The following is a 72,089-nucleotide window of genomic DNA, read 5'->3' as shown; positions in this document are numbered from 1 at the left end:
ATGTGAATTACGTGGTTTTAAGGTCTGAAATGAAACAGATGTTTAGTTGGATTTGGACACATTTTAAAAGAGTTGGATTGGGAAATGTGACAAGCTGAATCATTAAATTGCTTTGTTGTAAAGTTGCAGCTTCAATTCCATGTGCTGTTTCATAAGTTTAGATGTATTTAAAAAAAGAAAAAAGAAAAAAAAAGAAAAAAAAAAAATATATATATATATATATATATATATATATATATATATATATATATATATATATATTGGCTATAGTACTGTAAAGCAGTATTTACACCTTAAATGTTTTTCCCATTTTGCCCCTAAATAGAACATGTAAATCTTATATTTAATTTGTTAAGATGAAAAGCCAAACTGAACCTGTGTGAATATGTAACTGTGGTCTCACCTAATCAACTTGTTTGATGTGAAAGACAAAATTGTCCATATAAGGGAGTTTGTGCGTTTTAGTCAAGTGTACTTGAAACTGTTTTTGCTTCAGACTGAGACCTCAAGTGAAAATGCAACATAATACTTAAAGTGATTATGTGATTTTTCCGGACGTTTCCCCAAGTCCCTTTTTGAATAACTGCGGCTTCACAAGACCATTTTACCTGCTCTTCCGCTTCTCAGGGGTAACACATGAGAAAAAATCTCCCAAATCCACTCTGGTCTTATTTCTTTCTACTGAGGCCATAGACTTTTTAGGCGGGTTTGCTTCTTGTGACTCTTATCCATTTTAATAGTATACGGTGAGAGCAGCAGAGCAACAATGAATGGCTAACGAATGAATGGCTAACACCAAAGCTAACCGCTAAGCTAACTGGATACGTTAGAAGAGCGCGTGCGCAGCCAGCAAGCGGAAACTAACAAGGAACATACATGCACATTGGCGTTACGAGCACCTCAGAATGATTGCCTCACTTTGGTCACCCAATCAATTGAATTTCATGTTTTTGCAAATTAAACATATTCTTCACCTGAAAGTACTAAGTCATATGAAATTTTAACAGTTCAATTGAAAATTACCCTAAACTTACTGGAAACAAGTTGATTTAGAAGCTCTTAAAATTCTGTGCCCTATTTAGTAATACTTTTTCCCAAAAAAAAAAAAAAACATTTCCTATTAGTATTTTTGTTGTTAGATCTCAGGGCTCTCACACCATGTAAGCAGTTTACGTCAAATAGAAGGAGAGCACTGATGTGGCCGATACAGTCTGTATTTTCCAACTCCTAAGTATGCAACACTTGTCCGTGAAAACAAAGTTTTTTGTAGCAACAACAACGTAACGTGTGTGTAACTTGTTGTGCGTTTTCCAGTGAATTTTTGAATTTCTTTCTGGGTGGTCAGGTTTGACCAAGGTGAAAATCGACTGGTTCCAAAGGTCCATCTCAAGACACACAGGACGAGGTCAAATTCACATCCAGTTAAAAAGAATCACATGAGGTCTAAATTCAAATCCGGTCAATGCAATTTATTTCAGTGCAATCCAATAATATTGTTAGATTCAGATCAAATTACATCTAGGCCACTTTAACCCAAATTATAAATCGACAGTCGTATTTAGTTAATCATGAAATGCCAATATGTAAATCAGAGAAATGTCAGCTGGTTGCATTGACTGACTTTGCAGCAATCGCTCCTTCTGAGGTGGTTTGGGTTGGTTTTTCACACTTATCTTCTCCTTAATAGACCAATCTGTGCAAGCATATTTCGTTTGATGTATGCTGTCCCCTTTCAACATGTTTTAATTTGCCGGGTTTCCTGCTGTGTATCTACATTAGATGTTGTACTCTGGTGGGAAAACCAAATCTTGAACCAAAACATGATTACATGTATGTATTTAACTGCCACCCCTGATTCACACAGATACAACTTGCAGAAAAATATCGTTTATCAGCATCTGTTGGCAGAGGAAGGAAGGCTCTTGAGGCAGAAATGCTAACAGGATGTTTTATATTGTTGCGTTTGAGACGCTTTGATGTGATTTCATGTGTTTGAGAATAGATTTCAAGATGCGCGTGAGCGTGCACGGAGGCACAGGAGGCGATACTGGCAGAGGATGTGTGACCTGTAGAAATGTAGGCAGAGGAAGAGACATTTTTGGCTGCGGTTTTCTACCTGGAAGCCCCACAGCAACATCTGCTTTAACAATTGACATACTCTTCCGTCTCTAAGTGGATGATTGTGATGAATGTTGGTCCTACATGCATGTTTTTTTTTGCCGTTGTATCCCATTGTATTACATGGTCAAAATAAGTGCACAACGGTATATTTATATATATATATATATATATATATATATATATATATATATATATATATATATATATATATATATATATATAATCAGTGGGAATCCATCTTATAGTGCTCACAGAGCCTTAATAGTAAAGGTTTAAACCTCTGTGTGTGTGTGAATAAGAGATTTGTATGGGATAGCCCTACCAAATGGAAAGCAGACACGTGACCTACATGTTGAATGTTACTGTTTAATCGGAGAGGAAGGTGCACCTCCAGGGCGAGAAGATGTCTGCCTATGATAAGAAAACAGAAACATGGCCAAAGCAGTGGCTGTGACAATTAGGGGAAGGACCCATTGTGCCGTCATGCAGGAAGCCACAGTTTGGGATGAGAACTGTGCGGCTTCCCTGACATTTGTGTGTGTGTTAAATGCATCAATCTGTGTGCTGTACTGCAAAAGTCTGAAGCTGGCGATTTTTTTTTTTCCACTGATGTGTTTGGCCTAACCTTAAAGGCGAACCCTGTGACCTCCCTGCATTCTTGCTTCTTTTTTTTTTTTTTTGTAGGTAGGCACGCGCTTTAGATGTTTATATGCCCGTAGACTTTGTGTTTCTTTTGTTTGCAAGTATTGTTAGAGGTAACCTTTATTGTTTGGTAAAACATGACTTTCTGGTGCTGATTATTTGATTAGTCTCTGCTGCAGTGCTGCATTGTAAATGAGAGGAAAGCGTTGTTGCACTTGGCGGTTAGCCCCACCGGTATACAAATACCTTTCTTGAACAAGAATGCATGCACAACGTTAAACACCAAATGCTATGGCAAAGAGTGAAAAGAACAAGTATATCATGACTTGGTTTAGGAAGGACCCAAATGGAGAGCAGAGGAACGACCAGGTTTTAATAAAAAAAAAGACAGAACAGAAATGTTTGTATGCAGAATAGGCAGGGACACAGGGACCGTGAAGTCAACAGAAGAAAACAGTGAAGAGCTAGGAAACCAGTGCCTATAAACTGTAGGGATCTGTGGTAAATGACATTGACGACAGGTGTGGCAATCAGGGGATATGAGGTGCAGCTGAGAAGGAAGGTTAAGCGGGGAGACCAATTGACTAATTAGCACAGAATGAAATGATTAGGAACACAAAGAAAACATCAAGGGGAGCCGAGATGAACAGAAAAAAAAAATCTAAAACGAAAAAAGAAGACAACGTAAACATGTGAATGTGTGAGCCTTATTTTCCTTGCACGTGCAGATATCGTGGAGTGTTTCTATAAGTGTGCGGGCTTAGTAACGTTCTGCTTTGTAGGGAACGTTCTGCGTGCATGCAGAAATGTGCTAAAAGAAAATAGATTATTCAGAGGGGCTTGCTAAACAGTAAAAGGAAGAGGGGTGTGGTTGCAGCCATGCAGGATCCCACAAAGTGTTCCCCCTGCTGAATTTACTGCACTGAAAACAGAGTTAACTCTGTCCAATGAGAGCTTCTCAACGGTATCACATTTTATATTTCCTTGCAGAACAATTCATAAACTTGAAGTCTTTCACATGTTGTCACATAATGACAAGCTTTAGTGAACAAACAGCATCGTGGAGACCGAGGGAAACAGCAGACAGGTCATGGATAAAGTTGTGGGGAAGTTTAAAGCACAGTTAGGTCATGAAACAATATCCCAAGCGCTTTAACATCTCGTGATCCACTGTTCATTCCATCATCTTCAAACGACACGACTGCAAACCTATCAGGAAACGGCTCTCCACCTAATCTGGCATGCACTGCGAGGAGACCATTAACCAGAGAAGCAGCCAACTCTGGAGGAGCAGCGGAGATCCAGTTAATCACTAATTAATCTACGGCCAATGTTGAAAGAAAACCATAAGAAGTCCAATTTGCAGTTTTATACGAGTCATCTTAACCATAAAGCAAACATTTTTGGCCTGCATGCAAAACACTATTGGTTGTTTGAATATCAGTCTGCCTCATTGTGATGAATGGCTTTGTTTGTTTCAAACTTATTTTAAATCTCCCTAGTTGAGGCCAACAAGATGATATCATCTGAAAAAAGCAACACTAAAACCCGAAGATGCTAAAAACTGGGAACCAACTAGCAGCACCAAAGCACAAACTCAGCTTTGAATGCCAGTTCTTGATTGTATCGCTCTTGCCCTAAGTCAATTGCGGTAAAATCTTAGAAATTTCAATGTTGCAAAGGAATATTAAGATCTCTAGATTTAAGGGATAGTCTTGAACTGTTGTGATCTAGTGTAGGCATATATCTTGGTCACCTGCTTATGACGAGCAGTATTAACCACCTTGGATGTCGTAAGTCCTTTTGATAGTTTTGAAAATGATTATTTTTTTATGTCTATATCTCTGCAAGCTGGAGAGGTTTTGTCCACTTGCATGTCTGATGTCTAACAGTGGCTCGTCCAAAATCAGCTCGTTCTAAATATCTCAAAAACGGTCTCTATGTGCTTCCCTAAAAAGGAAACACAATTTAAAAGTTTAATTAAATATCACTTTACTAAATTAAATAAATCCATTCCATTACAGAATTTAAATATCTTGGATTAGAGCTAAATCCTCAACAATAATACAAAGTAATATCAGTTGTTTTAAATTAATCAGAAATTACATACCGAACCAGGCAGCCCTGCTATACATGCATTCTATGATGTTTTACTTATATATATCAAACTTCCATGGTATGGTCACAGGCCCCTCCTAATAGAAATAAACATACTAGCTCTCTATATAATTGAGCTATAAAAGTTGTGGATAAAAAACGAATCATTCGGTACCATTCTGAAGAAATATAAACTAATGAGCTTTAATAGTTTTAGCAATTTTTGTTTTCTTTAATTAATCCACACATGTGTTGGTCATTCATCACCTGAGCCACTACATAAATTTTGCTGTGAGACGGAACAGCAATAGCACAACCAGAAGCTCCACAAATCAGGACTGTAAAATACCATACTACAGGGCGACCGTCACACAAACAGCCTTGAAACTTGAACTGACTAGTGTCTGATTTTAAGACCATACCTGATGTTAAAATGTTCACTTCCAGTCTTAAGGTTTGGTTAAAGAATAAACAGAATTGTACTAATTTTTAAAGATAATGAATTTTTCAGTAAGTCTTCAAGGCATTGTTTTGCATCATTTTCTGGTGTTTTTAGTGTGTTTAGTGTTAGTTTTTAGTTTGTGCTTAGTTTAGTTACGGGATTTGAGTAAGTATGTAAGAGTTTTGAAGATGTTATATCATATTACTTTCTGAACATTTTATTATATTTACTGTTAAATTGTAATTTCCATTTAATTAAAATTTCTATTTATTTCAATTTTATTTATGTAGCGCCAATTCATCATCACATCATCAATTCAATCCAATCAAAAAAAACATTATTTATATATATATATATATATATATATATATATATATATACACACACTGCACAGTGGCGCAGTGGGTAGCACTGTTGCCTTGCAGCAAGAAGGTCCTGGGTTCAAGTACACCCCTGGGTCTTTCTGCTTGGAGTTTGCATGTTCTCCCTGTGCATGCGTGGGTTCTCTCTGGGTACTCCGGCTTCCTCCCACAGTCCAAAAACATGACTGTTAGGTTAATTGGCTTCTCCAAATTGTCCTTAGGTGTAAGTTTGTGTGTGAATGGTTGTTTGTCTCTCTGTGTTGCCCTGCGACAGACTGGCGACCTGTCCAGGTTGTACCCCGCCTCTCGCCCAGTGAACGCTGGAGATAGGCACCAGCGACCCCATGAGGGATTAAGCGGTTTGGAAAATGGATGGATGGATGTGACCAATCCAATAATTGGTCACAAAGTTTCCTATCTAAGGAAATCCAGCAGAGCCACAGTGGACAGTTATCTGTACTGTTGATGGCTTTGCAGCAATCCCTCATACTGAGCATGCATGTAGCAACAGTGAAGAGAAAAACTCCCCTTTAACAGGAAGAGGCAGGCTGAGTGTGAACTGGTCATCTGCCTCGGTTTGAGAAGACAGAGCAGAGACACAAAATACCACAAAAGGGTGATGGCAGATGATCTCCTTCCAGGATGGTTTCACAGCTAACAGAACGCTAGACAACTGTACCTATGAACAGAAAAAAGAGACAGAGAGAACATAAATTTAAAAGTTGAAATAACTAATAATGCAAAATTGGAGAACAGTAGGAGAACCCAGAAGAGAGTTGATGTCCTCCAGTTGCCTTGGCCTACAGAGTTAGCTTAGGATAACCTAAGCCACTTGAACTATAAGCTTTATCAAAAAGGAAAGTTTTAAGCCTAGTCTTAAAAGTAGACAGGGTGTCTGCCTCATGGATCAAAACTGTGAGATGGAGAGGAGCCTGATAGCTAAAGGATCTGCCTCCCATTCTACTTTTAGAGACTCTAGGAACCACCAGCAGACCTGCAGTCTGAGAGCGAAGTGCTCTGTTAGGAACATACGGGGTAATCAGAGCTCTGATATATGATGGAGCTTGATTATTAAGGGCTTTATACGTTAGAAGGAGAATTTTAAATTCTATTCTTGATTTAACAGGAAGCCAATGAAACTAAAATAGGAGAAATACAATACGTCTTTAATTTTCATCAGAACTGTTGCTGCAGCATTTTGGATCAGCTGAAGGCTTTGAACTGCATTTTGTGGACTTCCTGATAGTAAAGAATTACAATAGTCCAGCCTTGAAGTAACAAATGCATGGACTAGTTTTTCAGCGTCACTCCTAGACAGAATATTTCTAAATTTAGCAATATTCCAGAGGTGCAAAAAGGAAACCCTGGAAACCTGTTTAATATGGGATTTAAATGACATGTCTTGGTCGAAAACAACACCAAGATTTTTAACTTTATTACCAGAGGCCAAGTTAATGCCATCCAGATTAAGTGATTAAATAAAAAGTGTATTTTCTAAGGACTCTGGTCCAAAGATGACAACTTCTGTCTTGTCAGAATTTAGTTTTGATGTCATCAAGACATGACTGCAGTCGAAGTAAATAATTGAATTCATCAGGATTTATGGATAAATATAGCTGAGTGTCATCAGCATAACAGTGGAAATTAATCCTATGCTGTCTGATAATTTACCGATTGGAAGCATATATATATAGTAAAGAGAATGGGTCCAAGGACTGAACCCTGTGGTACTCCACAAGGAACCCTAGAGTTTGAAAAAGATTTATTATTAACATGAAGAAACTGGAATCTGTCAGATAAATAAGACTACCAACGTGTTTCTAAGGGCAGGTATTGGGAAGTAGCCATAACTATTCACACTGCAATGCAGGCATCTGATTGAAGTGATGATCTATACATATTGTAAAAAAAGTTAAAATCTTTATCAGTGTTAAAGAAATAATACATGTCATGATCCTCAGGTGTTAGGTTTTTGGGTTTCTCTGTTTTCTTCATTTTCTTTTCTTTTTCTTAAAGACGTTGCCTTACTGTTTTATTAGTTTGTGTTTGGTTTATAATTGTACTCGTGTTCTGTTCCTTGTATTAATTTTTGTTAGAGCTCTGTAAGACTTCTCCTTAATAGTATCTCTGTTCAGCTCCATTCATGTTAATCAGTCCACCCTTGTTAGTCTCCCTGTGCTCCTTCTGCTGAGTGGTGGCTTAGTGGTCAGAGCAGCGCGCTTGCGCTCTGAGAAAGGTTGCAAGTACCTGGTTCAATCCCCACAGCTGGCACTCTGGGTCCCTGAGCAAGACCCTTAACCCCAGATTGCTATAGTTATATATTGAAACTTAATGTTTGGGTTTGTCCATCTTTATTTATTAAGTGAGCACTCCAGTAATCTGTTAGAAGCCCTGGTTCCAGGAGTCATTATTTGACTTGGAATGAAGTTTAGACGTAAAGTTAGTGGAAAATCCCTCCATACTACCTGGACTGTATATCCGCTCCCCTTATTTCCTGCCACAGTGATTAATGAAGGGACACAGGAGTCCCATCAGGCTGTGTTGAAAGAATTCCAGAGTCTCCGTCCTCCCTGTCCTCCCAAGTCTTTCAGTGAAGCACTGTCCCTTGCTTCCTTTTATAGCCTCATTCCTCCGCTGGTTTTTATCTGTGCCGTATTGTGTCCCCTTGCGCTCTCCATTTATCCCTGAAGGGGAGACTTGGCAGACAAGTCTGTCCTCCCTCTGGCTCACCCAGCTTGTCCTCTTCACATTTCAGCGGCCTCCTTATCCTTCCTCTTCCTCGTGCCCTCCTCAAACACGTGCGTATCTGGCTGTCTGTCTGTCTGTCCTCAGTAGAGGTGAGGCTCTTCGGTGACCTCAGATGGAAGGTTTGCTTAAGCAGTGTTTATAGAAAGAGAATACACTCTGTTCTCACAAAACAGCTGGTTTGACTCACCCAACTTCAACAGGTGCTTACACATCGATTTCATTTCAGTAATTTGTTTGAGATTGACTCATGGCGATACTGCACTAAAACGTAGGCTTTGTCTAGTCATATGAGATATGAGAACCTTAATCAAGACAGAATTAGAATGTCCTGTCAAGACAGGGCCATCACTGATCTCATTGTGCTTTTCGCAACGTTCGCTCCGCTGGAAGAGGGACAAAAACCATTACTTTCCATTCCAGCTGTGGTCTAATTGATGGGAATTAATTATTTCTTGTCATGGGAGGAATGTTAACAAAATGAAATCCACACTTTGTGATAACATGACCATGTCTAATTGCTTCTCTCTTTCTCTGTCTCTGTCTCTCTCTCTTTCTCCTTGTATGCTTTTTTTTCTTTTTTTGTTGGCCGTCTGTTACCATTTTGGTCCAGACAGTTATATCTCAGAAGCTATCTAATAATCTGCCATGATACTTGGGCCAGATGTTCATACTGCCAAGAAAATTAATTTTGCTTCTTCATACAAAAAGCTGATTTATACATACATACATCAGCTGTGTCTGAAATGGGCTATAACGGGCGGTTGCCCAGGGTGCCATTAGAAAGGGATCCACAAACACAATAAAAAACGATGATAAAACAATAAAGTACATACTGATGTGTCAGTTATGCCCTGAGCAGATCTTCTATTGGGTTTATGCATTTGCAGTTAATAAGGACTTGGCAACTCGATGTAGCAAGAAGGGGATCCCTTTTTGTTACTACATATAGGAACATCATTGCGTGTTTCCCAGAAATCATATAGTGCCTACAAGGGGTGAGCACAGGTTTTGTTTTTGTTTTTTTTTGGTTTTTTGCATTTTAGTGTCTTCTTTTTCCTTTACCTAGCTTGGTCTGACTTTTAACTCCGCCCCACTGGGAAATCAAAGAAATTACATCTGAACAAACTTTCACTATTTCTGCAGAAGCTTGTATTTTATATGTATTATATATGTTTGTATTGTATTATGCAATTAACAACAAAAGGTGAAAAATACTATTGAGTTTTCATGGCATGCAAGGAGGAAATCCCACGCATACAAGAACCACCACTGGATATAGAATACCATGTGACTTGATATGTGATATGGCTGAAAAACAACACAAGAGATTTTGATATTTTTTGGGAAAGCTAGGAATAAAACCAGCTAGGAGTTAAAGCATCATTAATCACACAATATTTAAAAGAACTTCTAATCCACAAAGAATATTTCAGTTCAGTTAAAGGATGTCTAACTGTTGAAATATTTTACATTTTATAACTAGCGCTCGAATGCAGTCATTAAGAAACTACAAAAGATTCTGCAGGAAGCTACAGATTCACTTTGTTGAGGAACAATTAGGGTTTCTATCCCAGTTTATCCCCAGATCTTCCTACATACTTTTATTCATTTTCTACAGCAGCGGCTTTAAAATAACAAGCACTGTGGTTCTCACACCTCAGAATTTTTTTTACACATAACTGCATAAGTCATATCTGTCATCAATCATCTTAGCGGCGTGAGCAGAGGGACTATCAAAATGAAAATGTCTGACAAGTTGGTCTGGTTGCTTCCGAATCCGGAGCACAAATGTGACTAATTCCATGTTAAATTAGTTCAGTTTGTGGCAGGAAGTCCTAATTACGAGAGTAGCCCGGAGGGATATGGAGTGGAGTCTCTGATCGACCTAAGGCCAGTTATGGAGATGGAAGGTCGAGCCTTGTCACTCCGGGGCAGAAACCAGAGCTATGTTTATGCTGGAGCTCAGCCACGGGAGCACTTTTGGAGTTTCTGTTCTGCCCTGTCTTTTAGGTCCCTTTGCTCCAGTTCATGTTCTCCTTTGGAGTAATTTCCTGCACCCTGCAGAGTGACCCTAACCCACTGACCTTGCACTTCCCTTTCCCTTAGCCCTACTTGGATTTTAGAATAAGCACCATATTTCTGTAGTGATTTACACTTATGTAGACCCTGTTTTAAGGTTGCAAAAACTGTTTCCTAGAACTTATGGGTGATGAACTAAGCTATAGATGCAGCCCCTTGTGAAAGTATTCAGACTCCTGGAACACTAAAGCTAAACACCCAACTCCACAAGTTTTGGTGGGACACCAGCTCAGAATTAGCATATAATATACAGACAAAAATCAAAGACATAAATGTTCAAGTTAAATGTACCGAAAACACTTCCTGAAAAGCTTAACAAGTTTAAAAAGCCCAACACATACATGTGTTTTGGTTTGTGTGTTTCTATGTGATTTTTACAGTTAAAATCTGATTATTTATTAAAGCCCAAAGTTGATCTATCAGAAGGCAAACACGAACACAAAATATAAACTTTCCCTTCGGACACACTGCCCCATTTGTTTTATTTCATAAAACAATTTTTAAAGAATTATGTTTTATGATAAAAGCAGAAACAGTTTTTCAACTTTCCTATTAATGATATGTAAAGAGATATAAAAATACATAATTTAATTGATCATTTTGTACAATTGAGATCAAGTATTTGTGCAAGTTGAAAATTTTCCAGAATTGCATTGTGATGGAAACAATTACCCCAACCCACATATGAATCACTTGCCCAGACAACAACAGTACCTGGCATTTTCTCACAGAGAATCCTTCTGATGTGTTTTTTCGCGATTCACTTTGGACACAAGGAAGCTGTAAACAGCTTCAAGAAGTCAGTCTAAATGTCGCATAGGATTGTCTTTTTGCACATTGTGAATTAATCACTTTTTGGAGTTCAGCAAACGGGAATAAGACATCATACGCTGAATGAACTCAAAAATAGGTAGAGGTCTAAACATTAAGAGTAATTGGTAAAGATTCGCTTAATGTCAGTAAAAAGTTTCCTGCTAATAATTTCCACCATTTCAAATATTTCATAGAGATGGTTTTCAGCTGTTATTGGGAGTGTTAGCCAGCAGATGATATAGTGCAGCAGCCTGTCTGGTCAAATCTAACACTATGCCTCCATCTCAGATGTGTTTCAGGCACCTCTCAGAACTTAATGTAGGCCAGGTGTTTCCAATTGAACTGTCTTGCTTGTTCTTTTTGATGCCTGTCTCGTTAGTATGACAGAAGGCAGCTGCAACCTTGGCACATCATAACACTGACAAATGGGCTGATATTCTTTTGCAAAAATGTGTTTAAACCTGTTCAAACATCATCATTGAAAGAGAAATGGTATCGAACACATGGATACTTCGTTTCAGTATCACACTTGTTCTGAGTTCTCTCCACAAGTAAAAAAATAAATAAATAAAAACGAACTCACTCCATGCTGTGCTGACTTTGATGATCACAGTTTTATCTGATCTTGCCATTTATTCCGGCGAATCAAAAAAATTGAGACATCATTGGTCTAAAAATTTGACAATAAAGTGCATTTTGTTGTAAAATGTACTTTTGAAATATGTGTGTCGCTTTGGATTAGGGCTGGAAAATTAATCACATTTAAAAAAAAACGCAATTTCCAAATCGCAGAGGTCTGCAATTTTTGGCTACATAACAATTAGTGGATAAGACACGTCCTTTAGGTGTCAGTGATATGTTTAAAGTGGGTTTGTCTCCACATGGGAGGGAAAAGAGTTGCAGCAGTGAGATAATCTAATTTTATTACTTGTTTTAGAGTTTATGTAATCAAGACATTTTTACCTGAAATTTTCAGGAATGTCACCATAGCATTAAGTAGCGATCAAGCTGTGTAATACATAGATTTGTTTGTTGGTTGCACCTTAAGTTAAACAAGGATTGATGTCCAACTCAATGAGCTATTCTCTTGAATATTAATATTCTGATTAATAAAACCAGGTCACTTTCTTATTTTAAATGTTGTTAAAAGTCAATTAAATTGCAATCACAATTATAGTTGAAATATATCGCAATTTAGATTTAGTTTTTGGCAAAACAGTACAGTACTTTGGATCCCTCTGTTTTTATGGTGGGTGTATTGCCTCAGAGAGTTCAATGTCTACAGTGTTTAACTGAATCAGAACAATGTATATATGTATTTTGCTCTAATGTCAACACCACATTTTTCCCTCATATTTAAAGAGGTGCTTGCTGTCTGGGGGTGAAATTCCAATGCTCCATAAAAGTCTCCAAATAGTCATGGTATTATTAGCTGATTTAAGCAGCAATTAGGTAAGGCTCCCTCTAATTTGAGCCTCTTCACATTTCCCTCTAAGCATCCAGCATGCTGAGGTGAGTAAATCACTGTCAGCACACAAACTCTGGAATGATCTTCCCCTGTAGTTATGCTCCATCACAACGCTGCCCCTCTTCAAGGCCAGGCTAAAGACCCATTTGTCCAGTTTGGCCTTTTATACATGAGAGTTATGTCTCTTTTTAAAATGTAAACTGCATGCCATTTATATGTTCAGCTGATGTTTTCTTACTATTTCTACATGTGGTTGTTGTAAAAGCGCGTTAGAAGTAAAATTTGATTGATTGATTGATTGATTGATTGATTGATTGATTGATTGATTGATTGATTGATTGATTGATTGATTGATTGATTGACAATTCCATTGTTTGCTTACATGCATTTTATTACATCACTTTCCATTACATCTATATAGATATATATATATACCTCCTCATAGCAGGGTGGGTGGCTCTCCATCTCTCAAGCTTGGGACCTCTATGACAGGCCTGGGAGCTTCAGGGTTCTTCTTAGTATCTTAGTTGTTCCTAAGATTGTGTTCATCTGGACTGAGATGTCTGGCGTAATTCCAGGTATCTGATGGAGTCACTTCTCCAGAGTGAGGGTCACTGCCCCCAGTGGCCCGATGACCACGGGCACTACTGTTGTCTTCACCTCCCAGGCTCTTTCTAGTTCTTCGCTGAGCTCTTGGTATTTCTCCAGTCTCTCGTGCTCTTTGTTCATGATGTTTCCATCACTTGGCCACATCGATCACAACGGCTGTCCTCTGCTGCTTATCGATAGATAGATAGATAGATAGATAGATAGATAGATAGATAGATAGATAGATAGATAGATAGATAGATAGATAGATAGATAGATAGATAGATAGATAGATAGATAGATAGATAGATAGATAGATAGATAGATAGATAGATAGATAGATAGATAGATAGATAGATAGACAGACACTGGGCACTTGAGTGTTTGGAGTGTCTTGTTTGCGAGTGATGCCTAGATGTGTTAGGATATAGACAGATGGATTGGAGGCTCATCTGCTTTAATGTAGGCAATGCTCTTGTGTAATGTGGTGAAGAAAAACTAAATTCTCGGTTTATTGGTGCATCTAATGTGACCCTCACATTTGGTAGCGAAATATGAATCCTGCTGAAGGAATGAGTTTCCTGGTATAATAAGGAGACATGAGATTCCTCCACAGGTTGGCTGAAGTCGGCCTTAATATTAGGATGAGGAGCTCTGTTATTGCTTTAGGTTTCCCCAGAATGATTTGGAGAAGGTTGCTGGGGGATGACTGGGTTTCCCCTCTGAAACTGTAACCTCCCCATCTGAGCTTAGATTAGCAGAAGACCATAGATGCATAGTTCCTGGATCATGCGCCCTTTGTGTTATTATTATCATATTATTATCTAGAGGTGTACTGTTTTGTGGACTTGTAGCCAAGGAGGTGGTGTTGCTTTATATAGAATGTATGGCCTTTAACGCACTGAAGATCAACACATTGCTGTCGGGAATAGGAAAGGATCACATTTTTGTTTCAGCGGTTGTACCTATGTTTAATAAAATGTGAGCCTTTGGTTTTGGTGTAAAAGTCTTCTTAATATGAACTGATGTGAGAGGACCTCCTCTTGCATATGGATTGTCAGTTTGCTCATGTCTGAGTTTTTTTTTTTTTTTTTTTTCTTCAGTTTCTGAGAATTTACTACACAGGATGAGTCATTGAAGTAAGCTAGCATGCCCAAAGTTAAACATTTACATCCCACATTCCTCAGAGTCAAGGTTGAAGTTTAAAGGTTAAAAGTCGGAAGTGCGATTTCTGGCAGCCAACCAGCAGATCGGCTGCTTGTGGTCCTTTTTGTGTGATTTAGTGTCTGTTTTGGCCTTGAATCACGGCTGCAGATATATGTTACACCTTTCATGTGTCCTCCTCATCACAGTGTTTGTTGTTGAAGTTCAGAAAGTCATCCTCACAGACAGCTGTCTGTGATCACCGTTCATCTGATACGTTGCACACAAAGGCTCCCACATAAATGGTGATTATGCTCCCATGTCTCGTTTCATGTGTGGAAACTGAGAAACCATCTCTCAAAGGCTGTTCATCATCGCCGTCATTTCAGACTCGCATGTGCTAACAAGGCTGATCTGTGACCATTTAGACTGTGAAATGTGACATTATCTTTGTAGCCAACTGGAATCCTAGATATATCAGACACAAGATCTGCTGAAGGAGATTGTACTGTGAGAAATATCTTCCTCTGAAGTTAATCTTTCTTTATCAGGATCCCCACAATCAAGAAACTCTTTAACTGTGTTTTGATGGTAATATTTTAAGTGGGATGTTTCGAACCTTTAAGGTTATGTGAGGAATGTACAGCTATGTGTCGGTATTATGGATCCACATTTGTTTCTCGCTGTGAATATCTTTTTCTGGTTTATAACATCCTTTGGATGCCATAGCTTTATGTACCACTCTCTTTTTATGTCTCTTTTGGAAGCACTTGTAAATAGTTTTAACCACACATAGTCCTCGTTATCTAATCGTGGCAGTGAAGCTTCAGAACATTTCTGGTTTTTCTGATCTACGGTTCCTCTTCTTCTCAACCTCTTGTTGTGGGGATCTTTGAGATCCTACTTTTTTATATTTTGTATCTCTTAAATTTGATTTGTCCGTACGTATGTGTATGTGTGTGTTTTGTCTCGTTTTGGCTGCTTTTTGTCTTCAAAAGGAAGTGTTGGGAAGTGGTTTTGTCTGTGGTGAACATAATCTACACAGTACGCAGTGATTCATACACCACAGCGACTGAGACTTATCCACACAGCGATCCACACAGACCAACTATCATTATGACTGGTTGTGTTGTATTATAATAGGAAAAAAGATGAAAAAAATGCAGAAGAATGATATTAAGGGGTAACAAATGTTAAAGTAAAGTTTAGCTGTTTTCTTCTTGCTTTGTATAAATGCATCAAGCTTTTCTTTTCTTTTCTTTTTTTTTAATATAGCTAATGATAGATATTATCCATGAGTTTTTGTTTATAACAGGGGATCAATTTCCAGTTTGCTCTTCTAGGGTCCTAATTATATATAGCAAACCAAATAAACGAAAGAGAATATATTTTGGAGTTTCGGAAACATTTGTGTTGACTAAGCTGTTTTTATTCTATTAGCTTTGCAGCAGTCAGCGATAAAGAACAGGGAAGCAATGTAAACAAAACTAATCCAAACAGTTTGTTCACTTCCAAAAGACGCTAAAACTGCAGGTTATCATCACAAAGCAAGTTGTTCCTACTTAAGGAGCCAAATCTTGGGAACTACATATGAAATAGCAGACAAATCCAGTAGTTTACACCCACACAAACATACAAAGCCAGCCAGTAATTCAAGCTGATTATAGCCCCAGTCAATCTGCTTTTAAAATGCAACTCAGGCCGTTTTTAATTTTTCAAATCCTTATTTAGGACAGTATACTGTGTGTAGATGTTGTAAGACAGTAATCAGCAAATGTTTTGTCTTTCTTTAGAGGAAATGGTTGATTTCCTTTGAATGACGTGTGTCTTAATCCTTTTCCGTACTAACACTCACTTTTCCTTTTTATGAGTCTGAAGTTTTTCACTGAAGGACATTATGGGCAGCATATACTGGTGAGAATATCAACATTAATGTTAGAAAGCGTTATCCATTTTGAAACCAGTCTTGATGCAAGTATGCTGTCAAGTTCCAGCTGTGTGGCTTTTAATTTGAGATTAACTTAAACAATAGTTTAAATTAACCCAATTTGTGTTCCACTGACCGTGAATCAAAATTCCAGCATGATGCTGCCATCATTGTGCTTCACGTTTGGTTCTGTATTCATAGGTTCAAAGGGCTCATCTTGACTCCTTTAAGCATTGAGACCAAAAGATTCACTCTTTGTCTCATCTGAGCATAAAGCATTTCCCCAGAAGACATTTGTCTTCTCCATGTGGACAGATGCAGATTTTAGTCGAGATTGAAGCCACCGATTTGGAGAGGGGGCCTGACCAGGTTTACCAAGTTGATGTTAAGCTCTGTGGAAAGCAACACTTGCATCCAAATCTCGGCAGGTGGGCCGTTGTGAAGCAGAGCCGACTTGTTCGCAGGAAAGAAGATGTTATGATCACAGCAGAATCCTACTGTTAACAAGAGTCCATAGATGAGGAGTCACAGTAGATCTGATCTTAGGCATTGTTTATACTCATTGTTTCACATCACATTGTTTTCTGACAGCTATAACAATACATTCGGAATACATTTTCTCTTATCGTCGGAAAATCTTTTCAGGCTGAAGATGACGTGAACGTTATTTATGTATGATAAAAGGAAACAGTCCCATCTGGTAGATTATTTGGGCTTCCCGTGTTTAGTCTGCAATCATGTCTTTTGTCATTAAAGTTTGACTTGCAGGACTTTAGCTCCCACATTTTTTAAAAGCTGCCTGGGAGACTATGGGCTTAGGTGCCTTACATCAATTTATTCCTTTTTTTTTTTTGAAGCGGGAGTTTGTTAAACTTTGTAAAAAAAAAATATTAAATGACAGAGAGAGAGAGAAAAGTATCACAAAAATGTATGCATGTAACTTTAATTTATCCAGGTAAACCTCAGTGAGATTTTTCAAGACCTGGCCAAGAATATCAACAACACACAAACAATCAAAATAAAAATAAAAAAAACTACAGACATGTAAATACATTAAAGATACAATTTTGGCAAAATACGATTCAAAGTTGACTGATTGTTTAGATATCTGTAAAACAGACATAGAAGTTGAACAAAAAAGTTATCTTTTGTAAAACAGCAGCCATGGTTAATAAATTAAAACATGTAAAACTGATACAGAACAAGTACTCTTTAAGAAGTACAATTACTTGAAATTGCTCAGGCTACAGCTTCGATGCTTCTTGTTGCTACAAAATATGTTTCCCAAAATTTCATAGTTTCCACCAACCACACAGGATCTGCATTGAAATGTCTGCATGCCCTATTGTGATTGATACATTTTGGGGGGGGACAAACTTTAATAAAGTTTTGGTAAAGCTGTGTGCCGTCACATCATCATCAGAAGTGTTTCCGCAGCTTACCTTAAACATGGAAAAGGTGACTCTGTCAAAAGTCGGGTTATTGTGACTGGGTGGAGAAACAGGATACCGCTGCGGTCCCATTGTTCTTTGGTCAGACTGTCAAAAGTTATTTTGAGCTCGTAAACTGTAAAGCTAAATTGATGTTGCATTTTTTTGTTGAGGTATGATTGCTTCTGTGGGAGCTGGTCCTTTGTGTGTCCGTCCGGGAGAGACGCAGCCTATTGTCTGCGTTTTGGATCGCCACCTCAGTACGGAGAAAGGTCATGCCGTGACTGGCTTACATCCGCACCGTGATGATGTGACCTTTATTCTTTCTTCTTTTTTTATCTCCCCCAATGGACAATTGTTAATCTAAATCTCGAATCAAAACCCCTTTTTGGGAAAACAAAATGATTCCTTGCGTCAATGACTCTGTCGTCATTGACGCAAGCTAATTTGAACCTAACATTTCTTAGTTTAATTTAACGACACGATGAAAAGACGTCTTCAGATCCAATAAGAGTGGAAAAAAACAAAATGCCGCTTTGTGCATTCCATATGAAGAGGAAGAGGGTCTTTTGTTGGAGGTCTAGGATCGTTAAGGACAATGGCTGTGCAGTAAAAAGAGGTTTTTGTGCGCTTCAATGTGGCCTTTGTAAGTGCCAAACCGAGGAGGAAGAATTATTCTGATTCTTTATCTTCCACTTTGTTGCCACTGTGGGCATAAAGTGGTCATTTAGATTTTATAAAAATGGAAGAGGAGAAGGTATTTGGACATTTTCTGCCTTTGCAGACTATGGTATGGGGGTGTAGGTGGAGGACGTGGGAGAGAATAAAAGAGAAAGGCGTCATAAGATAAACAAGCTAAAGTCTTTCTGTCAAGTACGCTATAAAAGCTTTACACTCACATCAAAAACACTGAATAGTCTTGTTTCTTCTCCCTAAACATAGAAGTGAAACAGTAATTTGGATTTATGGACGCTGTATTAGTACTCTCCACCTGGGATCACAAACGAAGAATGCAAGAGAGCAACTTGAATGTCTTCAGTCGTGTCACAAATGCAAATGGAGATTTAAGGTTCATGCATTCACAAAGTAGTGCAAGTCTATTTCAATAAATTAATTTCTGAAACTTATTGGGCTAACATTGTAGTATTCATTAAGCTGATCTTATGTTATACTGCATTTATAGTTTTGTGAAGTATAGCATTTTTACAGTTTATCGCATGCCAAGAGATGCATTTGCTCCATATTAACAGGTTAAGACTTATATTTATTATTACTTAATTGGTATTATTATCACGGTACATTTAGCATTGCACTCATAGAAGACAAAAACGTTTCTTATTGGTTTGATAGCATAATGCAATGATTGTTTTAAGTTATAAATGCCGGACGATTTTGTTGTACAGCCGCAGCCCATGCCTGCTAGTGAGTAGTGGTGCTGCAAAAACTGGTTAAATCAAATTGTCGGAAACAGTTTAATGTAGATGCTATAAAGTCAGTCATTTTAAGTCTGTAAGGAAATTATTTACTAAAAAGGGCATTTAATATGCCTAATGCCTGCAACTGTTGACAAAAAGACATGGAAATTAATGACATGGTCTCTTTAAACCATGATTATAAATGTTTTACCTAAATTATCTAAATTTTAATCACAATGCTAATTATGTTTGTAAACTCTGATTGTTTTAGCGTCTCACGCCTTGTTCGTGATGTTGATTTTGTTGTCCAGAACACTTTAGAAACAGATATGTGTAATCTCAGTTAGCTTTTTCCTTCCTTCTCAATTAGCTTTCTCCATCACCTCGGCTTAAGATGTGCATTCTTTTGTCTTTAAGGAACTGGATATAAGTAGCCAAATTGCACTTTTTTTAGTTTAGTCTTTTTGGGAGGGATTCACCCAATATTGAAAATGCAAACCAATGAGCTCTAGGCTCATTTTTGCCTTGGTTATTGTCTCCAGCGGTCTCAGCTGCATTAGGGTCTTGACTCCCCTGACCTTTAAGATGTTGTGACTGATTTCTTTGATCATGCCATGTCTACACTGACCCCAGGGTCTGTGTGTGTGCGTGTCACGTTTTACACAGATCAGCCTGTGATGGTGGGTGGTTTGGCTGGAATGCAGACATCTAAAGAGGAATTGTCCCCGTCAGTCACCAAGCTAGCCTCTTTTCTTAGCGCCACAACAGCCCAAAATTTCTCCGCTATCGCCATGACTCATTTGAGCCACATTTAAAACATCCCCTCAGCACTTCAAACTAACACGTACAAGTGTGCAGACGGCGGCGCGACAATCTGATGCATCAGATCGGCTGGCACACAACCGAGCGACATTTGTGAGCCGCAGAGTGCACAAACACAGCTGCTCGCACCACGCGTCCACCCCCTCACTGTGTCCCACGGGTAGAGGCAGGTCACCGCTGTGTTTGAGCAGATGCGGTAAACAGGAACATGTGGCGGTGATCTGAATATGTGAAATATCTGCTCTGAACTGTAAAAAAAAAAAATGTTCTCTGCTTTGTGTCCGACAGGGTGGGAAGAAGCACAGCGGCCCATGTGGGGGAAGAGACTGCAGCGGTGGTTGTAAATGCTTTCCAGAGAAGGGTGCCAGGGTAAGTCCCTTTTCTGTATCTACTGTTTCAAATAGCCCCGCAAACGCCCCTCTGCTTCTCTTTCTTCTCTTTGCTTTCTTCATGGCTGAGTTAACCATCATCAGCTCTTGGTTTGCAGTCTGGAGAACCAAATAAGGCCCTGGTCTTCCGTAACTCTTTCTGTTTGCCTTTGAATGCTTAGGGAAGGTAGTTGTTAAAAATAATGCTTTCTTCTATGAATACAAGCAAGGCATCTACAGAGTTATTGTTCTTGAACCTTTTGTCATTTTATCCCAACACAAAATTGGGAATATTTGGGAGGTGGATGGAAAAGGATTCATGTTTTTTTACACCTAAAATCTGAAAAGATTTGTGTTCAGCCTCTCTGAGGCAGTACTTTCTAGAGCCACCTTTCTCTTGAATTGCAGCTGCCATTTTTTTTTTTTTTTGGTATATCTGTTCCAACTTTTCACATCAAGACATACTAAGGCTTTGCCCATCTGTCTGTACAGAATTTCTAAGGCTCAATCAGATTGGATGGAGAGAATCTGTAAACCTCAGTTGCAAGTCTTGCCACACTCCCTCAATTGGATTGAAACCTGGTCTTTGACTGGGCCATTCAAAAACAATCAGTATAATTTGATCCAAACCATTCCCCATGTAGCTCTGACTGTATCTTTATTCTGTTCGATCTCTGCCTCCTTCTCCATTGTTTTGCAGTATCCAGCAGCTTTTTTTTCCAGGATTCACCTGTATTTCCCTTAACGAGTCTTCCAATCGCCTCTAAACGGCCTCCCTGCTGCTGCTGAAGAAAGCATGATGTTTTCAGCGTCATCGCATTTCCCTGTGGGGAGGACATGTTCAGGACAATTATCTCTCAACCACAATGGCCTTTTGTAGACCAAAAAGTTCAATTTTAGCCTCTTCCACATGTTTGCTGTCTACCCTTGATGACTTTTAGGAGATTTTATATTGGAATATTTTTTTTTTTTCAATGATGGCTTCTTTTGTCACACTCCCATAAAAGCAAGATTTGTGGAGGTCATAACTGATAGGGCCTCTAGATTTTATTTATGAGTGTCAGAGTATAGGGGGCTCGATAGAAATGAACCCCAGAATGTTTAGATTTTTATTTGTAAAAAATCAATTGAAAACAATGTGTCATCTACCTTTTCACTTAAGAATTGTGCAATACATTTGAGTTGGTTTATTACATAAAAACAACAACAAAAAAATTGGTCATTATGGTGGATCTGTGAAAAACTGTGGAAAAGATCATGGGGTGTGAATATTTTGGCAAGACGATGCATTTCCTTTTAGTCTACCTTAAACAAGCATAACAAGTTGAGAATGAATAAATGGAAAACTTTAATAAATGTTGATAACGTTAGGCACCTTTTCTCTGTGGAAAGTGTGAAAATTTACTGCATTAAACTCTGTAAAACGAAGATCACAGTAGAGGGACCATCTGAAGTTTGGGAGAGTTATTAGGGTAAAAAATGTAAGGGCAAAAAGAGAAAGCAGGGTTTAAATCAGGCAGACAGACATAGACTAAACATCTTGAGATAACGAGCTTAGAGTGAGTAATGGAGGTTCTGCATGACTAAAGACTGTTTTGGTTTCAGACACGCGCTTCATCAGATTATTGGACTGAGTTTCCCTTCCTTAAAGACCTTTTCAATACCATGGTCTAATCAAGCTGAAAAAAAAAGATAAAAAGGTTTCCTTCAGACAATTAAAGACTGGGTGTAAAGTGGCGATGCAATCTAGGTATCTCTTTTTTTTATTCCAGGTTCACAATCATCTTTATTCACCAGGTCTGTGTACTTAAAAATTAAATTGGACTTTTGGCTCCATTTTGTCCTCAGTAAAGATATTTAAAATACAAATTTGTAAAAAGAAATTAAACAAAAAGTTTTCGTAAATATATTTACAGTGTTTTTTTTTTTTTTGTTTTTTTTTACAAAAGAGGAATACACGATTGGATTTGTGCAAATAAGCATGGTATCAATCTGGGTACTCTGTTAGGCGTTCATCAGGGAGACAGTCTGGAAGAAGAAGCTGTGTCTGTGGTTGCTGGTGTTTGTTTTTAACATTGTGTGGCCACAACCTGAATATCTAAATATTTATATTTAGATATTCAGGTCTAAACAGTTCATGTCCAGGGTGTGTGGATTCTGCAGAGATGTTAGCCGCCCTTTTCCTGATCCTCGACCTGGACAAGGTCTGGATGGCAAGAAGGTCAGCCCTGATGATCATAAATTGGACCTGTCCTGTTTTGTGGATAAACCAAACCGCACAGTGATGGAAAACACAGGGCAGACTGAATAATGGCAGTGTAGAAGACAACCAGCAGCTCCTGTGGAAGGTTGAGCTGTAATAAAACAGACCGGCCAGGATCTCCTTGGTAGGTTCTTGGCCAGCTTATACAGGGCCCTGTCTCCACTGCTGTAAGCCTCATCATGGGACCTACCCAGCTTCTTCAGATGTGAAGTGAACCATGGTTTATCGTTGTATGTGTGAAAGGTCTTGATCTGCCCACACATCCTCACAAAAACTCATGTAAGAAGTCACATCGTCACTAAGTCCATTCAGGTCAATGGCTGGAGTTTAACTTCCAAACAGTACCAACCAGAGACTTAGAAGTTTGTAATTTCTGTCTATGGTAAATTACCCAAGAGCAATGTTGAGAGAGTGTGGATGGTTTTTTTCCCCCTACATCCGTTATCAGCTCTGCAATGGAGGTTTGAGGTGGGATGTAAACACCAGCCAGAGGAAACGAATAAAACTCCCACAGTGAAATAAAAGGTTTGCAGCCTATAAAAAATTATTCTAGGTGAGGACTACATGTCTTCTGTATCACCGTGACATCATTGCTCCTTTCTTTGTTTTTGTAAAACCAGATTCCTCCTTCTCTCTTACCCCCACCCCGCCCCCCAGAGCTCTGTGCTGCCGTCTACTCAAAGCAGCTAGAAGCCCAGCATCAGAAGTGCGCAATCTGGGGTGTGTTCAGCCAGGTTTCAGTGAAACAGAAAGAGGTCTGAGTTTTTAGAGCTTAGAAGCAGCAGTTTGTCCATGTTGTTAGCCGGGGAGTGGACATTAGCCAGGTGGATTGAAGGCAGTGGTGTGCAGAGTCTCCTTTGCCCAAGCCTCACTAGTCTGTCTGCCCATTTACCTCATCTGCATTTCTGGTGAATCCCATAGAGAGCTACTGCACCACCAACCAACATCTCAGGGAAGTTGGGGACAATGAAAAATGGAGGAAAAAATGCCTAGAGAGGACTGTCGCCTGTTTCGAAATTCCTTTCTAGTGAAAATGATCAGACTGGAGGCAGAGAGCTGAATAAACACACAAAAACACAAACAGTGCAAGAGAGCAAAGTCCAGACGCTGACATTGGCAGCGCCATCTTGAATGTTACATATCTTGTCTGCATACTGGAATATTTTGGATAAAACAAATACAATATTTTCTTGTTGGGAGTTATTGTAAATTTCGGATGGACATTGCACCTATGACATTTTTTTTCCTATGCAATCCTGTTATTCTGAGAGCAACTCAATGCATCTACCTTGTGTCTGAATGAACTACTGGTTTCCTGATTTAGACATCTCTTATGTCTCCTATTTAAATTGGATCCTGACTGAAACAAGTGCCTCTAAACTTTAGTGTTTCTATGCCTGCGTAACATTAGTGCTTTTTGTTTTGGGGAAGAGATAATTGGAAGACGGATAATGATGTGCAAATTAAACTAAATCGGGTAGATATTATTTCTATAGCGCTGTCTTAAAACAAGTGTCATTTAAGGCACTTTATATGACAAATAGATCATAGATAGATAGATAGATAGATAGATAGATAGATAGATAGATAGATAGATAGATAGATAGATAGATAGATAGATAGATAGATAGATAGATAGATAGATAGATAGATAGATAGATAGATAGATAGATAGATAGATAGATAGATAGATAGATACAGAAACACCTAGTTTAATCCAATCCCATATATTTAAAGTTAATGACATACATTATAACAAGATCCAAGTTACAAAACACTTCGGTCAAGTTTCGATTTTGTGCCAATTGATCAAAGGTTTTTAATCTGAAGAAACCCAGTTGATTGTATGTAGTTGCTGCATTTGTGTCAGTACCCCATTCTGACCATGTTTTAACTTTATTGCAGTCCATTTAACTTAATAAAAGCAAATGAAGTTAAATATGTAAGTGGTTCTTGGTAAGTGACAGGTTTATTAAGAGTTGCTAATAATAGATTGCAGTTTTTTTACCGAGATTACATTACAGCCATGTCATCACTGGAAGTATTGAATTTCTCTGGATCATTTGCAGGAAAAAATGAGACAGAAGGGTCTCATATTGGTAACAACAGAACAATGCTCGAAAGCCATTTTTGTGGTGTGAGTGTTGTTTGGAATTTGATCTTGTGCATAACTGGAAATCTTATATAAAGACTTATCATTTCAGTAACTGCTGTCCAGCCCAGAAGTAGATTTACTACATCGGAGTATGCATATGGCGACAGTGGAAAGTAAAACTTCAGCAGAACCCAGGTCCGTGTGAGCGGACATCTGCAGCGACCGACTGGAGCTTTGAACTGATATCAGGATTGCTCATATCAGTTTTGCTGTTTTTTTTTTAAAGACATTTTCATATAAGAGCACAACAATATTCACACATTTGCATCACCACTGGAGCACTCCATGCACCATGGGAATTGTAAGGTTTGTTGTAATTTTAAAGCTCTCACATAAAGGCATCATACAGCAAAAAAAAAAAAATGGCAGTGAAGAAAAAGGGGCAATGAGTCAAGCTAAACAACAACCAGGCCATCATTTTATTTGTAGTAAAGGCTTAATGGAATCAAACCTGTAAAGAACAGCGGTGTTGTGCCTTTTTTCAACCAAAAAACACAATATTTAGACATGTTGCCTTACCTATTACTAACTGGAATCTAAAACTGAACTGATGGGTTTGTTTTTGCCTATCCTAAGTCTAAATAAGGTTAAAGGCTAGCTTTCCTGATGACAAATCTGTCCCATTTCCTTTTGTTTCTTTTATCTGCTAAACAATGCTTATGGGAGCTATAAATGACTCACTTCAGACGTAAGATGCCATCAACTCAAGCATGAAATCAACACTCATAAAACATGCCCACAAACCGGTTAGAACAGCTACTGTGGGAAGATCTCTTTAAAAAGACAGGAGTGAAGACAAGAATGTCTACCGACTGTACTTTGTCATGCACTGAGAATTTTTGTTGGACAGGCTTAACACTAGATCTGACCTTTGAAGTGCGCACTGACCGCGTATACAGGAAGCCTCTGTTCAGAGACACGAGGCCGAGTGAGGAAGTCCCACATTCCACATCTGAAAGACGCAAAAGTCTTATGATGAGGTCATCAGTCCACCTATCTCTTCCTTCCTTCGTATCCCTGACTATTGCCCAGCCTCGGCCAGAAACAAAGGAAAATATTTTCCCTAGCAATGAGCAGGAGTGAGGTTTTACTGTTTGCAAGCGCTTGTGTTTTCTGTATGATAACAAAATTAGGTCCTGCATCCTGCTCCACTCAAGATTAGTTAGAAATCTAGTCATTTTTCTTCAGTTTTATGCCACTTGTTTCCTCTTTACTAGGCTTTTCTGTCCCAAATGGTTTTCTTGTTCAGGAAAACATTGGCAAGCAACATAGGATCTCGTAAATTTATCTGTTCCTCTCTGTTGGTTTTCAACTGTGTCCTTTTTGAAAATATTCCCATCGAGGGGGAGTTATGGACATGTGCACATTACTGGCAGTACAAAACTGATCCACTGCAGATGTTTGGATTGGCTGAGATTTTCTACAGCTGCTGTGATAAAGAGGTGCTTGTTATGGTGGTTTAGGTGGGTTGATCACTACACGTAAACATGCAGATCACTCAAAGGTAACATTAAATTGGCTGTCTTGCCAAATAGCCTAAAAAAATCGTAAATACAAATCAAATGGTGAATTTTAAATATTGCATGTAGGGCTCGGCAATTGTTGTATAATTTTACTGTTATGGAGCGTTTGTGGAGATAGTAATTTCTACAGACAGATGTTTGTAAAATGCAGAGAATAAAATTATATATAGGATTTCTATTGTTGCTGTTTGAACATTTTTCCTTCTTGGTTCCATGAAGGCGTCCATAAATATCAACATAAATGGGATTAAATCCAATGTTTTTGTGCCATTTAGCCTATGGTTGAGCTTAATTTAAGAGGCACATTTGAGTTTGTGGGGCCCTGACAGTATGGAAAGACAAATGTATGTTTGCTAGACAGACTGAGCAGGTAAATACTTTTTAATGTTGTGGCTTAAAATGATCATTATTTCAGTAAATAACACAAAACATTGTGATGAAATTTTAACTCAGTATTGCCCGTCCATATTTTATGTGGAGATTAGGGATGTCCCTATCAGACCCTTCTATCAGCTTTGAGTCTTCATCCAACATTTTGGGATGATCGTATTGGACTCCCTGGCAGCACTCAGCGTCTATGATGATATCTGTGCCCTACTCTCTTGGTTTTACGTCAACCGCACTGCAACAGCCATCTGCTCCTGTGCTCCTGTACTGGAGTGCAACATAGAAAAGTCAGTAAAGCTCTTGAACGTGCATCAGCGCAGCTACAGTATAAACTTCCCAGACAACATCAGCTAATCCTACCTGCAAATAGCTTAAGGAACAGCCCTCTTTGAACTGCACTATGCAAAACGCTTCGCCACAATAGTGTAATCTAAAAGCAACGAAACAACACACCAGCACACACCCTACCCCCCAAGTAAGGACTAAATAACAGGGCCCTGGTGAACCTGTTATTTATGCGATAACAATAAACATTCATTTAGTTTTTGTTTTGTTTTTTAGCAGAAAAACAAAAAAACTCAGCATCAAAATAAATATTGTTTTGATTGGAATACATCATTTTGGTTAAACATTGAATTACAAAAATCATTTAATGAATAGAAAAACATTGGTGACAGCTTTAACCCCACATGATTAGGCCTTTCTAGTGGAAGTACAAGATACTTTAATGTTGTTCTCTAATATCTACCATATATGTGATAATACAGCACATTAAACCTCTAAGCAGATGAATAAAACAGAAACAGGACGGTAGAGAGGCTAGAAGAATGAAGCTGATTCTTTGTTGGGGAACAAATATGTTAATTTGACGGGGTTTTCTGCTTTAGGCTTGAAAGCAGAGACTTTGGCAGCCTGACGCTTCTCTCACTGCCAGCTTGCAGAAAAACATCAGTTTCCCCCAGTGTTCGCTCCCAAAGCCCTCATTGTTTTCCTGCGTCATTAGCGGGTTCAATTCATGAGAGCTACAGTAAAAAGTGGAGAGCACACACTAAGATGGAGACAATGATTAAAGCATCTGAAACAGTTTAGAAGTCTGTTTTATAGCTGAGAAACACAGGTTTAACAGAGCTGGCATCCTTACAGCCAAAGGAAAGTGAAAGATTCACAAGCCCTGCAAAGTAGGTGGTTTTATAAAACTCAGCCTCTGTGGTTTTTGAAGCCTGGAAACCAGAAATTAAAAAAAAAAAGGTGAACACAGAAGCAACGTGAATCATCAGTAATGACTTATATTGCAGATGATTCCGCTTCAGCTTTGATCCTTAAACGCCGGTGCCGGGGTTTTATGCTGAAAACAATAAGCATCAGTTACGTCCTGTGGATGCGCTCAGTGACTATTTTCTTTCCACCCAGGGGAACATGAGGAGAAAAACAAACTCTGAAAAAGAAACAGAGGAAAAAACATGGCACCCTTTATAGACACTGTCCAGATCGGGGGATGCTGTCTCTTTTCCACCATGGGAAATGCTTCCACGGGTGATGCGGGACAGGGAAAGACAGGAAGTCATGCACAATGACAGCCTACTGATCTACTTTTCATATAGTCGGCCTCTGTTTGGTGGGAACAAGGTTCTATGTAAGTTTGGCCTTTGCTATAAATGGCAAATTTCCTTGTTCCACAAAAACAAGTCCATACGATCTGAACGGGGCACCGAGGGCTGACAAGAGCGGCCACTTCCTCAGAGAAATGCTGTTCATTTGTCAAAATCAAGGAAGCTTTCAGATTTTGTTCAGACACTCTGTGTGATTTTCTACTTTTGATTTTGGGTTGATAGTCCTAGTATCTCAACCGGCACCCAGTTGTTAAAGAAAGGATGTTAATGAAGCATTTAACAAACTCTTGCTCAGGTTGAACTGAAGTAAATGTGAAATAAACCCTCAAAATGCCTTGAAAAACGAAGTTAAAAACTGAACTAACTACACATTCTAAAGTTTGCAATCCTTTTGAGTTTGAATCAGACACAGAAATCAGGCCTATTAGGGAGAACTGACATTGCAATGTTATTGTTGAATATTGACAATGTTTATTCAAAGTAGTCCATGTCTTAATAACTACTTGGTTACTACAATCTGTATATATACAAACAGTGATTGCATAGTAATTTTAATACAAAGCACTTGAAATAGTATAGACCACTTTTGAAGACACATAAATTGCAGTGATAATTACAATTCGACAATTGTGCAGCTTCAATTGGAGATATCATTCATTCCAGCAGATGTTTCTTCCGGTCTGCACCTTGGCTAGATATGCCAGGGAAGACCAGCCAGACAAGAAATAAAAATAAATGCTTCGTGTATGTGAGACTGTGGGAGGGCAGCCAAGCAACAACCTGCTGCTATCACTAAAACTGCGGTCGGGAGGATTTTTTCTTCCTGAGAGTGCTGGAAAGATGAATTCAGTGGGGATCTCGGGCTGGCAGAGCTCTGTGTGAAACTAAAGCTGCGGATTTGGAGGGAATGTGAGAGGAGATGCTCGAACTGACAGACAGAAGGCAGCTGTTAATGGTAACATGGACAGATTTGTGGAACATTCAAGCAGTGTTGTTCTTAATTTCACAAACATTAAAAAACACATTGATGCTCAATAAATAATAAATTGCAGGACATGTTCCAGGAACGAACGTTAAATTTCACGCCCGCAGTGTATGAGTCAAAGGACAGTGGTGACAGGCAGCATTAAAGGTGACCTATTATGCTTTTTTTTAAACATTTAGGATGTGTCTTTGGGCTATACAAAGCATGTTGATTATAATATTAGCACAAAATCATTCTCAGCTAATGAGATTTCAGTTCCACCTTTTTTAGGGCTCTGTCACTTTTCTGCAAATAAGCTGTAGCTGGCCACGCCCCCTACCTTAATGTTTACACTCGCACTTTATACACTTGAAAATGGCTGCAAACATGGTACAACCATCTTTGACCCTGAGTCAGACCCAGAAGCAGAAGAAGTGGAGCCTCCTGCGCAGCCAGCAAGGATGTAGCAACAGTTTCTGAATGGCAAGTTTCTGTAGGTTTCTAAATGGGCCCAGGGCCATCAGTGGCCTGTTAGCGTTAGCTTGTGCTAATTGATAAAATCATGCTCATGCCGAACAGCAATGCAAAACACACAGAACAATATTAAGTGCTTACATCTCCAAGCAGATTTTTATGTAATAATCGGGAGGTTTTTGAAATGGCTCGTTTTCCATGCATCACCAAAACATTTACTTGTTGCCAAAGAAAATGGTTGGATAGTTATTTTTAGCGCTGTGATTGTTTCTAGGCGCAGTAGAGACCCAAATGGAAGTACAAAAACATGAAAAATTTTAATTTTGCCTAATAGGTCCCCCTCAGACAACAGCTTGTGTAAATTTTGTTCACTACGTTTTGAAGTCTAAATGTTCCACATGAATTATTACTCAGCTGATTAACGGCAAGTTGTATTAGACTGTGGATGTTTAATGCTACGTTTAGAACATGTAAACGAATGTGATTTTGTGGCTTACGTTGAGTTAAGTTCTGGGCCGCTTTTTCCACTCATGTGCATCCACAGATCTTTTCTCTCAGCTTTTAGCCTGCTGTTTTATTCAAAGGGCTTTACTTTAGAATTTCACGGCTCTAAATGACATTAACTGGATAGCAGAAATAGCTGTAACATAATTCCTTTCCCATTTCTGTTATTTTTCTTTGCCTTTTAAACAGGATATACGCCCACTAATGGATGTTGCAGATCCCTCCTTGTTTTGTGGTGTTCGGTGGGAACGAGAACATTTTTCTTTTCTTCATTTTTTAAACAGGAGCAGCCATCTGAATTCAAGTTTTCAATCCACAATAACACTGGGCGTTAATGAAAAATGCACTCTGGAATTTGAAAAACAAAAACAAAAAAAAAACGATTTACTCGAGTCTCGCAAATCTCTTAAAGGACAAGAAATGAGAGAACCAACAAACGTTACCATATGCTTCTCATATTTGAAGTAACAAGCATCACAAGACCATATTATCCTAATAAATGTAGCTCAGGTCAACTCCGAAATCAGTACTTCTCCTTCATGTTCCTTTTGTTGCTGTCTGGTCTGACCAGCTGTAGTCCATCTTTAGGGGCCTCTAAAAGTGTCGGACCCTCATATTTTAAGAAGATGGATGTTGTTTAGGAACAAGATCACCATTGTTTTCTTCGACAAAGCAGGGTCTGTTTTCACTGCTGATTTAAAGGGACGCTCACAACACAATAATTTCCATGCTCAAAAAAGGCAGCTACATTTAGAAATATAGTAAATAAGTGCTCCTAATAAAGTAATTTAGACACTTTCCAGCATCTTAAATACACTCGTATCATTATAAGAGACATAAAATCATTGTCTCCTTCCAGCTGTATTGATTCTTACCTACAGTAGAAAACTCTTGTCGTCTTTATTTAGTGTAAGCCCAGAATAACTGACCATCACATTAGAACTGGATAGGTGTTAACCCAGAAGTCTATTGTTATTTAAATTAAGCTAGAAGGAGGTGTGCTAATAATGACTTTCATGTATCCAGGTTTAATGCGGATATTTATGTTCATTTGATGATCATGGCCTATGGTATTGAAAAGTCAAGTTTAAAACTCAAGCTTTTCTCATAAAATTACAACATTACACAAGACCAATTTATAAAAAAGAATCTTAATACAGAAAATTGTGCCACTTAAATGTGTGTTCATGTGCTGTACAGTATGCATTAATACTTGTTCAGGACTCTTTTTGCACTAATCGCTGTATCAGTGAGGCGAGGAGTTAAAGAAGCCAAGTACATCACTGCACATGTGCAGCAGGGGATAAAACAGGGAAGCAGCTAACAGCTATTAGCATCTCCAGGCAAATCAGTGAAGAATGTTCCGAGATCTAGTGAAACAAATGCATAAAAATATATGATTCTAAGAGGGAAAAGATTGGAATGTCGTGGGGAATACAGTATGAACGTTGGTGTTCACTGAAGCGGACGCTAAATCTGTAAAGGCTCAGATGTGAACGCAGTTGATTGACTTGAGTAAATGTTCAGATATGAGGCTGTTAAAGTTGTTGTAGCTCGGTGTATTTAATTAATAATGATTCATCTTCGACCAGGCCAAGCTGCCATTTTACTGCGAGGTATTGCAGAGGGTCAGGCTTGGTCTAGCATTATTTAATTTTGATTTATTAATTAAGCAAATCAGCATAATGATAGTTCTGCAATACTGTCGCTAAATGACGCCACATCTGTTAATGTGGCTAATTCTATCCACCAAAAGGATCATCAAAATAATATCAGGATGGAGGTTTGGTGTATATAACCTTATTTTATCATGAACAAGCGGTTTTTGGTCTTTTTTTTAGCATATAATGTGGCTATATACCTTGACTTGAGGTCTTTGGCAGTGCGTTCAGGTGCCAAGCGGTGCTGTAAAATTAAATCAGCATCTCAATAAAAGTGGTCAGAGGGGGAAACGTGAAGTTCTCCAAAACATTTTAAGTTTGCTCAAAATTTCCACAAAAATGAAATGGAAACATGGCTACTAACTGTCTGCTGGAGCGTTACTGGGACAAGTGTCAAGTCTGCACTTTTCCCTATGATTGTGTAAAAATGTCTGTGATACAGTTCTCTTTGTTGCTGATCTTATATATTTTTAAATTTTCTTAAAATGTGTAGAATATTGAGTTTTCCTAAGCTGTAGAGTACAACACTAAAATTGAAAGAAAAAGAAAACGTTTTTGAATTCTTGAAATCCTGAAACTGTAACTTTTTATCAAATTCAGATTCATTGAAAAGGTATTTCTTTTCATTGGCTTTCAGCTCGAGTTAAGCAGAACATCTTTGGGGTTGTTGTGCTTCTTTTATCGATTATCTGGATTGTATTTTGTTGGTCTGTTGCAGAACTTTTATTATGTAAAGCGATTTGGTGAACAGTGGTAGTTTTCTTAGATGTGCTTTATAAATAAGTTTGACTTGACTCTTTGAGATGCACCTTTAAATAAAGACACCCAGATAGTTGCCTACTGCAGGTAAGAGATTGTTTTTTTTTTAACAGAACCCCAGTTTGAATGTCCTGAAGTATCCCTTGAATTTTTACGTACAGCTGCACCGCCTTTTGGTTGCAGCCCGGTATCATGCATGTAGCAGATAAAAACCTACTTGGAATCCCTCGGACAGCCTTTGACGTCTTAATGCTGGAAATGTTGAGGGGCTGATAAATCCGCTTGCACCGGTTACTCTGAGAGCAAAGTTCAGAAATCCTGTTTGTGTCTCTCTCAGTCTAAACACAACAATGGAAAGCAGTAAATCTAAAGCTGTTGTTTCCCACTGCATCTGTGTCATTTCAGAGCAGAAAGCATGACAGCTATACAGTAACAATATTTTCCGAAGGAAGGAAGGCGAATTGTTTGAACAGATGTGTGTGGGGTAAGCAGTGGGGGGTGGAATGGAGCGCACATGAAAAGTGGTGAAAAGTTGTGTTTCAGTATCCTGAAGCCGTTTAATGACCCTGACACAGCCCTTGTCTCCTTTACAGTAGGGAAAAGGTTTACCTCCAAGAGTGCAGCGACTCAGTGGCTCAGTGTTTGTTTAACTGTGTGTGTATCTGGAACACAGACCCTGACCTTCTTACCAGCTGTAGTCCGCTTGTGTTATCATCATCTCGGACAACAGGGTGTGAGTCGCGTAGGAGCAAGGGCAGATGAAATGATGATGAGCAGTGTTCATGTTTCATTTGATGTTGCGGCTGCAGCTCTGAACTTCAGCATTCCTTTACCACAATCGCTCAAAGATAATGACTTACGGTCGGGTTTATTTTATTCCTCATACAGCCAGCTGCCTTCCTAGTTTTCAGTAGATTTCATTACTTTTTTTTACTGGAGGACACCTCCTGGTACCATCTGTGTGTCTCCCTCCATGTTTGATGTAAAAACAAACAGACACACACATCACATGCTTTATCTGAATGAAAGCTGTCTGGTCTGGTGAAAACGGTGTTATCGCTGCTCATCTCTATTCACATCATTGGAGCATTTTATTTGCAGTCAGAAGGGAGGTTTAAAGTTTGAAAGGCACACTACGAGCTCCATGTTCATCAAGGTTTATGATGGAAACCCACATCAGGGCGAAGGGGAAAACTCAGTTCATCCCTAAAGTCCTCCTGCGTTAGCGCCTCCACATTCCTCCCAGAAAGGCATGCTTTGAGTGCAGGCTTGAGATTTGAGTTTATCTCACATACCGTCGCGCTATGCGCTCAGTTGTTGCGCAAATGTTTTATTATAGTGTTGTTTTATTCAATGAAAAAATTATAATAAGGATTGTTTTTGATAGTTATTTAAAGTGATTATTAATTGAATTTGGAAAAACAAGGCATTTTTTTTGTACTTGTTCCAGTGACAAAGTTTTCAAAATACAGGTTCTTACATAAAAAAAGAAATCAGGAACATAGACTTCAGTAGTCTTTATATAACAAAATACTAAATAGCACATAAATTATCTCATAAATTATCTTAAATCTTAAAATATAAAAACATGTAATAAATATACATGTAATAAATATACATATATGTATTCAAATAAAAAAACAAAAACTCCCATCACTGTATTAGCAGCTAATAGATCATTCAGAGTTTACATTTCAGGTGGTTTTACAGACATGTTGTGCAGCTGATTGATTGATTTTACACAATATGTCTCTGTCTTTAAATCCAAAGTGCTCCGTTATGAATGAACTGACCTTCCCTGGTTTGTTTGCTAAACTCTTCTGTTCCTGCATCTCTTCCTCTCCTCTTTTTGCCCACTTCGCTTGGACTGACCTTTCATAATAAACTGCATGACGGACGTGAGAGCTGCCTTCAAAGGGGGCATCAAATAAGAGCTTATTCGCATACTGGAATATACCAAAAACGTACTGTTTAATATTATTATTTTTTTATTTAATAATGTGTTTTTGATGATTATGTGGACGTTGGAGCTAGTTGGAACCAAAGTTGAAACCCTAATCATAATTTACTGAATTGCAGAGCACTAACGTTTAATATAGGGTGAAAGGTTTACTCCCTTTTTTGCAAGCTGACCATGAATGTGTTGGAACTGTGTTAGTTGCCAGATTCCCACGTAGTAATATTTCACTTCCATGATGGCTGCTGGGTCAGCTGAAGAGTTTGAAGGGTACAGAAGAAGATCCTGGGGATTATAAGGAGGTATTCCTGGTGCTAATATTATTGAATTATATCCATGTAAGTTAAAGCCAACATAGCAGCTGGATGTCTGACTAGAACAGAAGGTTCCCAAACTTTTCAGGCTGAGTCCTGCTTCAGAGGAAAAATGTGTCCAGTTCCCACTCAAGAAAAAATACTAGTCAGTTTTAATTCTTGTTAAGGGAAAAAAGGGGGGGGAAACATCTAATTGTCTCTTATTTTTTTCTTCCTTTTTTGTTTAATTACATTTGAACGATGTTATGCCATTTCTTCTTTGGACTGTGATTTTTGACAGAGTTACACACAACAGCTAGTAAAAGAAGAAAAAAAGAACAAGCTAGTCTAGTCTAAAGTTAGAAAGAGACCCAAAGAATAAAAAGTATGTACTAGGGTAAATAGTGCACAATTATTGATAATATGGCATACTTAGATAAAAAAGATGAAATATTCAAGTTTAACAGTGCATAAAAACTCCAACCTATTTACAGAAGTTGAGATAATATAATATACTATAATATCCAACATTCATGACAGTACAGCAGCGTCTGGAAGTAGCTGAGGTGTGTGCACATTTATTTTGACATCTGGAGGGCGGTGTAAAGGATTCAGGATCGGATCAGAACCCGGGAAACCATTAGCAAGTGTGTAAACAGTTATTGAGTCCATTGTGAGCAGCAGAGGTTATAAAGTCTAACAGCAGCTAGGAAGAAGGACCTGCGGAAACGCTCCTTAGAGCATCCAGGATGCAGCAGTCTGTCCCTGAAAGAGCTCTCCAGCTCTGCAGCAGCTCCACGCATGGGGTGGGAGACATTATCTGCCAGATGTGATTTTCCTTACAGTCCGTCTGTCTCCCACCATCTGCACTCGATCCAGGGGGAAACTATGTACAAACTGCATTTTAGAACATGAAAATAAAGCTTACTGATTGATCAGCATTTGCTCATTTGAAAAAAAGTATCATCTTTTAAGAATCATAAAGTTAAGTTAAACCTTTTCCCTGTAACAATTTCATGGACATAATCCTTGTCCACTGTTGCTTGTCATTCAGTGGCTGAGACAGAAAAACTAGACGCCAAGAAGAACCTTAGAAAAGAAGCACAGCAGTGCAAGTCCTACAAATGTTCATTCCTCATTAGTTACAGTCACAAATATTCACAGCCTGCACACCTGCAAACAGGAGGCTGCTGTGTTTTTGTCTTTGACCAGCTCCTTAGGAAAGTGTCTAAAGTCCAGCTAGAGGAGCTAGTAGTGCTGGCAGCTAACATCCTTCCATCCCGGCGACAGAAGGGTGGGTCTGCACCAAAACCTTATCTCCTGATGCTATGGTGCACATTTGAGATAAAACCCCACCCATGGGGTGGAAGAAGTGGAGTCAACTGTTTCCTGGTGACTAATGCAAGAGTTGGTTAGCATGCAGACTGAGAGTCGGTCAGCCGTGATTTCCCGATTTCTTTGGCGGGTCCCTCCAGGGACTCTACTTCATTGATATCCCCCATAGGAGTAAAGCAGGTTTTATGTCACTGTGCATGAAATGAAAATAAATAGTTACTTTTAGTTTTAAAAACTTTGCAAGCCTGTGAAATATTTGGGCTTTAATTCATTTCTTTTTTTAGTCTCAGAAAAGTAGATTTACCATGAGTTGGATATACCAATCTTGGATATAGTACAGGATTGTAAGACAAGTTTGGGTAAACTTTTTCTTCTACTGACTTGGGATGAGCTTCATAGCTTTACACTGTCCTGCTTACATGTCCACACAGAAAACATTCTGTCTTCTCTACACCTTTATTCGTAATCTATGGGTCTAACTTTCTGTTGAGACATTTTGTGTGTTGCCAATACGATGATTACTTACTTCTAGTTTGATTAGGATGTACAGTCGCAGTGTAAGAGTTACACTATAAAAAGAGATTACTTAAATTAACTTCTTCTGTTGGTAATAAGTATTTTTATTTGATTCAGTTTACAAATTGTCAAGTTAAACCAATGTAAAGTTGGGTAAACTCAACATTATCGTTTTAGAGTGTAAACTTCTCAAATTATTACTAATTTAATTTCTTAAAAAATTCTCAATAAAATTGGTGAACTTACTTTCCCAAGACATATTGAGCCTTATTTAAAGTTTCTCATTTCTTGTTTCCATTACAAATGTGCGTAAAACTTTGTCGATACTTTGCTAATGTCAAAAAGACACAATTCTGCAGCTGCTGTGTTTCCATGAAATAAGTAATACAGTTAAAAACACACATGAATAAGTTTGTTCAAGGGATAACTTGTTAAAAAAAAAAAAAACATGGCAGTGACGGATGTAAACACCTACATGAGATATTCATATTTCAGCCATGGCATCAGTGGAGAGGTCAGCGTCTTGCTGACACGTTGGGGTGACGGGCCCCTCATACTTGGTAGCTCTACATATGCGACATTTTTGGGAAATTGTTGTCATTGGTTTTACAGAAGAGCTATGGACTCAACACTTCCTGTTGTCCTCCTCGGCTTTTTCGGCAGTAGTAACATCCAGTTGTTGGTCATGTGACTGGTGTGATGCGACAAAAAACTGTTTCCATGGCAGTTTTGCAAAACAACACCAATTTCGATACGGCTGGAACACCACCTCATCCTGGTGCAAAAACCTTTTATTGAAAATTATTACTATTTTCATAATTTTGATAGTCAGTGGAGGCGCAGCTAGGATGTCACTTTGCTTCACGGTAACACTCTCAAGGTCCAACATTGCTTTTGTGGCCTCACAAACTCCAAATATAAACAGATACATCCTGAATACGTCGCTGCTATGCGGTGCCAGCATCATTAATCAGCTTTTATGTGAAAAATGAGTTTTTCTTTGGGTGGGATTCCCACTGTGCCCTCTATGATACACGCTATGGAAGTTGGAAGCTGTAATAGCATTTTAATTTGAGTGATAAATGTCACAGAGGGATTACAGAGGTGACCGGCCTATCATGGACCTCATTATCCACTCAGACATGCAGACACGCCATGCAGCCATGCAGGTGGTTGATCTCCGAGGAGAAGGCAACACCTCGTTTCAGATTGTGCTCTCTTTCACACACACACTCACACACACACACACACACACACTCACACACACACTCTGCAGCTGCGTCCTGCTCAGGCCTAAATGTGTTTGGAGCTCAGAGTGGAGATGTTTCATTCCTCTGATGTGAGGCAATAGCGCAGGTGTCGGGCCCCAGAGACCCCTGGGATAGCTGGAGGTCCAGATTGTTCTGTTCTCAGGCCGGGATCTCCCCCTCGAGTTTTGATCTTCAACACACGCCGTCGCCACGCCAGAGACAGACACGCAACACTTTAGTGGAACTGAGCGTTAGCAGCGCTCCGTCTCAGTCTGGCCGCTGTCAGATTTCTGGCTCGTGCATGCGCGCGTCCAGAAATTAGCGTTTAAACACATGAACTCTAACGTAAACTCACGTCTTTGCGCTGAATTACGAAACAAAGAGATCAGCCGCGTTCCACGAGAAACAGTCTTAGTGGCAGCAGATGAGTGATGTCGCTCTGCACGTCGTCACTTTTTTATCCCCTGACTCCGTCCCTCTATTGCAGAGCAAAAATATTTCCGAAATACGAGTCAGAGGGATTTGTTGCACCGGGTGAAAGCATCAAGTCCAGATTTTGTTTATCTCCATTGCAAAAAAAAAAAAAAAAAACTCAACTTTCTCACAGAAGGCCCTTTATTAGACACAATTTTCCATCTTTATCTCATGTAACCAACTTCCCTCCTCTTCACCTCCAGAGTATCCTTTTTTTTTATCCGATTCACGACGGCCATCGGGGATTTCCAGAACGTTCTCAGAGCTCTCAGAAACCTCGCTTCCCTAGCTGCAGACAGGGGGATCTAAACACACTCTAATAGATATCTAAACATCATCGGCAGATGTTTATTTACCCTCCTCAGGGGATCCAGTTGACTGCCCTGTTTGGCCTCCGGGCAGAACCCCTCTGGCCTGCCTCTAAACCTAATCTCTCCCCAACCACCCGTCCGGGAAGGGGGAGCGGAGCCCCGTTTTCCCCTCGTGAGCATCATGCATGGGGGATGCGGCTCTTTGGGAAATGAGTTCAGGAGAAATGCGTCCAAGAAAAACATATGAGATAGGTCGCAGAGCAGCGGGACCAAGTAGGCTGAAGCGTCTGGCCCCAACCAGGGCAGAAGGAAGCCATTCAGTGTTTTTTGTGCTGAAAATCTCCTTTTAGTGGCCTCTCCTTATTGTTCCCTTTTTTTTCCCCTTTTCGTCTTTTCTTCTTTTCATAAATGTACCTGTTCTGCTTTTTTAATTGCTCGAAAAGTTCAGTTAAAACTCTTTTTTTTTTTTCGCACATCTTTGCAACGCTTTACAAAGCAGACACAGTCCCCGCAGTTTTCCTACAGAGAGGAACCAGACATTAGTAAGGATATGAGAGCATAAAAAGAGTTTGAACTTCCAAAAAATGTGTCTGACTCCCATGTAGAGGTAGTGCAAGGTTCATGGCAAAGGCATCAAAAGCCCTTTATAAAAAAAGAACAAGATGCACACCGGAGGGCAGATCCGAAAACGTCTAATGTGAATCAGCCGCAGACATTTTCTCAATGACCACGCAGGTTTCTTTCTGTTTCTGGAGAATAAACACGGTGGGCTCAGATTACCGTCTTTAGTTCTGAGTCACACTCTTGGCTTCTCGTTGCAGCAGCAAGTCTAACAACTCTTATACTGCCACCTGCTGACAACGTCGTACGTCTTAGTAGGCGACAAACAATTTGGATCGGAGGCTTTAATCCCGCAGACATGGAAGCAGCTGTGGAAGACATACTAGAATTTTGACAAATTTTTTGAGTACCCTAATTACTCACAAGAAAAAGCAAACTGAATAAAGTGAACCTGAGCAATAAATCTACCTGGGTACAGCTATGATAATTAGTCATCTGGAAGAAATGGCGCTGTCTGCCTTCAGTGAGCTTCTTAAGCATAAATTTTTCTTCTTCCCACATACTTTATATCGTTCTTTATATCCTCACCATAATTGGCGCTGGACTGAAGCAGAGCGAGGTCTCAGCTGATCGGGTCACATTACCCAGCAGGACAGCATTTCTCTTACTTCTTTTTCACTGTAATTCCATTTGTTTGACCAATTTGGGATTTTCCACGTCTTTATTCTTTCCTTTTCTGGGATTCCCACCGGCATTTTCTGTCAAGGAAATTCATTATGTTATGTATACATTTCTGTTCAGTTTGAAACCGGGTCGGACTTTGAGAATCTCTAGTTTTACAGGTTTGGTCGTCGCTTTAGTATCTGCGCTCTTCTTGTGTTCGTGTAGATTAATCACAACCCCTGCTGACTCCCGTCATCCAGATAAATTGCGCTTTAAATACGTCACCCAGGCCTTTTCTTGTGAAAACAATTGCAAAATGTTGTCTGTGGTCCACATTCTCTGCAGACGCAGACTCATGAAATAACAGAGCAGGTTTCCGGTCGGTTGTTTATTCATTTATTTTATTCCTCTCAGCGTTCAGAGGTCTGCCGTTTGGACTCTGCGTTCCCATCTTGCTCTTTACGGACCTTTCCCAAACCGGCCATCCCACGGGACAGTCTGGATTTATGTCAGGCCGGGCGCTTTCTGCTGTTTTGAAACCCTGTGGTTTGTGTTACAGAGTAGAGGACTCCAACACAAACTCGACAAGGTATCACCAGCTAAAAGCAGAAGACAAATATTTTAAGACAACTAGACAAGTTTGAATTCAGGGTCCCTCCTTAAAACCCAGTTCTGAGTTTTACCACTAACGTAAAAAGCTACTTTTTTGTAGTTTTTTTTGTAGAAATTGTTCCTGGCTCCTTTTAACAGCTTACTGAGCTGACAGAATAAGCTATGGAAACCCCTTTGACATTTATTCACAGTTTCCAAATGAAGGATTCAATCGCAATGGCTTGTGGGTCATGGATAGGCTTCTGCAACATCTGTGGGATAAAAGCCAATTTTACCTCAATCTCTTGCCCAGATGAAAACCTTCTCCCCACTTCTATGCACCGCATAAAATGTGTGAATGAGTTTGTGTATCTGTGTACAAAAAGTCTGAATGTTTCTAAAGCTACTGAGAACCTTAACGAACAAACAGCACCATGAAGACCATGTTTATGGTCAGGGATCAGAGTCGTGGAGAAGTTTAACCCACCCTCCGCCTCACAGCTGCTAAAATGTGTGACAGACTCCAGCCTTCCCACCGCAAAGACAAACGGCGGAAAAATATCCTCAAGATTACGGTGACATAAAGGAAACCTTCAAGAGGCGACATGGTTACAGCTCACAGAAAATACAGCTCTGCTGCTGCACATGTCCCCAAGGCTTTATAATCCTGCAAAATTATGAGCAGCCTTCAAAAGACAGAGGAACTCAGACCGGACAGACCAGTCTGTGTCTGATGACCTTCAGGGGGAATCCAAGATATCTGTTTAACGAGGACCCCGGTTCCTCTGATCTCAGGTTCTCTGTTCAGGGTTCTCCTAGAAACGACTCCTCTCAGTGTTAACGCTTTACTCTTATATCCTCACTCTGTCGACCAATGTTAGAGTAATACCCACCAGGGCCTGGCTGATTGGTGTTTCTCACTGTTAACCTGGTGGAGGCAGTAAAAATGAAGACAAAAATGATGGGACAGCTCGTAGGAACTCGTTAAGAAGGAGAGGAAATGCCTGATGGGAGTAGAGAGAGCAGATAACAATGGGGAGTGCGCCTTTAAACGGAAGCAGTGCTGTGAAGGAGGGACGTGTGAGTGGGGAGGGCTGCAGGAGCTTTACTCAAACAGATCACTTCAGTTGTCGTCTACCGCACATGGTTTGGTGGATTAAAAAACAGATTTGAGTCTTTTACCATTTTTCAGACTGGATCAGATACAAACTCAGAAATCAATGGATCAGTGAACATAATTTTTTTAAGTCTTGCTGGGTTCTCAGTTGAAGTTAGGCCTGATCAGTCTAAGCTATAAATATGCTTTGATTTGATTGTGGCTCTGGCTGCAGGTTTATAATTACTACCTTCCTGGAAAGAGAACCTCTGGTTTACCTACAAGTTTGCCCTTTATTTACCTCCATGCATCTCCGCATCAACTCTTACCCACTTTTCTGTCCCTGCTGATTTTTTTCCTTTTTTCTTTTTTTTTTGAGGTGTGGGGGGGGGGGGCATTGGAGGGGTAAGATTTGGTCTCAACTGACCAGAAAGGACCAAAGTTTCATACTAACAAGTTTTACTTTGTTTTACTTCTGAAGCCAGTTTGGTGCTGTGGGTCTGAATGGGAATCTACTCAACATTTTAAATCTTTGTTTCTGTAAAAACAATGAAAGCCCGGTATAATTTTCAATCCATTCAATTTAATTTTATTTATATAGCACCAATTCATGATACATGTCTTCTCAAGGCACTTTCCAAAGTCAAATTCAGTCAAATTATAGATTGGTCAAAAAGCAGATTGCATCAAGTCTTGACAAGCAGCATTCACTCCTCCTGAAAGAGCGTAGAGCCACAGCCGTCTGCATTGTCCATGGCTTTGCAGCAATCCCTCATACTGAGCATGCATGAAGCGACAGTGGAGAGGAAAACTCCCCTTTAACAGGGAGGAAAACCTCCAGCAGAGCCAGCCTCAGTGTGAACATCTGTCTCCATCAACTTGGGGTTAGAGAAGACAGAGCAGAGACACAATAAGGGAAACAAGAAGAGCACACACACCTTCCTTTTCATACTTTTGAGCATGAATACCTGAGTTTGTCACATAAAATAAAAAACATTGAACTTTGACGTTGTAATGTGACTAAACGTGGGTAGGTTTAGGAGGGTGTGAATACTTTTGCAGGACACTTTAATGGGGAAAATATATCAGTCATGCATACACATTCATGTTTAGTTTGACTTGTTTTTACATCGCTTTAGTCAGTTGTTCAGGGTTGATACTGAGTGCAGATAAATCACATCTCCTGTTGTAATGATGACTCCAAGAAAAGACTCAGGGAACACACTGTATGAACGAGTTAACATGCGTTCAGGCGTTGGTTACTTGTGTTTAATCTGAGCTGAAAATGAAGGATTAGGTTGCAGTTCAACATGGTTCTCACATCCTTGCCTCTGGTCTACAACGCGGTCCAAAGCATTTCCGTCAGGGGACTAAAAACAAGCTCTAAAAAAAAGTGCTTGTTGGTTCTCACAGAAACTGTATTACCCTCAGACCTCGTGAGTCATCACTTACTGACCTTATAAGCCCTCATGTTACATGAATTAGTCCTCATCTTCCCGTCTATCTTCGCCCTATAAAATGATTCTCATATGATTCAGTTTGTCCTCCTCTCCTCAGGATCTTGCTTTGCTGTCTTAGTCATGTGTTGATATTTCATGGAGTAGTAAAGTGTGTGTACATATATGTATATGTGTGTGTGTGTGTGTGTGGGGGGGGGGGGGGGGGTTGGTAAAGTGCAATACCCAGTTTGGTCACCAGATGGGTACAGAGAGCTACTAGAATGAAGGAAACAAAGGGTTTCTGTCTCCATCTGGTGGATAAAACGAGAATTACAAGCAAAATGTTATCCTTTCATGCTCTCAACCTCGTTTGGGATTTTTTGCCTGAGCATTTTCATTCCTGTAGGCATTAAAAAAAGTTAACCTGCACTTTTTAATAGCTTTGCATATTTCTACTCGGGTAAACAACATGTGTTTGGATTTTGAAGTTTGTAGGTAACAGAAATAAATACAAAAACAGGTAATGTTCTTTAACCCTTAACATAAAAAAATGATGACTTCTGTGATGCACAAGTCAAATTCCCACCATCTAAAAGTATAACTGAGGAATACAAACTGCCACTCTGAAACAGGTTCCTTTTAATTTTAGGTACCTGATATCTTGGTTATATTTGTCCCTAATTTCTGTCAAGGGGCAATCTTTACCCTCTTCAGCATTTCTAACTAATTCAGCATTCCTCAGCAATCCTTTCTTTTCCAAGAAACATTCATAGGGACTGTCACTAGCATCCTACTCTTGACTCAGACCACTACCAGCACCCAACCACTAGGTGTGTTTTATGTCATGTACAGAACTTCTGCTTTACATAATTAGAATACATCAACTTTAACTCACATATATTAACAAAAAGTCAGCAAAATTATTAGGAACAAGCGTTTCATTATATTAGACTCTAAGTAAAACCCTTTTTAAAAAAAAATAAAATAACAGAAACAGTTGCTGCTGTCAAATTATTTCAAAAACCATGTAGCGTGTGTTGTACCTACATTGGTTGGCCAGTAGATGTCAGTGCATTGAGTCCCAACACTCGCATAGAAGAAAGCAGTTTTGTAATAGCTATCCACTGTAGTAGCCATTATGCATGAAGACAAAGTCAAACCTTGCCAGAATAGGCTCCATTTCATGTTTTCCTTTTTTTTATTATTATATTTGCTTTTTATCCCTGCATCTGTCTCTTGATCACCCCTAAACCTTTATTTTCATCTAATTCCTGTTTACTCTGGAAATCTTTTCACTCACACTTATTCTCTAGCCCAGATGTGACTGCTCTTAACTCTGCTCAAAAGTCGATTGATAAAATTGCATGAACTGTGTTTTACTTATACAGCACATAGAGTTTTTTTTTTTTATTATTCATATTGTCTTTTCCTTTTTTAATAACCTTCCTACTCTCAGGGTTCCCCAGGGCCTCTTGGTCCTCAGGGCCCACATGGACCCCCAGGGCGACCGGGGGATCCTGGTATTACAGGACAAAAAGGACAGAAAGGTGACCAAGGAATTGGTGGCATCATAGGCCCAAAAGGCAGCACGGTAAAAACAGATTATATGTTGTTGTTTTTTTTAAATGAGAATCTATCAGATTAATCTTCTTTGTTAAATATATAAATACGTTTGGGCCTGAAGGGGATGACTGGTGTACCTGGGTTCTCTGGAAACGATGGCATTCCTGTGAGTAAACATCATATTGTTTCTGAAACAGAACCTAAGCGTATGCTGACAGGTGTATGTGTGATCCTGCTTTGTGTGATTCCCTCTGCAGGGCCATCCAGGACAAGCCGGATCCAGAGGGAAGCCAGGAGCAGATGGCTGTAACGGGACCAAAGGAGACCCGGGGTTCCCGGGATTACCTGGTTTTGCGGGGGCCCCTGGAAATCCCGTGTGTAACATTGAATCCACTCAGGAATCCGTAATTATATCCGCTTTCATGTAAATGCTCATATTTTGAAATTGCCGCTGTTTCAAATCCAGGGACAACATGGCAGGAAGGGAGAGAAGGGGGATTCTCTGGACGTCACCGTGTACATGATGCGCTTCAGGGTGAGAATCACACATGCATCGCGGTTACAAATACAACTGCAGTTATCTCTTTATGCTCTAACATAAGTACCTTTGAACATCTCTCCTTAGGGAGACCAAGGGAGACCAGGAGAGGACGGATTGGCCGTAAGACACATTTAATTCAACTCTGTTGGAGATCTGAAACTTCTACTATTCCTTAGTCATCCTTTGTTTAATTTTTCTTCAGGGGCTTCCAGGAAATCAAGGGTGGGAAGGGAACAGAGGCCTTCCAGGACCCAAGGTGAATGTCTGCATGTGTTGCAGGGCATTAATCATTCTATTCCCTCTGATACTAAGTCTCTTGTCAAGCAAATAGGTTCTTAAGGAATATATTTGTCTTCTGACAGGGTCCTCCGGGTCCTCCAGGCCCACGTGGACCGAAGGTAAAAAAGAAAACGTGGAAACAAAAATGAAACCGCATTTGGTTTTATGTGTAGAAATACCGCTGTGTGCATTTGAAGTTTAGAGTGATGATCGGATTCCAGAGTTAGCGGGAAATAGAGATTGGACCGTGTGAAAGATGCTTTAAGTGTTTGCTTCTTTGCAGGGCACCATGACCAAAGTGTTGAAGGGAGTCAAAGGAGAGCAGGCGAGTACCCATGCTGGTGTTCATTATTTTAGTACAGCCTTTTACAAATTAGTTGGCTTTTCATACTGAAGAGAAAGGTGTTTGGTATACAGTCATATTCAATATATTAGAATATTACTGAAAATGTCATTTATTTCAGAATCTTAATTCAACAAGGGAAACACTTTTAAATTACCACAGAATGGTGATGTTTTATAGCCTTTAATTATGTCAATTGTGATTTTTTTTCCACCTCCAGCAAATAAGAACACATCATTTAAGGTTAAAATATGCATTAGACCAATATTAAAGCAACATTTTCATGCAGAAATGGGGGCTTAGTGAAAAAAGGTATGTTTAATACCGGCTTAAATGCGTTTTCAAAGGGGGGCTTATAACCTGAAAACGAGACAAGCCTCTTAGAAATGCATGTTCTAATATATTGAATTTGACTGTATTTCTTTTTAGTATTGGTGCATAAAATCCCTTGGCAAAAAAAGTAGTTTATTCAAGTGTATTACGAGTATACTTATTTCATACTTAAAATGAGGCAGTGTACTTGAAGTTAACTTTTTATAAACTGTATTTCATATACCTAACAATAGTATAGTGAAGTATACTTGACTTATATACTGACAAGTACAAACAGAAGTCTAAGACTAAGTACAATATTAATAAAATGACTTTTTCTTATACGCAAGTATACTTAATAAAATTAACTTCAAGTATACAATGTCTGACCTCATTGAAAGGATTACAGGGGAAGAAAAAAGCATTTTGTAAATTTGCTCACTTACAAAGGAAAGATCAGTCTCCAGTTTTAATTGTATTTTAGTGCAATGCAGAGAGAGAGAGAAAAAAAATCATGGAGTTTTATTTGGTCCTGGAGGCGTTAAATCCATAAATAATACACTAGAACGCAGCCAGAAGTCTGTCCCACACAGGTCAACTAATCAGTCACTTGTCTCAGTATGTATAAACAGGCTCATTCAAATGTTAACTAAACTTGGTTTAGGAGGGGAGTGTAGATTAACCTGGCCAGCCAGACTGATAATGTGTTGCACTCTTGTTCTGCACATTATCGTTATCATTCTTGTGTGTTTGTGAATGCCCAAATATCTCCAGAATTTATCTTACAGGCAAGGTTAAGCGTAGGTCAGCAAGGCTGACAAGTGGAGAGCTGGCCTTGTAAGCACATTGGTTTTAAAACTTACTGAACACATCACAGCAAAGAAGTGATGTGTTGGTTTCCCTTCTCTGAAATAAGATTATTTTTCAACCTTGTTTTTCTTAAGCATTCAAATAACAAAACTGATAGAAAATATATTTAGGTCTGTCAACGGGACATCTGAATTGCAGCTGCCTTCGATCTGAACTGGCTGCTTTTGTTTCTGCATATTTTCTTTAATTATCCTCGTTAAACGTGCTCTTAATGATCACACACTCCAGTGCTAAATTTTGTTGCACTTCCTGTTTTGGCCACAGGGGGAAATCGGAGAACAGGGCCCCCCAGGAAACGACACTCGTCAGCAGCGGAAACCCATCCCAGTAATGATCAACATTTTTAACAAATAATTAAAAAAAAAAATCAATAAATAAGAAGCTAAGGTACAAAATGTGTCTGTATCATGGGAGGTAATTTTTTAATTGTTTCAGGGACCAACTGGGTTTCCAGGTGAAAAAGGAGAAATGGGAGATGAGGTATGTGATCTCTCGTTAGCATTATTATGCAAATATTTCTCATGAAATATTAATTTCTGGTTTCACATTTGAATACTGAAATACCGGTTCCTCCTCTGATCCTGTGGCTGGTTTATTTCAGGCGGACAACATGGACAACAAAGGAGAACCCGGTATAACGGGATTACCTGGGCACCGGGTAGGCACGGTCACGTCTTCATGCGTTTCTTCCTAAACGCTCGGCTTGTTACATCATAAACTTATAGCGTGTGCTCGTCTGTGTCCGTTTTTCAGGGCGAAAGCGGTGCACATGGGACTCCTGGTCAGAGGGTACGGTGACAATATTCTGTTTAGCCTCTGATTAAAAGCAAAACGTTCTTTTTCTAAGCTGTCATGAAAACACTTTTTAGGGCGAGCCTGGTGATCCAGGGCTGAGAGGCACCGACGGTCTTAAGGTGAGACAACAGCTACAATAGATGATTTAAAAATGATGTGTAATTATGTCTAATCCAGGTATATATATATATATATATATATATGTGTGTGTGTGTGTGTGTGTATATATATATATATGTGTGTGTGTATATATATATATATATATATGTGTGTGTGTATATATATATATATATATATATATATATATATATATATATATATATATATATATGTGTGTATATATATATATATACACACATATAGATTTTGATATCTTCGATATGTTCAGTGAAATATACGGTCTAACCTTTTTTACATTTAGTGAATCTGTGAGAAGCCACATCTGGTCATTTAAACTAGCTCATCCTTTCTGTTTCAGGGAGTCAGAGGAGATCCAGGAACGCTGATTCCATCAGGATCCCCTTGGCCTGATGGTAAGATGATTAAAGGCTGAACAAACAGTCAAGTTTGAGCTCTACTGAACAGGGGCGTCTCGGTTAAAAGGCACTAAAATATCCTGAAGCTAAGCTGAGGAAACAGTGCAAATAAGCAGCAAATCTAAGCTTCAGTATCTGGTCTGCTTCGCTGTGTGCTTCCTTCTTCACTCATCCTTAGCAGGTGCGGATGCATTCAAACACTCAGGTACAGCATCATTCACCTGTCTGGATGGGCTTTAAAGGAGAGCTGAATGTGTCCTCCTTTTCTCCGCCCCCCCACACCACCGGCACACTCCACCACGCCTCTTTCCGTGCTGTTTTTTCCATTTTTTTAAATGCGTCATTTACGAGCTAACTGTAAATGACGCATGTGGTCAGCAGCTGCCATAAGGTACAAACTAGGAAGTCTGCATTTTCTCACAAGTATCTGCATTTTACACATTTGGGAACAGCTGAATAATGATGGTGAAAGGTCACAGAAACCCCAGCTGACTCATTGTGAAACTCTGTGAGGAAATAATGGACATTACACGAGATAAAAAAAAATAACCTCAGTGAAACTGATTAACTTCCTTGTGGTAAAACACAAAGTGAGAAGTTTCGGAGCGGTGGAAGAATAATTAATTAGGATCCTTATCAGGGGGAAAATGTACCGACTATCGTCATTTTATTGTTCTTTCTCCTTTAAATCCGTTTCTGTCCTGATCCCAAGGTGTTTGGTTAATGTTACCTCCTGGTGAGTGTGCAGTCTGTCAGTTTTTATGTCGTAGAATCATTTCTTAGCCTGTAGATTCTATTCTCATCATATATTTTTCTGCCACATTTTCCATTTCTTCTAAAAATGTTATCATTGAGAGCTTTTTCTCTCAGTCCTCCTAACTACTACTAACATTTTTCCACTTTAGGAGCTCTCTTAAGGCCTATGGTGCTTTGTGAATAACTTTTATCTTACTGAGGTAAAATTAAGAAAAATGACGTCACTAAGAGCTACTTTTAGTCTGAGGATTCTTTGTGAATACGGGCGCAGGTTTCCTTTCCCTCCTTGTCGGGTCCTCTGTTGTGCTACCCTTTGTCTGCTCTGTTCCCTGGCCTTGATTATTTTATGCCAGCCTGTAAATTTTGTCATAGTGTTCATTAAGTCATGTTTTCCATCTCACCACGCAGCCCCTGAACCTCTGCTTGCCTTGCGTTCTGGCATTCTACTCTTTTAAACATGACCATCTCTGATTTCAGGCTTCCCTTTTTCATATGGTCTTCATTTTTAATGACGTATCTGAACTCTGCTTGTCTTAAGGAGAAGTTCAGACAGACAGAAATAAAGAGGTGCAAACTAGTTTAGCCTCCACTTCCCTAGAAGCAAAAGGTCACGTGTTTCTGCCACAAGTTCATCCCTGGGTTCAGGGATATTTCTATAGCTAGAAATGAAAATAAAGAGAGATGCAAAAATCTTAAATATTGAATCTCTGCATGGATCAGAAATAATAAAAAAATGAGTTCTTACATTTTATTATTCTGGGCTCCATTATATGACTCCAACAAATTTCCCATATTTGTAGGTGAATATATCATAAAAAAAACTGCAGTTGGATCTATTTCTTAACGATTTCCTAATAGCAATCTAAATTCTGTCAATCACTGGATTCATCTGGTGTTAAGTACATCATCACCAGATAAATCCCCAGTTCATCTGTCCTAGGTGCCACATTAAATATTCTATAAAGCAAATGCAGAAAATCGCATCTCATGGATGTTAAAAGCTCAGAGTCCAAAAGTAAAAAAAATAAATAAAAGAAAATTCAGCTACTTTCACGCTGTCCTTTATAGCTTCCTGACACTTGCATTTATGAGCTTTCAAGAAGTACAGAACCAATCCTCTAATTTCTATACATCTGATACTCAAGCACTCTTAATTTGATATAGACTTTTGTTATACTCATCACCTCGACGCCATGCTGCACTGATAAATCTTGGACTAACGTGCATTCTGGCTGAGAAGGCAGATTTCAGCAGTTCTGACCAATTAAATGAACGACTAGGCCTAACCTCTGTGTGGGAAAACTGAGCCCTGGTTTCACACTGTTGAGATCATGCAGTGTAGCTTGGACAAATGTGTTGCACTAACTAGAAAGTGTCCGGTTAATGTTTTCTCTGTTTACCTTGACCTTTTTAAGCTGGACCTCCTGGGTTCCCTGGCGAGGCGGGTCCACAAGGAGAGAGAGGTCCGATCGGAGACCAGGGCTTCCCCGGACCTCCTGGACTTCCTGCCTCTTCCTCACAGCAACAAGGTTCGTAGGCGGAGTTCATCACTCCAGATGAATTTACAAATTCAGGGGATTGGCTTCTGTTTGAGATCCCACCTGTGTTGCCTCATAGTTCTGCTCATCTTACATCCTTGCTCAGGTTTGGTTGCAACACTTCATATCACTAAAATGTCAAAACAACTAAAGATTAAAAAACTGCTCACTGGCTGCATAGTTATGAGGTTTTAATGTCTAACTTCTAACTTTGTCTGTTCTAGAAAAGCTTGTTAAGCAAAAATTTCAGGAGTGAACCTTTGCCAATACAGTTTTTAGCTTTTATATCCTTAAATAGCTGTATTGGTTTTTTTTCCCCCCTTATATTACCACAAAGGTTCTGTTTTTTTCAGTTCAAGTTTGGCAACATGCTTTTTCAGATTGGAGTTCACTTTTCTGAAAGATAATATTAAGATGTAAAATCCTCCTCTGTCGACCATTTCTTTTGTGTTTGGCACATCCTTTTCCTTTCATGGCACGTTTACAAAGTGCTGAGAAAAAAGTATTTCACACCTTACTTATTTCTTTAGTTTTTTTTTTTTGTTTGTTTGTTTGTTTGGCTACGCTTAAATATTTAAGAGCATTAACGTTTTGTTTTCTAAATCAGACGTTGAGTAAATGCCGAAAAGAGTTTTTAAATCACATTTTTATGTAAAGAGAGGGTAAAAAAAAAAGACATCCAAACCAACCAGGACCTGTGTGAAAATTTAATTCCCCCGCTGAACCTAATAGCTGATTGTGCCGCCCTCGGTGGCCACAGCTTCCGTGAAGCAGCAGCTTGCCACCTGGATTTAGGTCCAGACTTTGACTAAGTCCACCTCAGAACCTACAGCCTGTTTTTTTCAGCCATTTAGAGGCTAACTTGCAGGTGGGCCTCGGACCGCTGCCGTGCGCTTGACGCATAAATGCATGGACGGACATGCTCCTTCTTTTCCTTTAAAAAGGCAGAACTCACGGTTCCATCAATTACACCGAGTGGTCTGGTGGCCTAAAGCAGTACAGCAGCCCCAGATCATCACACCACCACCACCACCATGCTGCGGTGGGCAGAGCTTTAGATTCAGGGCTGCTTTGTGGCCGTCTGGATGAGTTTTTGATGAGGTCCTGGAGGAAGTTTGGTGGGTCAGCCGCCAATGCACAATGCTTTCCCCATTTATTCCTAATGGCTCTCGCTGTGATTCACTGACGCACCAGAATCTTAGATACACTGCAAAAACGGAACTAAAAATAAGTAAAACTTTCTTGAAATGAGTGTATTTGTTCTTTATTTGAGCATGTAAATAAGATAATCTGCCAATGTAATAAGATTTTTGCACTTAGAATAGGAAGAACTCATCTCCATCAACTTATTTCAAGTGCATTATATCTAATTATCTTATTTTAGGGGTAAAAATACTCTTTCGATTGGCACATAATCTTATTCACCTGCTCAGATCAAGGAGAAATGCACTAATTTCAAGAAAATTCTACTTATTTTTAGTTCTGTTTTTGCAGTGTAGAGGCAACTATCTTTTCACATGGAGCCTGGTTGGTTTAGATGGCTTTGTTCCCTTAATGAAAGAAATTATCATTAGATTTTTTTTTCATTTACTCGGTCATCTTTATCTGGTGTTAGCATTTGATTTTGTGAAAACCATCAGAAGAAATTTTCGCAATACTATACCTTTCCTTCATCCCACGATGCAAACTCCAAACACATTTCTAGGATCTTTAGCTTCTTTGAAATGAAGTGATGCAAAGGGATGTGATTGAGGTGGAGTATGGACACAACAAGCAGCATAACCCAAACAATAACCTGATAAAAGTATGTTTTTTTCCTTTGGTAGTTTGGGAGTTGTTCGGCCCTTTCGGTTTTAAGGGGGAGCCGGGAGAAAAGGGCCTGCCAGGAGACCGAGGGTAGACCGGCTGCCTTCCCGGGAACCCCAGGACCCGATGGAAGTCCAGGAAACCGAGGCCCTGCTGGACCCAAAGGATCCTGTGAGTGATTATGTGGGTGGAGAGGGTAATTCCCTTTTTTATCGCCATGTTTCTTTGCTTTAACTCATGTTCACCTATAGGGAAGGAGTTCTTCAAAGGAGATAAAGGAAGGGGGGGCAGACCTGGCAATGCCGGCGCTACAGGAATGAAAGGTGCTCTTAGCACGCACAGAAAGCAGAGAGCCTTGTTCTTCGCCTAACTCTGTGAAATGTCTCCCGCCTGACTGTGTCTTGTGTGATCAGGCGATCATGGAGAATGTAACTGCGGTGGTGAAAGTGCCCCCAGGGGCTTGCCCGGTCCGGCTGGTCTGCAGGGCGATGCTGGGATGCCTGGAGAGTTTGGGTATGACGGAGATATAGGAGACCCAGGTCCAAAAGGAGCCGACGGCCTGCCAGTAAGGAAATAACCATTTCAGACCTTTTACTTATTTTATTTTTTTTAAGTCTGATCTCTCACACCTGACCATATTTTGTTGCATTGTAGGGATCTGCTGGTTTTAATGGCTTACAGGGGCCCAAAGGTCGGAAAGGAGACACGGGTCTTGCGGGAGAAAAAGGTGCAAATTATTATTTCTGTCCATCTAAAGAAAAAAAAAAACTCTGCCGTACAGGGTTAGGTGTTTAATAACTCTATGCATGAACTGGGCTTTACTCTGTCCCCCATAGGGTATCCTGGGGACATTGGTGAGCCAGGAAATGATGGACCGGTAGGGACACCCGGTGCTCCAGGCCCAAACGGTCTTCACGGTTTCCCTGGCAGCCGCGGCCTTCCAGTGAGTCCATCAGTTCTGTCCTTAATGACCGTTTCTACTGTATACCTTTAAATTTGTTTCGTTCATCGCCCTGTATTTCTTTTTATCATTATTCAATTTTTACTTTACATTTACACACCAAGTCTGTCCAGTTTTGTGACGCACGGATAAAGATGAGCTAAATACTCAAAAATGGCGGTTTACGTCTGGGAATGAGGAAGTCGCGATTTTAACGTCTTGGGCCGTTAGCAAATCTCTCTACACTGTTCGTCTTTAGCATACTGACCAAATCAGCTATTTTGACTTTGTGATATGTTGCGGCACAAGTGGATTTTACATTTTTCACATCTTGTAACTGGACAATGAGTGAAGCTAGTGTAATAGCTCGCCGAAACACTTTTGGTTTCTGTTTCAGTTTCACCCCTCTGAAGTTACCGCCTGTTGTCAACATAAATCTTATCAACTTGGTAAAAGTAGGAGTTTCCTGTTAATTTCTATGCACCAGGGCACAGTGAAGGAACTCACTAGTAACGGGAGAAAATGGGGGGAAACAGGGGATTTACAGAAATCGGGTATTTCTGCAAAGTGGATGGAAAGACGAGACGGAAACTGACCAGAGAGGCTGCCAAGAGTAGAACAGGGTTGCAGAAAGGAGATGTTCCCATAATCTGATAGATCTGGTGAACGTTTGCAACGTAGATTGGCCAAACGTCGTCATGTCAAGATGTCAGATGCTGGCAGACTCCTTCCAAAGAAGAGGGAGTTATTGCACATTTTTTTTGTTTCAGATGTTTCTTTCTAAGAGATCTGCCCATCAGTTGAATGGTGCAGGATCCATACCTGAGTATACACGGAAAATCTTTAGAAATATCAAATAAACGTTACATTATTAGTAGGGCTGGGTATCATCTAGGATGAGCCGATTCGATACGATTTTCGATACATAGCTCACGATACAATACGATTCTCGATATAGCTCACCTTGATTTGATTTGACTCCAATATCGATATTTATTACTTTCAAATGCTCAGTCATTCAATCAACAAAACCAGCCAAATATTATATTTATGTTCAATTTATTGAACACTGATATATTAACAGGAAAACAAAGTGCATTTGGTTGAATGCATTTAATGTATCACAGAAACCAAAAACGTGCCCAAACGTCTGATTTTAGGGATGAAGGTTAGGCTGCAATAGCGCCCCCTAGGTGTTGGGAGGTATATCGATATTGAAAGCCAGAATATCGGTTTTAAATCATTTTAAAAAAAATCGATATTAATCTTTGTATCGATTTTTATGCACAGCTCTAATTATTAGCAGGGTGTGTGGACATTTGAGAGCCACTGTAGCTAAACCACTAAACAGTGACTGTGGACACTATGAAAACAGCACTTTTCTTTTCTTTATCGCCTGCTTGCTTGTTTGGCTGATATTACCAGGGTGAAGGACCCAAGGGGGAACCTGGGGACAAAGGGTTCCCTGGATGGCCCGGTAGACCTGGTCCTGCTGGGCTTGCGGGAATACCAGGTGAAGACTTTGCAGGTCTCAAAGGACAGCATGGTCTACCTGGAGATGAAGGCCTCCCCGGCTACGAGGGAGTGGCTGGGACCCCTGGAAGTCCGGGTAAGGGGCGGCTGACCACCTCCTTTTCCTGCTCATATTCAATGCCATTTGTGTGTTGCATATTGTTTTTTTTCCAACACAGATTTTCCCTGTTTTTGCTCTATATAAATTTCCACCTCTCTTTCAAAGGAAGTGATGGATTTGGAATGAAAGTTAATGTCTTTTGGTTAGAAAGAGAAGGAAGCATGACCAGTCATTTGCTCCTCTTCCTCCCGCTGTCTACCTAATGCAAACGCTGCTTCCCTCAAACCAGCTCAGCTTGTTTGAGACCAAGCTTTGTGCTTTTGAATAACTCTTGTTCCGAATGCGTTTCTCTTTCATTCTCTCCCTGCTTGTCGACTGAAAGGCGGATGTGTTCAACACGGAGATGGCGGACAGGTGGAAGTGACAGGTAGCTGGTATAATAATGTTTTCAACTCGTTGCTCTTCTTTATAACTCCCCTGTTTGTGCTTTGCCTTTGAGTTATTTCATTGGTTTGCATGAGGATTTTTGAAGCCTTTTGGAGTTTGAAGTTATTGAGGCAGCAGCTAATGTGAGGACGATGTCCGATTATGAAAAACATTCACGCTGGGCAGCAGTCATATATTACTTGCACCCAAGCAGTTATTGGTAAACAGCCACCTGATCAGAGCACACTGATATGGTCCTGATGGTGTTTGGTGATTTTCTCTCAGGCGCCTGTGAGGCTATCCCAGGTCCTCCTGGTCTGCCAGGACTTCCAGGACTCAGTGGAATAACAGGTGCCCCAGGTAACCAAACCCACTGATTTGTGTTAAATCCACTCTGTGTAGCGGCATTTTGTTGTTGTTTTTTGAAGCACTGCTATTATTTTTTTTTATCCAACAGGATTCCCTGGCCCAAAAGGTTTGAAAGGTGGAAGTGGATTCAAGGGAGAGAAAGGAGAACAAGGAGAGCGAGGCGCGGGCGGCTTTCCTGGACCAGCAGGTTAGAAGCGACAATGAGACTTTGGACAGAGATCTGATGCTAATGTTGGGTTGGTCAGCATCTCTCATGAACTACGTCAAAGCTTAGTCCACAGCGTTGGACCTCCTTGTTAAATTAGGAATTGGCAGTGATGATAAGCCATGTTCCATTGACTAGCCTCAACCAGACCTGATTACTGGCAGAATCAAGAAATCACTTGGAAAGAACCCGTCTGACGACATGAAGCGACTGAAAGATCTCATAAACTAACAGACGATTCCCTGAGCTAAAGAAATTCAGCAACAGATGAGAAACAAAGTCAATAAATTATGTCATTCTGGAAAGGGTTAAGAAGACATTTTGGCAGTTTGTTACTCCAGTAAACCTTTCAAGTAAAGGGTTATCCCAGACTCCAACAGGACAGCAAGTGTACCCACCCCCCTTCGACCCCAACCGAGGACCTCAAACCTTTCCCCCCATACCCCACCCGCCTTAGGGTAGGGTCTTTGCAAACCCTGCAATGGGTTTGCAAACTTGTTTTACTGAGAAAATTCAGGAAATTTCTCTATACATCAGTACCAAGTCCAGTGTCATTGTTGTGTCCAGTCTAAAGAATTTTGGACAAACTGGCATAATTCTACAAAATCTACTGCAAAAGCTTAGAAGAAATTATTTATCAACTAAGTTCCTCCTCTTGCTGTCCAAATGTTTTACTCACAGCTCTCTGCCTGTCAGAGCATCAGATCCTTAAAAAAAAAAAAAAAAAAAAAGCCAACATTCCTCCACAGAGGTTAAAAAGATTCCCGTTATTGAACATGCCCAATGGTAGTTGTTGCCACTAAGGGTGGTACGATTGGTTTTTGGTCCAAAGGTGAGTGTTTTTTTCTTGTCACAGGTTTTCCCGGTCCCCGTGGAGACTTGGGGATTCCTGGCAGGAAAGGGACGGTAGGGAGCCCTGGAGTGCCTGGTATGCCTGGCCGATACGGGCCTCAGGGCGAAAAGGGGCCTCATGGAGAAATAATAGGAGCATCACCCGGACCTGCAGGTGACCCAGGACCACCTGGTCTGCAAGGGGAAAAGGGCCAAACTGGAGATCCAGGCCTGCAGGGTTTTTCAGGTCAGCTGTGTTCTTTAACCTGGTCAAAGTGTGGAATAAGGAGTGTCCGGAATTTGCTCTAATGTCTTCGTTTTGACGGATGTTTTTAGGAATAAACGGAATGCCTGGCATGATCGGCTTGAAGGGAGCGAAAGGTACCCCGGGCCTACCAGGGGAAGAGGGAAGACCTGGGCCAGCTGGCTTATATGGCTTCCCTGGTGATCCTGGCAGGGCGGGACCACCTGGTCCGGTTGGTGAAACTGGAGAGTCAGGTTAGAGAAGCAAGCACACAAACACAGATACACAAAAACAATTTCTTTCCTGCTTAAACTGTTCTACGTCATCAGGAGCAACCGGAGAGAGAGGAACAGAAGGAGAACCAGGTCCTCCGGGTCCGATAGGGTTGAAAGGAATGCCGGGTGTTTATGGGGATGATGGCCCCATTGGAGAACGCGGCCCAACGGGCGACCCTGGACAACCGGGCGCAACGGGACGACCGGGACTTCAAGGACTGAAGGGTCAGTTCCTTTCTCTGCTTCTACAGCGCATAAAAAACTAAAAATTTGTCAAATGGTTTTCGCTAAACTCTTGGTGGGGGGATTCGGACTTCTTTCTTTTCAGGACAAAAAGGTTCCCCTGGAATGTTTGGTTTTGGGGGTGTCGAAGGAAATCCTGGTCTGAAGGGCTCTGATGGTATAAAGGGAGAGACTGGAAGCCCTGGCGGAGTTGGCCTGAAAGGACAGACGGGTGTAAAGGGAGAGAAAGGTGCGACTCAGAGTCATTCCCTGGCATTGCTGTGACAAGACTGGCACCTATTATAGTCCTTTTACCCCTCTCCCCCGCTTGCAGGTGAGCGTGGTCTGACAGGCCGACAGGGGGTGATGTCCCCTAAAATGCTTGTCCAAATTAAGGGAGTCAAGGGCGACCATGGACATCAAGGCGAAACGGGTGTTCCTGGACCACAAGGTCTGCAGCTCTAATGTATTAACAGTGTCTCAGTCTGTCCCAGGGTCCCTGTTCCGCTATAAATCAAAAAGTTTTTCCTCAGGAACACAAGGTGGCCAAGGTGTGCCGGGCCCCGATGGAGTTCACGGTCTTCCAGGGGAGCCCAGCAATGAAAAAGGTCTTCATGGAGATCCAGGTGCACAGGGACTGCCAGGGATTAAGGGAATGCCAGGATCTCCAGGAAACAGAGGCATTCAGGGCTTTGATGGGATGCTTGGCAACAAGGTGAGCAAAGCCACCACAGGAAAATGCTTATTTAGGCACTTCCTTAAGAAGTGCAGCACCCTAGGATCGGATGCTTTGCTGCAGGTCCTGCTGCAGCAAAGCATCCTTTCCTAGGGTGCTTTATAGCTTCAGGCCAAACAAGTCCTCCATTCTGGTGTCCAAATAATCCAATTTTAGACTCGTCTGCCCACAGAACATCTTTCCAGATGTTCTGGTCTGGGCTTCGAAGACTTAGGGTTCCTCCTTGGACATCTCCTATCGAAGTTAAGCTTGTGCAGTCTCTCTGATTGCAAAGACATGCCCTTTCATATCATCAGTAGCAAGAATCTTCTATAGGTCTTTTGGAGTTTTTGGAGAGTCTTTTTCAACCATTTAGCCCAGAGCCAGGTCTGGGCATGTTGTCTTGGCATCCTCCGGTGGTAGACTGTATTCTGATTTCTAATTAATCTGAGACTTCTTTAAATCCCTCTCCAGACTTATTAGCTGCTGTAGTCTTATTGGTGAAGGCCTCAGAGAGCTCTATAGCATGGTGTTCACTTTGACTTCAACTCCCAGGACCCTGCAAAACTAAAAGTCTAACATTAATGGGAAATCTCCTTTAAAATGCTGAATTATAATGTTCTCATAATGCACACCTGATGTGTTTACCGTGTGTGTTATTTTACATATTGTATAAATGTGTAGTGTCGTAATTTATTCCTCATCAGAAATTGTGTTTATGTTTATATTTTACAGAAACTTTTAAAAGCCGTTTTGTTTTATTTTTGCTTATGTTTTGTTTATTCATTAAATAACAAAGATGATATTCCCAATTGTGGGGCCTTGAAACTGTTTTTATGAACACTGATATTATATATGCATATCAAATTGTGTTAGGAAGACAGAGAGGCATTTACAAAAGAACTTACATTTTCTAGGTGAAAAAGTAACAACAATGGGATTGAATGAGCATGCTCACTTATAGGATCAATTTGATTCAGTGTTGTAGTCAAGTCACTATGCCTCGAGTCCGAGTCCAGGTTCGAGTCACCAGTGTTCAAGTCCGAGTCAAGTCCAAGTCATTAAAAAAAAAATCAGAGTCGAGTCCGAGTCGAGTCCACTACTCATCCGAGTCAAGTCCGAGTCGAGTCACTATTGACGTGTGATGTATGACATGAAGCAGTAACATTCCATTGCACTAATAACTCTTTCGCTGTAGTTACCCTTGGTTTTACTCGGTAAAACGACTGCTTTTCCAAGTCTAAGACGTCTGCTAACCATGGTTTTTAAACATTGTTGTTATGGAATGTGCAACTGCGACTCGAGGTACGCTGATAGGCCGCATATGAAGGATGTTAAAGCCGCAAGCGGCGTCGATCGGCCCTCGCAGCCAAGCGCACTCCGGCCTATTGGCCACCGCCGCGGCTCCGGCCGGCCGGCGGGGTTCGCGCAACGCCGCGGTGCCGGCCGGCCGGCGGGCAGGGTTCGCGCACCGCCGGCCGCCCGCCACCGCAGATGCTTTCACGCATTTTCCTCGCCCGTCCACCGGGCGATTCCCACAAACGCGTTCGGCAGCGTTCCCCCATGACTCACAACAAATCTGGTGTGGATCGGTCGATGCAGCGAGGAGATACAGCCGTTGGATAATGATAATGCATGCCCACCGGACCGGACTAAATTGTTCGGCGGGCCGGAAAATGTATACCGATTCCTGGACGGTGATTACAAACAGAAAAAAACTGCAAATGACGGCATGAACGTCGAGCAGAAGAAAAACATCGACTTACCTTCCTATCAACTCGGCCCGTCTTTCCGAGCCCTCGACAATCAATCCATCGTTTGAGCTGAATGTTGGTATGTTGTTCCACAGTTCTACCAGTAAAATGGGCGCCTGGACATCCTCTTGTGAAAGTTTAACAGCTGAAAAGTCGGTCATATCCTTGTATCTGTTGCACGTGTAACGGCTGGTTGCTACTTGCGTTGCGCTCTCACACTGTTTGCCCAACCTTAGCGGCAAGGAGCGTTGCTCATGAGATGGTGACGTCACGTGCGCGGTACGACAATTAGATATTAAAATCATACACCAAATAATATTCTAATGACATATTAAAATTATAGCCTAATGATATAAAAAAAGTCGAGTCTTTTTCTCAATTTCCGAGTCAGAATGATCTGAATGTAGGAGTCCGAGTCCAAGTTCGAGTCATCAGTGCTCAAGTCCAAGTCAAGTCACGAGTCTCTAAATTTAGCTAATGACTCGGACTCGAGTTCGAGTCTCGGACTCGAGTACTACAACACTGATTTGATTATTTGCTAATTGTGGCTTTAGATTAAAAAAATGCAAATGAGCAAATTTCTAAAAAAAAAAAAATCCTTTCTAAGAACGTTTTTCACAGTTAATTAAATGTTTTATGACTTATGGTAGGTCTCCATCAAAACCATGGTTTTAAAGGTGTGCAAACCTTTGCAACCAGATAATTTGTTATTTTTATATATTTTTTTAAAACAGATGAATGTGTTTTTCAGTCGATTTGTATAGGATAGTGCAGAAGAGTTTTGAAATTTTTGTTATCAATATTAATGTTTTTGTATTGCTTAAAACAAATGTTTTAACTTTAATACATATATCACAAAGGGGCCGAATTCAAAATGAAAGTCAAAACCTTGTAATTGTTAGCGGTATGGGTCCCATTACTTGACGAGGAAAAACATCAAGTAATGGTAATTGCTTTTTTTTTTTCCATTTTGTAGACTGTATGTCAAATCAGTTTCCTTAAAAGATTATTTCAAATATTTCAACTGACTTATTTTTCAGGGGGGCAAAGGAAGCCCGGGTGCCTACGGTGAGACAGGAGTGGCAGGAAGGAAGGGGGCCAAAGGTGAAAGATCTAATTTAACCATCAAACAAGCTTTTAGGCTTAGTATAATGCAAATGTGTGGAAGTTGTGTTATGTGTCGCTAAATAAAGCGAAATATTACAGGTGACAAAGGCGTTCGCGTAGACCTTTATGGAACTCCAGGACTGAGAGGAGAAGATGGATTTGCCGGAGAACCAGGTACGAACTGACCTCATACAGGTGTTGTTTCTTCTTGTCTGGTTTAATGAACATAGGTAAACCGGGTTTGGCTGACACAAAAAGGTTTGATATTCCTTCCATAGGGCTGAAAGGATTACTTGGACCAATTGGGGACAGGGGTATAACCGGCTTTGACGGCATTGAAGGGGTAAAAGGAGAATCCGGGGATTATGGAATACAAGGATTCCCAGGTACAAGACTACCTTTACTTTATCCATTGCAGATTCCTACAGGTTTACATTGCATTTACAGGATTTTGTTTATTTTCCAGGGTTGGACGGGCAGATAGGAACGCCAGGGAACCAAGGTCAAAAGGGTTTTCCTGGAATTCCAGGCAAAGATGGTCAGCCGGGCTTTCCTGGCTTCTCTGGAACTAAAGGTAACACAAATGGACCAACGCCCTTTGTTTTATTTACCTGAAACATCCTGTGCGATTTTTTATTTACCACAATAACATGTGTTTCAAATATGTGCAGGTTACCCCGGCCTGAAGGGTCTTTATGGATTAGATGGGCTGAAGGGACCGAAGGGTGTCCAAGGAACACCAGGTAACAGATCTGAAGACCTCCAAGAGATAATTCCTCAGCGCTCTTCTAGAGTAAATTATGAATGTCTGAGAGTTAATGCATTTAAATGCTTACTCTAGACCACTGCTCAAGTTCAAAACGTATCTGTGCATGTCTTGAAGTGTTTACGTCTGTAATTTGTCCAACGTCAGTATAGTTTTTCTTTAGTTTTCCGTTGGCTATTTCTTTTTTCAGCTGTTTTGTAATGAGGCAAAATTATAAATATATAGTTCTTTGCTAAATTATTTCATACGCTGGACACTTCTCACATTTGGTCAACCACAAACTTCAGTATATTGTAATATACTTTTATGCAATAGAACAATATAACTTGTGAAAAATGGTTTACAGTTTATTTCATTTTTGTTTCTATAAATAGAAATCTAGAAATTTTAATCAATTTGGCCACTTAATGTGAGTGAGGACTTTAGAGAACCACCCTTTTGCTGCAATTACATCTACAGGTCTTTCTGGGGTCCTACCAGCTTTGTGAAGCAAGATGACGAAACTTTTGGGTCGTTCTTCTCTGCAGAGCAGTTCAGCCCATTTTTCAGATTTTCAAACTTTTTCAAACTATTTGTCTGACACCAATGGGGAACTGAAATGTGTCTTTAAAGGGGCTCTATGTCGTATTGCACAGACATGCAAGATGTTCAAAACAGATAAAAATGCATCCCAGAGTTATGTAGAAAGAAACTTAAAATACACACATTGAAGAAAAAAAAAAAAAAAAAAAAAAAGGGTTAAAAAAAAGTGACAAAAAGTTTGAAGAGCTTTTTTCCTTCCTCTTAACGGACTCTGTGTTGGGCTATGATGTAAAATCCCAATATAATACATCAAAGTTTAATGTTATAATGTGAAAAAATGTGAAAAAGTTCATGATGATTTATTATTATTATCATTATTATTATTATTATTATTATTATTATTATTATTATTATTATTATTATTATTATTATTATTATTATACACACAGACACATATTTTCTGTCTTGTACATTAATTGGCGTTTATGGAGATTTTTTAACAGCCTGTTAACTCAGGGCTCTGTAAACATTGTTTTTTCCACGAAGGTTTTTGTCATGTAAATAACCTGCTTTCTGGTCACATCAGGTCTGAACATTGTTGGACCTGCTGGAGAGACAGGAATTAAAGGGCGAAAAGGAGAAAGCGGTATTCCCAACAGCCAGCCAGGCGTTCCAGGTCCAGCAGGTTTAAAGGGCTTCCAGGGGCCTCAGGGTGAGCCTAGATGTTTCTATGCAGTACATGCAACATGCGCATGTCTCTTCGGGACCTCATGTCCATAAAGCTTGACACCATGTGTCGTTTATTCAGGTGACTTTGGCCAACCTGGACTGCCTGGATTGCGGGGCCTTCAAGGACCAGATGGGACCTCAGACATCCCGGGCCCCAGGGGGGATCCGGGCTCTCCAGGACCTCCGGGATTTCAGGGTGGGAAGAAACTAGTGTTGCAGGAGTCATTGTTGATTTTCTTCTGTTGGTTTTAAACATATAAACTCCAAAATATTTGGTAATGAAATCCTAATTAAATCTACACTCAAAGTAAGTAAAATTTTCTTGAAATGTGTGTATTTTTCCTTGATTTGAGCAGGTAAATAAGACTATTTGCCAATGGGATAAGATTTTCGCACTTAAAATAAGAACAATTCACCTCCACCGTCTTATTTCAAGTGCAGGATATCTAATTATCTTATTTTAGGGGTAAACATACTCATCCCATTGGCAAATAGTCTTATTTAGCTGCTTAAAACAAAGAAAAATACACTAATTTCAAGAAAATTGTACTTTTAGTTACTTTTTGCAGTGTATAGAAGTATATACTTATTCATACAGTGTCAATATTTGTATTTTTTTTACTTTTTTATTAATAAAGCAAATTTCATTTTGAGCTTTCAGGCATTTTATTTCCACGTTGAAATGAAAGGCTATAGCTGCTATTGTTGGACATATGGTTGAATTGAAAAGATCTTGATCCTGTCAAAAACAGACGCATGTCTGTATGTGCTTATTTAATAAAACGTGGTGTCTTTTTTTAGGTCATCCCGGAGCAAGGGGCCAGCCTGGTGTGGATGCTTTCCCAGGTCAGAAAGGTGTACCAGGACAGCATGGGTTCCCTGGTTCCCCTGGTAGGAGAGGATATCGAGGAGATCCAGGATCAGCGGGCTACAGGGGCCCCGATGGAGTCTCTGGGAAGAAAGGTGTCCTCTAAAAGAGAGATCTTCTCCAGAAATTATCTTTGACTAGTTCTTGTGTTTACTGATCAGCTGCCGGGCTATGTAGAAATTATTCATATGGAGCAAATTGAATCCCATTCTTTTGTCTAATTTTTTTTCTTTTCTTATACTTGAAACAAACGTCTTGGAGCAAGTACTACACAGTGCCTAGGAAAATTATTCACACACCTTAAACTTGTTTTTTTACACAAACAAATCTGAAACGTGTGAGCTGCACACAGCTCCCTTTAGTCTGGTGTTCCTAAATACCATCCAGAGCAATCAGCTTCCTTCAGACGTTATATAAAGCTGCTCTTTAAAGGCACCAGAGGTTTGTTAGAGAACTTTAGTGAACAAAAAACATCATTACGGAGAGGTCTGGGATAAAAGTATGAAGAAGTTTTGCAAAGAAATAGACTAGTTAGTGTACAAAGCAACGCTCTTTAATCCAGAGTGTGACACAACTGCAAATCTATTAAGATATGGCACCTTCACTCACGCTCACAAGCCAGGCAGGAGAGAATTAATCAGGCAAACAGCTAAGAGCGCCATATTACCTCTGGAGGAGCTCCAAAGATCCTCTGCTCAGGTGGAATAATCTGTCAACGGGCAACTATTAGTCTTACAAATACCTAAATGTGGGCCTTTATGGAATAGTGGAAAGAAGCAAGCCACTCTAGAAAATAAGTCTAAATTTAGACCTGCAAGTCTTCCTGAACGCAACATTCACATAGAGAAGCATGATGGAGTCAGTGCGATACTGTTGGAGACGTTTTTCATCAGTGTGCACAGGGAAGCTGGTTCGAGTTTACGGGAAGATGGGTGGGACCGAAGACGAAGCAAAAACGACAATCATTAGATGTCCAAGGCTTTTAGGGACATCCAACAAAGACTGAAATTTTAAACAGTTCAACTTCAAATTACTTGTTAAGCAGTTATGAATACTGTAGTAGTACTGTAGTAAGCTTAAGAAAATAGTAATCAAACTGTAATTATAAGGTAAATTTAGGGTTTGCATAAGAGCAGGACCAGATTTAGGAGGATCTGGGGACTTAAGCGAGATGCTACATAACAATGATTGTAGTGTTTGTCTATTTTCTTCTTTTTTTTTTTCTATGAAATGGTGCAGATTCCCATTCTATTTCACAGTGTCTAAAACAATGCAAAAATCCAAAACTGCACCTTGGCCTTCAAATATAGATGTTGTCTATATTACATTTGAATTCTTCAATTACTGTTGTTACATGATCCACAGTGCAAAAAAAGTCTGAAGAGCATTACTTCGACAGAAATCTTGAAATCAATTCTACTTTTCTGTCTTCTTTTTTGCACCAAAGTCCTTGACAACATCTCCAAAGTTCAGCTTTAGTACTACAGACCTACATAAAGCTTCACTTGCATGACTATCAATTGATTGAAACGTCATTGTTTCATATTCTGCGTTATGTTCTTGACTTGGAATCTGTCTTCATGATTTGATTAAATTGACTTCTTTACTGCAAAGCACCCCTGAGATGACGTGTCGTGAAATGGCGCGATATAAACACACTGAATTAACCTGAACAGGCGCTGTCTCTTTTTAACAGGAACCAAAGGAGACCAAGGTCACATGGGAGTTCCTGGACAGATCGGTCTAAAGGGAGAGAGAGGACCAGTGGGTCCGAAAGGAGACACCGGATTCCCAGGTCAGTCGCTACACAAGCGCTACAAAGACATTTACAGTCCTTTATGTATTTGTATGTTCAATCAAACACTCTACAGTTGTTCTTTGTGTACATGTGTGTAAAACTTTCTCATAATGCTTTTGTAGTCTGAGGCAGGTTTTAATGTAGATGATATGAAGTTCACCATCCAATACGGCAGCATTGATCCCCACGTCAATTTGTCAGCTACACCCCAAATCAAATGTTTTGTCACTGATTTGCAGTAAACTCTTCCTTTTATGCACAGTGTAAGCAATCTAAGGCAATACATCTGGGTGCTGAGTCCAACTAATGAAGCTGAATTTAGTATCTGATTACTAGTTTTTTAATTTAGTGGTAGACCAAAGAGCTGTTACTCTTTTTTTTAAAGGGGTCTGGACCGCATTTAATTTAACCTGACGAGCCAGATGAATTTCGTTCCGCTTAGCTCCGCCTAGCTTCACTCACGTCCATCTGGGACATCTCCCATAGAGAGTGATTTCTTCAACCAATTTTATTGTCCAGCCAATCAGGACGCAGGGCTGGAGTTTCATAGATGTGACGTAGTGGAGACGCGACCGTGAGACTGATTCAGACAACAATGGCGGCTCGCATCGAGGAAGCAAGCGTTAACATTGTTGCTGCTATTTCTTCCGTGTTGTCCAAGCTACCTAATATTGTTTCATTAAAAGAACATCAGAAACCGGCTCTGAAGGCTTTTGTTGATGGAAACGATGTTTTCGCCCTTCTCCTGACCGGATTTGGTTTTGTTTTTTCCTGCGTCGCTCTCATCAGGCTTAGGTGTGAGTGGCTGAAATAGCACGTCGATAAAGATGACAGACAAGTGGCTTATCCAATCATATGCAAGGATTTTTGATAAGGCCCAGCCTTCTGAAACGCCTTTCCTATGGATCTGTTCCAGATGGATGAGTGGAGCTAGGCGGAGCAAAATTTATTTGGCTAGGGTCAGGTTACATTTAATCATCTCTTGTTCAAAATCTGAAAAGCTTAGACCAAGGGTGGTCAAGTCCGGTCCTCTATAGCTACTGCCTACTTTTAGATGCATCCCTTCCGCTGTACGCCTGAATTAAATAAGTGAATGGTTCGTTAACTGGCCTGTGTGGCCTGACACCGGTGGAAGTAAAAGTTACAGGACAGTAGCTTTTGAAGACTGGATGTGGAAAACCCCTGGATCAGACTAGTTATCTTAAATGAAAAACAGCCCACAGAACGTGGAGTACTTAAAACACAGCTGGAGGTTTTTAAGACCTCAAAATAAATCAGTTTGTAAAAAGAGCCTTAGCACTGCTTTTTTTTCCACTTTAGAACAAACTTTAGCTAAAGACAAACAATGAAAACAGCTAAACGTAGACTGGTTAAACTGAACTGAGCCAAAGGACGGGTATGTCTGAGCTCCAGCTACTTCAGCTACAGGCAGCATAAACGTTGTGTGTTTGGTTTTCACCTGAGCCATTAAGTGAGCCATCTATTCCACAGGTTTTCCTGGGGCACCTGGCAGCCGGGGTCCTGCTCCGACTCCCGTTAAAATTCCAGGAGAAAGAGGTTCTCCAGGACCGCGGGGCATCCATGGCCCGAAGGGGTCTGCAGGCGAGCCAGGACCTCGAGGCCCACCTGGAGATCCAGGTTGATTAGAATAGTGTTCCTACTGTGAAATCAAACATTTACATCTTTTCATTTATTCTAAAAGAATAGATATGTTAAAATTTTTGACTGGTAGTATACACGGTGTAGACTAGAAGCATTTATGTTGTTTATGTACAGGGTTCATGGGACCTTATGGAGATAAAGGCATGCCTGGGATTAGCGGTACCCCAGGAGTGCCGGGATTCCGCGGAGAGGTGGGCAACGTGGGTCACCGTGGTCTCCAGGGCATGGAAGGTATGTCTGACACTGTGGGGCCGTTTGGGATCAGCGTAACAGAAGCATACAGATGAGAGTAATGAGGCTGAAGCAAAGGAAAATGGCAGAAGGTTAATTAAACCCATCCTTTCTCAACAGGTGAAAGAGGCCAGCCCGGTAACCCAGGGTTAGCCGGCATGGCTGGCCGCAGTATCAGCGTGGGCTACTTGCTTGTGAAGCACAGTCAGTCGGATCAGACGCCCATGTGTCCCGTGGGAATGTCTAAACTATGGGACGGTTACAGTCTGCTGTACCTGGAGGGCCAGGAGAAGGCCCACAACCAGGACCTCGGTGAGTCAGCGTGAGCTATAAAACCGCTCTGTGCTCATACAAAACCCTGAAAGGAGTGTTTTTGACACTGTCTGTCAGTATTACATGGTGTTCCTGATTTAGGTTTTACAGACGTTAAGCATATCTTGTCATGAAAAGTCCTATAAGACCAGGGATAAGTCAAAACCCTAAAACTCTCAGAAATCTCTTGTTTTCTCTATTAGATTACACTGCAAAAACAGAACTTAAAATAAGTAAAATGTTCTTAAAATATGTGTATTTATCCTTGATTTGAGCAGGTAAATAAGATGGTTTGCCAATGGAACAAGATTCTTGACCTTAAAATAGAACCAACTCATCTCCATCATCTTATTTCAAGTGCAGAATGTCTAATTATCTTATATTAGGGGTCAAAATACTAATTCCATTGGCAAATAATCCTATTTACCTGCTCAAATGAAGGACAAATACACTAACTTTAGGAACATTTTACTTATTTTTAGTTCTGTTTTTGCAGTGTAGATTTAGATTAGATTGGATTAGATTCAACTTTATTGTCATTACACAGGTACAGGTACAAGGCAACGAAATGCAGTTTAGGTCTAACCAGAAGTGCAATAGCAGCAAGTGAAGGATAAACAATGGGTCCATATGTACAGGACATGGGTTTTTACTGAATAAATATAGAGATGTACACTATTATAGACAGAATTTTACTGATAGATTTGTCCTATGAGTATAATATATAGATAACTAGTATTGTGAACTAAATTTACAGCTGGATATGTACCAAATATAATATACAGGTGGATATTACTATGAATAGAGTTTTACAGATATGTACAATAGCATAATATACAGATGATTGTTATTATAACAGAGTTTACATGTGCTATGAATATATGTACAGATGGCTATTACTATAGGCAGAATTGTGAGCATGATACACAGGTAGCTATTACTATAAAATGAATAATTAGAGTTTGGACAGCAGCTATTGAAATTAAAGTGCAGTGGAAGGTAATTGCATATTGCAGTTAAAGTACGGTATTGCAAATGTATATGTAAACAATTGTGAATAAACAGTCAGCAGTTCAAATCAACATTCAGTCAAGGTGAGTAGGGCAAGATGCATGTAAACAGTTGTTACAATAGTAACAGTCAGGAGTGCAGGTGAACATCAGAGATGTGTCCTCAGCTGAAACTGAATCCTTCCCAGTCCATGTTCTCTGATCCCTCCAGTCTAATTCACTTGCTTTGAAGACTTTTAATCAACTCATTTAATTACGCTCCTAAGTGAAGTGGCTAAACTATGTTTTGCCTTTTGAAGGTTTGCCAAAAACTGATAAAAATCTGAGAACCTTTGCAAAACAGAAATTCCTGTAGTTTCCATTCTTTCCCACTGGATCCTGTTCCTTCAAAACCTATAAATACTTGAGAGGTGAAGCAACATGTATGTGGTGGTTAGCGGGGGATCAGAAAGCAAAACAACTTTAAGCAATTTAATCTTTAACCGTACTTTTCCGGCGTTTGTTCCCCGCCAGGTTTGGCTGGTTCCTGCCTCCCACGGTTCAGCACCATGCCCTTTCTGTACTGCAACCCCGGGGACATTTGTTACTATGCCAGCAGGAACGATAAGTCCTACTGGTTGTCAACCACTGCTCCCCTTCCCATGATGCCCGTAGAAGAGAAAGAGATCCAGCCGTACATCAGCCGTTGCTCGGTCTGCGAGGCGCCGTCGGTCGCTATTGCAGTTCACAGTCAGGACATCACCATCCCGCAGTGTCCTGTGGGCTGGAGGAGCCTGTGGATTGGCTACTCCTTCCTCATGGTGAGTTGCAGTTGTGGGTGGAAAACTGACAGTGCATGACTTCGACTCATTTACAGATAATTGTAAAAGTTTTCATACCTTCTTTGTCGTGTCTTATCAGGATTTTATGTGACATGGCTTCACAAAGCAGTGAAATATTATGAAGTGAAAGAGAAATGGTTTTGTTTCCAATTTCTTTAAACAAAAATCTGAAAAGTGTGGCATGCATTTGGATTCAGCCCCCCTGAGTTGATATTTTGCGGAAATGTCTTGCATTGCTATTGCAGGCTGTGTCCACCAGTTTTTCACATTTTTGCGCATTTTTCTTTGCAAAGTTGCTCAGGTTCAGTCAGATTGGATGGGGAAAGTCGGTGAACGTTAGTTTGCCACAGATTCTGACATGGATTTAGACTAGAACTTTGACTAGACCATTCAAACACATCGATTTGATCTAAACCCTTCCATGTCGCCTCAGGCTGTGTGCTTGGCATCGTGAACTTCTGCCGTAGTCTCTGGTGTTTTGCAGCCTTTAACAGGGTTTCTTCCAGGATTTTTTCTGTATTTAGCTCTATGCATCAATCATCCATCAGCTCTGACCTGCTTTGCTGTAAGGAAAGTAATCCAACAGCCACCGCCAAGCTTCCAGCGTTTCTCTGCAGGGATAGCATGTTCGGGGTGATGTGCAGCAGTAGTTTTTGTGAATTACCAGATACCATCTCGTGTAAAAAAAACGTCAGATTACCTTTTATTTCCCCCCTGTCTCACTGGAACGACCCTCTGATCTTTCTCTCCCGCAGCACACGGCAGCGGGAAACGAAGGCGGCGGTCAGTCCCTGTCGTCCCCTGGCTCCTGCCTGGAGGACTTCCGCACAACCCCGTTCATCGAGTGTAACGGGGCCAAGGGCACGTGCCACTACTTCGCCAACAAACACAGCTTCTGGCTGACGTCCATAGACCACTCGTTCCACACTCAGCCGTCGTCGGAGACGCTGAAGGCCGGCCAGCTCCTTTCGCGCATCAGCCGCTGCCAGGTCTGCATGAAGAACCTGTGAGGAACTCTGCTGCAGCGCCGACCCTGACGAGTGACTTTCTCCCAAGCCACGCAGCTCAGATCTGCATGGACTGTGCAATTCCTCGAGCTTTAAAGTGCACTGTAGATCCAGCAGCAACAACAACAACAAAAAGCCATACGATAAGAACAACGGCATCATGGAACAAGTGTATGCTTTTAATGTCTGTCATTTTGAGTGTTAAATTTAAATTGGTGCTTACCTTTTAACTTATTACCTCAGTTATAACGACACGTTGTTAACCGTCAAAGACCACAAAGTACAGCCGAACCAAAGACGCTTCTGTTTAACTGCATATTTCTGTGGTTGAGGCGCTGCAGCCTCACCACAAGGCCACTAACACTGCCTCCGCAGCCAGCCGACGGTGTCAGAGGTGGATTTTAAATACCTTGCATCATTTTAATTGCTTGTACAAAGCCTATTTTTCTACAGTTAAGCTGTACTCTTTTTTTTTTTATGCATGTATCAACTACTGTTAGCTCATCTGTTTTTCATATGTTCACACAATGCACTGATTCTGTTTAGACATTTAAATAAAAGGAACTTGACCGTCTCTCCCGGTTTTCCAGGCAACGTTTCGAGGCGCGACACAAGTCTAAATTCTCAAGTCATCCAAGACGTAACGATCATTAAATTACAGCCAGTGCTGGTGAAGATTCTCGGTCATCCAGGTCATGGTCATTCCAAAAAAAAAGTAAAAAAACAAAGCAACTGGACTCGTTTTCCATAGTAGAAGACGTTTCGCTTCCTCTCCAAGAAGCTTTCTCAATTCAAAAAGTCTGGAGTAATGTGGAGTACCAAGCTTTATATTACTGTCAAACAAAGGCCTTGTAATGGCTTAGACAACATGCAAATTCAACCGAAACAGGTCCACCCCTTAGTAATGGGCTGTCGTTTAAGCCATTAAAAAAGCTTTTTTTTTTTTTATTACAGCCAGATAATTTTACCAGTGTCTGTTTGAGCCATCTGAGCATTTTGGTGTTTTTTTTTTTTCATGTACGCTACTGATAATTCCAATTTTAAGTGTCTATTTGCAGAAAACGAGAGTCAAAAATAGACAATGTTTTGCAAATTCCTGTTAAATTTCAAAA

At 40.2% G+C, this 72,089-nt stretch overlaps 1 protein-coding gene across 2 annotated transcripts; it reads left to right on the top strand.

The window, feature by feature from the left end:
- The first annotated feature begins 48,028 nt into the window (after positions 1 to 48,028).
- Positions 48,029 to 71,551, top strand: LOC105934896 (collagen, type IV, alpha 2). Of its 2 annotated transcripts, XM_036139182.1 has the most exons (32): positions 48,029 to 48,073; positions 48,433 to 48,487; positions 50,662 to 50,775; positions 52,611 to 52,761; positions 52,842 to 52,913; positions 53,004 to 53,155; positions 53,245 to 53,317; positions 53,427 to 53,533; positions 54,956 to 55,139; positions 55,486 to 55,530; positions 55,815 to 55,889; positions 55,987 to 56,085; positions 56,960 to 57,181; positions 57,271 to 57,432; positions 57,508 to 57,678; positions 57,782 to 57,925; positions 58,010 to 58,126; positions 58,209 to 58,390; positions 61,185 to 61,248; positions 61,351 to 61,425; positions 61,530 to 61,637; positions 61,718 to 61,825; positions 61,923 to 61,994; positions 63,126 to 63,251; positions 63,348 to 63,464; positions 64,070 to 64,231; positions 65,833 to 65,931; positions 67,426 to 67,572; positions 67,711 to 67,827; positions 67,948 to 68,139; positions 69,663 to 69,949; positions 70,726 to 71,551. In XM_036139182.1, exons 2-32 carry the CDS (start codon positions 48,485 to 48,487, stop codon positions 70,978 to 70,980), a joined length of 4,002 nt encoding a protein of 1,333 aa, XP_035995075.1. In that variant the 5' UTR covers positions 48,029 to 48,073; positions 48,433 to 48,484; the 3' UTR covers positions 70,981 to 71,551. The 2 variants fall into 2 exon arrangements, with proteins under 2 accessions (XP_035995075.1, XP_035995076.1); XM_036139183.1 differs by lacking the exon at positions 55,486 to 55,530.
- The last annotated feature ends 538 nt before the right edge of the window (positions 71,552 to 72,089 follow it).

The sequence above is a fragment of the Fundulus heteroclitus genome, chromosome 7 (assembly GCF_011125445.2).
Source record: "Fundulus heteroclitus isolate FHET01 chromosome 7, MU-UCD_Fhet_4.1, whole genome shotgun sequence".
In the NCBI taxonomy this organism is placed as follows: Eukaryota; Metazoa; Chordata; class Actinopteri; order Cyprinodontiformes; family Fundulidae; genus Fundulus; species Fundulus heteroclitus.
The sequence above is the reverse complement of the archived record's forward strand: the minus strand, read 5'-3'. Positions and strand labels throughout refer to the sequence as shown.

Coding starts and splice junctions, on each gene's coding strand:
- LOC105934896 (XM_036139182.1), top strand. Junction 63,252..63,347: donor GGGCTTCCAGGGGCCTCAGG/GTGAGCCTAGAT, acceptor TCGTTTATTCAG/GTGACTTTGGCCAACCTGGA. Junction 67,828..67,947: donor TGGTCTCCAGGGCATGGAAG/GTATGTCTGACA, acceptor CTTTCTCAACAG/GTGAAAGAGGCCAGCCCGGT.